The sequence below is a fragment of the Mya arenaria genome, chromosome 10, assembly GCF_026914265.1.
Source record: "Mya arenaria isolate MELC-2E11 chromosome 10, ASM2691426v1".
Taxonomy (NCBI): Eukaryota; Metazoa; Mollusca; class Bivalvia; order Myida; family Myidae; genus Mya; species Mya arenaria.
The window spans coordinates 60200147-60272235 of NC_069131.1; the positions used below are offsets into that span (position 1 = coordinate 60200147).

A 72089-nucleotide genomic window follows, 5' to 3' on the forward strand; every position below is an offset into this window, starting at 1 on the left:
TATGAACTTCACTGGCAATCAATTTAGACTTCGTTAAATACACGTTAAATTACTACATTTAATTTATTCTCTAATCGACCTGGGTTTGGAAACATTTTGCAGTATTCAAAAATATATTTTGCAACGGCATAAATTACTTTTTCATTTTAGTTACATATGAACAGTTCGTCTGTAGTAGTACTGTTAATTTAGATAAAATATCAAATATGTTCGACTTTGGTCATATTATCGCTTGGAAAAGAAAGTATTTACTGTAGTAGGTCTGAGCTCGTTTTATGCATATGCACATGAACATACATATTTGGGTATGGCACATGAATATGGGATATGCATATAAAGTGGGGTGTTGCAAACGACTATGGGGTATGGTATATGTCTATTAAGTGCACATGACGATAGGATATGCCACGTGAATATAAGGTATGCACATAAAGATGTTGAATACCACTACTTAGCTTCATTATTAATGTAAGACATTGAATTATGTTCCGTATTTGGCAAAGTACACTTCTCCTTGATTGCTTAGGTGCTGAATTAGCGATTTGGGAGTATGTTATTTATGTTCATCCACATTAATATGAGGCATGGCATCATTGGCGCGTCCTTGCGTTAACATGAAATGCAGCGTCGTACTTTCCTTTTTCGAAATTGATGGCATTAGGCGCGGTATTCCCAAAAGGTATATGTATGCATTTGTAGCCAAATGTAACTTTTTATCTGACCATTTCCCTATTATAATTAGTGCATTTGTTGGAAAAATAGCGTGCGGAATATACAATTCCCGAAGCTAGCAGCAGGAGGCTAAACCAATGTGTGAAGGCTGAAAATGGATTACACCATGCATTCCATTTAGGTTTTGCCTTTGACAGCTTTCTTTGCAAGTCATTCGCGGACAGTGACTTCCTGTCAGTTGAGTTCTTATACGTACATTGTATAAACGATCAGACAAAAGGACGAGTAAGTGCATTGTGATACTGTTTTGTTTCAAACGGATATTACCTCCTTGTTAAAAATAATTACTAGGGTGGTTCGTATCGATGTATTAAAACCCATGACTTCACAATGTTATTTCAAACTCTATCATTAAAGTTTATGCTGCTATAAATCGTATCATTTTGTTGATACAGCATGAATACCAAAATCTTTCTGCATCTTGACATATTGTGAATACAATCGTGACGACGACGGCCGTTAGTACGTGCCCGATTTAGTTATGACTGCAATTAGATTTTGCCACGCCGTTTTGAGAAAAAAAAATTGTAGGACCACCGCGAACATTTCAAACAGTGAAAATCTGTCATGCTTATTCACGATTCACAAGAACAAACAAAGGCTTCCAAATTTAAGGCAGATGCCGAATGCGGATGCTTTTTCAAAAAACAAATCACGATTTTCAAAATCATTTGCAGTCATAACCAAGTTGTCCGCTGTCTTTAGTTTGAGTTATAAACGTCAACAATTCCTCTACAAAGTACAGACTCAAACTGATGTATGGTAGTACCAGTCATATGTAGCCACGGCCCCCAGGTCCGGGCAATAGCGGGGACTTTGACTTTCGGTATAGCCAACCCCGGGTAAAATCCCCGCCCTGGGGAGACGTACAGATGGTAAAATTCCCGCCAAATGCCTTCGCACCCCAGGGATCCTAGGTAAGGCCCATTTCCCGCTATATTTTTGCGAACACAAAACCACCGCATTCACCCGGCACTGCGGGGCCACCTGTAGGGTAAAAACACGGCCAATTACCCCGGCTATCCCCGGTATACCCCCGGACCGGGTAGGGCGTGGTTACAATTGACTGATGCATAATGAAACAACTTTTCTGTTGACCGGGCGTCAAACTACGTGGTCATCGTTCAATGATAGGATGGTCATACAAAGCTCATATTTCTTAAACGCGTTAAACAACGATTGAATAGCATTACATTAAGAAATAAAATCATAAAGGTATATGTCTTTGATCAGTTTAGTTTAAACTTATTTAATTTTACAACGACTAAAACAAGTTATTGCAACTAATATTAATCATTCTCGTTGGCACGATATTGCGCGAGAGTGTGGTCTTGTGTTGTGGGGAAAACCGGAGTACCCGGAGGAAACCCACTTGTCCGACTTGGAGACCAGTTTGTATGTCTATGTCTGTGTTTCATTTTTGGCAGTGCTTTGATTTTGTTGAATGGAACACGTAAAACTTTGAGTACAATTTAAACTGTCATGTTCACAATGGAAATACGATTAAATCTAGTACTTGTTCGCTGCCTGCCTTAGGTTGACAAATTAGGAAATGACTTATGAATGAAATATTTTGGCCTGGTATTGGTTAACTTGTGCGGTTTCCATTTCAAATAGGCTTTGTAGTGGCATACTTTAGTTGTCATTGTGGTTGCCTATTCTATGCATTTATTCAAATATGAAATATTTTAGAAGCATGTATCCCGAGTATCAATTAAAGAAGAAAGTTTGCCCTATTTGTTTGCGCTCGTTTGATGGTTCATTAAAAGTGTAATTTTCATTATTTTTAGTTTCATTTCAGACAAAAGCTGGTTATGTTTATGTTATTATTCAGAAATCAAATGTTACTTTTCATTGTGGTTGGCTATCCTTTGAACTCATTCAAAAATCAAATATTTTAAACCTTGATTCTATTGCTGTATAATTAATGCGCTGTTGCAAGTTTTATTGTTCATTTAAAGCTGCACTCTCACAGATTGAACGTTTTGACAACTTTTTTGTCATGGAATAAGCACATTTATGTGAAAAATCATGGAAACCGATGATATAAGACTGCTGACAATAAACCATATCGCAGATTTTCATGTTTAATGTAAAAAAATGATGTTTTATGCATTTTTCTTAAACCGTTAGTAACGCTTTTAGCCATAAAACATTTGAACGGAAATATAAAAATCTGCGATCTGATATTTTGTCAGCAGTGTTAAATCACTGGTTTGCCGATATTTACGCAAAATTTGGTGTGCAGCTTTAAAGTGCAGTTTTCATTACTTTTTATTTCAGTGAAAGGCTAGTTATGTTTATGTTGTTATTTTGAAAGCAAATACAACTTTTGAAATTGATCGTCTAAATCAAAATAAACACCATTTTTATCCTAGTTTTTAGACATTCTTTTTTATTCTAATTGTTAAAAATGACCAACAATATAACAACATTTTTGTAAATTGTAAAAGGTTCGTATTGCAAGATTTTAGCCCCGACTTCTCACGACTTTCAAAATCATTGTGAATCTTGACAATTAGTAGATACAGGCGTAAAAGCCTCAAAACAGTCGTAATTGTGTTACAATTTACTTCGAGGTTTGTTTTCAAAAACTTATAAGTGCAGTCGCTACTGAATCAGTCATGGTCGTAAAAGCTTAGGATAGGCATACGATTATACCAGTATCCTTCGTTAAGCTAACAACAGTCATACAAATGTTCCACGATCAAACGTCCTTGGGTCCTACGACAGTGATTTCTATCTTATAACTGTAGTTGATTATCGGATGATTTGACTCGACATCTCTCCTGAACCTACGTCAGTCTCCTCTGTACCTTGCATACGACTATAAGAGTCTGTTTTTAACAATGAAAAAATACTCGACTACAGTTTGGGTGCTCTGAGATTGATACAGCGAATCTGATTACGTTCTATAAATAACCAGCACTTATTATTAATAAATTCAATGAAGTATGACCTTAAGGTTGTCTTAGTTTGATATTGAATACCACAATATATCATCTTTTAACGAAGGACAACTTTTCACGCAACGAAGGGTCATTAATTAACGGTCGGGGTCAGTTTTCAACATCAAAAAGTGATCCGTCATCCGTTGATGACCCATGGGGTCAATATTTAACTTGGTAAAGAAATAGTTACAACGGCCAATCCATAACTGATCATACAGACGTTGAATAGTTTATACAAATGAAGCATGATTTTACCTGGGCCCAATATCGGAAAATTTCTCATGTTAAATTTTCAATCTCAATTTCAACTCAATTTAACATATTAAAGCAGAGTATGATTTAAAATCCTGCATGTTTTTATGCTTTTTGAAATCGTATGTTCTCATAGAATGCGTTGATTTTTCTTTTCGATATTTCAAATAAAACTTATTCTGGAGCTAAACATATACCCGAATTATTGTTAAGAAACAATCAATTGTACTGAAATACATTTTTGTCTGTGGAATATTTTTCCCTTGGAATCTTGACCAAGGGCATAATCAACAAATTTTATGATAGAATGCCCATTTAAAAGGTGTTAAAACATATATGATCTTTAATAACTTTTGATGTTATGTGGTATAATGAGTTGAGACTGAGAATGCGATTTGCCCTAAGTATTTTCTGACTAACATTGAGGCTAGATGTTTATAAAAGCATCATGATCCAGCAATTTACCCGTTAATGCATCACATAACTGCTTTCAGTTATCGGCTTTGAAAGGTTTCATGCGAGTAACGCAATGCAAATTGAATAAATAAGCACTCATGCGTAACGCATCCTTGAAGTAACTAAAACATTTATGAAAGCGTGAATCTTGAATCGACTTCATGCTTATATAAAATGAAACATAGTAGTTTATTACCATCAATTATGACTACATATGAGGAAAAAAGCGTCCTTTACTAGGAAAATTACTCTGTAAAATAAATATCTTCATGAAATCTGAGGAAGAGGAATTAATTTTCCAGTTGTTTAGGCAGTAAATCGATGTTGTTATTTTGAAAGCAAATGAAACTTTTGAAGAAGATCGTGTTAATAAAAAATAAGCTACATTTTTATGTTACTTTCTAGACATTCTTATTTTATTTCTGTATTGTAGATATAGAATGTTAACATCCTTTTTGCAATTCAAAACAGGTTTTTATTGCACGTTTTTAATGCCGACCGCCAACGACTTTCAATATCTTGGTGAATCTTGACAAATCGTAGATATAGGCGTGAAAGTCAGTGGTGTATTTTTTTAACTTACAGAGTCGTAGTCCTGGGGAATCGGGAAGGGTCATTCTCTCACCTCAGTTAACTAGATCCAATAATTTAACCATGCTAGAAATTCTTATCTTGCCCACGGGCAAGATAAAATGCCCGTATGGAAATCCTTTTTAATAGTCAAATTGTAATTACCTCTCTTGTTGAAGACTGTCGTCTGTAGCATCATGGAAATCTTGTCTTGTGGCAACATTTAGAACGCTAATTAATTATTTATCGCTTCAAATGTCACCATAAAACAGTTTTTACGCAGCTTTCAAGAAATAATGCTTCACTCTCCTTAGAACTATTTAAAGACCGATTTGACTATTAACATTACCTGAATCACTGTGCGCATATCCATGTCAACCACGAATTATCGCATATCCGTACGCAATTATTTTCACTAAGCACAAAAGAGTTCCAGCAAAAAGTACATTTTAACTTTATATTGTTTAACTGAGGTGGGAGAAAAAGCATCTACCATAGCCGCTCGTGTAAGATAGGTTCATCCCGACCCTCGCGCAGGGTGTTTTGCGGAAACTCGGTAAACCTCGTTTTCCAAAACACCCTACGCTCGGGTCGGAATGACCCTATCTTACACTCTCGGCCATGGAAGATACTTATACTCCCGTTTAGAACAATTCGAAACTTATAAAAGCAGTCGTAGCTTAATCAAGCATAGTCGTACGAGCGCATTATAAAAGCATACGTTGATCATACAATTGTCCTATGTTACGTTCCACAATCGTACGCCCTTGTGACAGGGGTGGTTAAGTCCTGCAACTATAATTCTATCTTATGACTTTAGTAGGATCATCGGATGATTTGACTCGACAGCCACGGTCTATATTATAATGTATACGTTATCGGTACTTCACACATTTCAATCATCTTTCAATCTCCTTTGTCGTAGCCACGCCAAGATTGAAAGCCAAGAAAACCAAGGTTGTTTTTTAAATCGAGAATGTCTTCACAGTTTGGACCAGGCTTTAGCCGTACATATGTCCCTGTTTTGACAACATTTATCAAATTACGTTCATATCTATCTTCGGGAATAAAGACTTCGTATGTGCAAAATGAATTTATGAGTTCAACTACATTTTTTACTTCGATTTATTTTGTTTTGCCAAAAACGTGTCAAGCGTTGTATAGCATTGTAAAGGTTATGGGTTGAGCTTATTAATAATGCACGGTATTTAAAGTTTTCTTGGTTGTTTAAGAGAAAATTAAGATTAATTTGACATATCTGTTCGTTGGATGGCCGTAGAGACGGTCTTTTCTTTAAAAAAAAGTATTGATGACCCGGTTTATGTCTGAAAGCATTATTTTTGTCATAAAATGTCTTTGATATATCATTTCAGGCCAAACACTGAGTCCAATTCCTGTGGTTTCACATATGTGACAACCATACATTTCCTTTAAATTCAGTTCAAATTCAATTGATATAAGCAATAAAAAGGGTATGTCATGTTTCTCCTTAATTTGAAGTAAAGCACCGTTCATTGTTCATGTTATCTATTTTTACATCAGGCCGGAAATAAGAACAATTCTTATCCAGCAGAAACTATATCGATATCGGCTGTGTGAAGTTAGCTAAACATACGACATTGGACATTGGACATTCAAAATCTAATGTTGTGTTGATTCGATTTTGAATGTCCAATGTCCAATGTCGTGCCAGCACGACTTTCGCTTTTGAATGTCCAATGTCCAATGTCGTGCCAACACAACATTCGATTTTGAATGTCCAATGTCCAATGTCGTGCCAGCACGACTTTCACTTTTGATGGTCCAATGTCCAATGTCGTGCCAGCACAACATTCGATTTTGAATGTTCAATGTCCAATGTCGTGCCAGCACAGCATTCGATTTTGAATGTCCAATGTCGTGCCAGTACAACATTCGATTTTGAATGTCCAATGTCGTGCCAGCACGACTTTCACTTTTGAATGTCCAATGTCCTATGTCGTGCCAGTACAACATTCGATTTTTAATGTCTAATGTCCAATGTCGTGCCAGCACGACTTTCACTTTTGAATGTCTAATGTCCAATGTCGTGCCAGCACAACATTCGATTTTGAATGTCCAATGTCCAATGTTTAGCTAACTTAACACAGCTATTAATATCTGAGCTATTCGTGCATTGTTTGCTTTATTATTGAAGGTATTGGACTGAATTCAAAGTAATCACAACTACGAATATTCTGCAATACTCAAACTAGAACAAAATACAAACCTAAATTAGCATTCTCGAACTAAAATATAGAGAGTGCATGACCTGGACCAAATCTGGGCACTTTGAATTAAGTTATAGCGTAACTTACTATAACACTTATAAAAAGAATAGCGCACACAACAGCAATGTTTCAGGTCATAGGACTATATTGTTTATACCATTTCACAAAGAGCTACAGCAAAAACAGCGCTATTATTATATTTGAAGTTCTACTTGAAAAATAATACCTACAGTCATTGTACTTTTCCGACCAGTTATAATCGGTGGAAATCAACATGGATGTTGCCCTAGACCACAGGGGGCAGAAACAAATTATTTTCTTATATGTCTGTATATAGAATATAGTCTTAAATAAACAAACATAATTTGTTTCTGTCCCCTGTGCCCTAGACTAAGGAAATACATAGCATGTTCAGCATGTGCTATATGTTTCACTAAAGTATTATTTACAATCCAACCAAATTAATCGACTGAAACGGGCATGATAAAGACCCGACTTCAGTTGATGTGATATTCAATATTGGGCTGGCATTCAATATTGGTCTTGGTTGGATCTAAGAACGGTGTAGCTAACCGGATTACTTGTTATTAATAACTGACCAATCGAGTAAATGAAGTCAATCATGTATGACCATAAGAATGACTTAAGTCGCATATTGAATACCATCCTTGTTCGAAAAGCTGCACTGTCACAGATTGAAAGTTTTGACTTTTATTTTATGTTTGTCTCATGTGATTTTTGCAAAAATGCCTTCCATTCAGTCATATAAAATAACTCACTAATGAATAGATCTAAATTGTTTGGAAAACTGCTGAAAAACTCATTTTTCTTAAAGCGTTAGTAACGCTTTAAGCTATATAACATTATTTTTCGCACGTAAATATGAACAACTGCGATCTGATCTTATGTCAGCGGCCCTGTATCACTGATATTCAGACATTAATGCAAAAATTGGCTAATTCAAAGTAAAAATAATCAAAAGTTGTCAAAACGGTCAATCTGTGATAGTGCAGCTTTATTTGGATATAAGAGTGATACAGCCAATCGGATTGCATTGCATCAATGACAAGCATTTATAATTAATAGAATCGATGAAAGATGACCTAAGGATTGACTAAGTTTGATATTGAATACCACCATGGATCATCTTTTAACGAAGGACAGGTTACTCTAAACATTAAATAATTTACAACGATTGTGAAGAAAGCTATAGCTTATACTAAGTCACTCTCGTTGTCACGATGTTTCGCGAGAGTGGTGTCTTGTGGTGTGGGGGAAACCGGAGAACCCGGAGAAAACCCACTTGTCCGGCTTGGTGACCGCTAACCAAACTTACATGCGCCCAGGCCGAGAATCAAACCCGGGTCGCCTTGGTGAGAAGCGAGTGCGTTAACCATTGCGCTAACCGGACAACCTTTTCACGCAACGAAGCATCATTAATTAACGGTCGGGGTCAGTGTACAACAGTGATACATCATCCGTTGAAAAATGGCCCATGGGGTCAATTTTCAACTTGGTAAAATTCAATGTTACACCGGCCAATTCACAACTGATCTTAGAATACAACCTTTATTTGCAGGCAATGAAATTGCAGAAAGACAGTCATTAAGTACTAGGAATAATCATTAAGAATTTCAACTTCCGCGGGTGTTTAAAGGTCTGCCTACTGCCACTCATCCGATACACACTCCCTGCGTCAGATTTTGGGTTGTCAATGTGTCAGCCAATGAGGTAGTATTCTAAGACAGTTAGATGACCTGAAAACATTTTAATGATTAAGAAGGGCTCGTTCACATCGCTCATTCCGCCAATGCTTAATCATTAAACTATTACTTAATGTTATCTAACTATTACATAAAGTCTTTGAATAGTTTATACAAATGAAGCATGATTTTAAATATTTGCCTGATGTTTATAAAATCATCATGATCAAGCATTTTACCCGTGGATGCATCACCGAACTGCCTTTGGTTACTGATATTGAAAGGTTCCATGCGAGTAACGCTATGTAAATTTAATAAATAAGCATTCATACCTAACACATTCTTTAAGTAACTTAAGGCATTTATGAAAGCGTGAATCTTAAATCGACCTCAAACCTTTATTAAATGGAATGAAATATGATAGTTTGTTATAATTGTAAAGAAATTATCTATGCGAAATAAATATATTCATGTAATCTGAGGAAGAGAAATTAATTTTCCAATTGTTAAGGCAGTAAATCGTTGAAAATTGGATGTATCTTTTATCCAGGAGCGGAACCAGAGTTTGATATTTGAGGGACGTAACTTATTTACTTGCGATCCTTCTTTAGAAACGAAATCTACTTGGTTTAAAATGTTGACAGGGGTATGGAGTGCTCCCCCACGAAAATGTCAACAATTTCTATTCTGAAAAGGTAAATTTTGGGCGTATTGTTTTACCCTTTTCTCCTATAATCAAATAAAAAGTAAACTTGGACGATTTTGGTGGGGTGCGTGGGGCGCCCTAGATCCGCTACTGGTATCATGTAATCGCCTTTTCAATGCGCGCATTGCTTACATATGACCATACCATGCGCTAAAGGCGTAATGCTATTATATAAATATCATATTGCAGCATGTGTGACATTGATAGTGTCAACCCGAGAGCAGAATGTCACCCGAGGCGAAACATTCACATCCATTCGGAGCTCCTCGGCCATTTTTTTTTCAAAAACAACCTCGGATGTATTTGGACGGTTTACATACTAAAAATGAGGTACGTTTAAGTCCGCTGCAAGTAGATCGCGTAGTGATTTTATTTAGCAGTTAAACTTTATGACTTTACTCTAGGAAATCTTAATTATGTTTGCAATAATATACTTCACTGGCAATCAGTTTAAAATTAGATCAATAAATACAATTCTAAAACACTACATTTCTAAAATGATTTAATTAAAAATATTACAAACTACTTTAACTGATATACCGGCATACATTCGAGGTTGTTTTCGAGAAAAAAAATGGCCGAGGAGTTCCGAATGGTTCACATGAACATTTTGCGAGCTATATACTTGCCCATAAAGCTTTATTGAGTTCCAAGTACTGCTGAATATGAACAATATGTAGCAACAGATTAGTTGATCAACATTCTTCATGTTCAACTTCTCTTTTTCAGCTATGATCTATTTGGTACTGTCTCTTCTTCGTAATTATTAAATTTAGTTTATTTGTCTCAACAGACGTATTTCTAAGAGTCCGGGGATATTTGACAAATGATTGTTACATTATGATAGACAGAGTATTTGACAATTGATAGTTACATACAAGAGGAAACAAAAGAATTGAAAGCATTATTTGAAACCAGGGGCGGTCCTAGGATATGACGTTACAGGGGGCGTAACTTAGGTGCGTAACCTTTTGACTTGCGCCCCTCCTTCAGAACCGAGATTTATTTGGTTAAAAGTGTTCGGAGCTTAAACAATTTCTAGTCCAAAATGGTGCATTTTGGTCACATTGTATGGGTTTTTTCTGCTATATTGAAATAAAAAAGTAAAAGTAAACTTAAGACGATTTTATAGGGGAGGGGGGAAATAAAAGAAGGAAAAGTAAACTTAAGACGATTTAAGGGGGGAAGGGGGTGGGGTAGGTTGCGAAATAGTACTCAAATCTTAAATGTGAATCTATCCAGCAACTCTATTTGCGGAATCATCAACCTGTACAGTAAGAAAATAACTTTTATACGCAAGGATTAATACGTGCACGGAACCACTGGTCTTTTGTTACAAAAATAAAAATGAGCTTAATATAATGTAATTATTTTTCATGATCTTAATAAAAGTGTAATAACTATAGATTATCATATAAGCCATCATGTAAGGCACTATATAAAAACTGACAGACATAATGAACCGGTGGTGTGTTTTAAGCATACAAATCCTGGGGTGCCAATATTTTGTTGGCTTTGCACGATACCTCGGAGTATAGTGTTTATTAGTCTCAGACAAAACATTAACCGCTGAGTGACGAATGTAAGTGTATTGTCTACATACAAAACCTGCATTTTAAAGCATTTCAAGTGGTAATGTACAAGATGCCAAATATATTTCATGAAAGAGCGTGCTTCAAGGTAAACCTCGAACATACCAGGTGGTGATGAACCAGTTGCGTGACACTTGTCATTATATTAGCGTGCTTCCATGCCACGTGGTAATGAACCAGTTGCGTGACAGTTGTCATTAAATTAGCGTGCTTTAAGGTAACTCTCGAACATACCCCGTGGTAATGAACCAGTTGCGTGACAGTTGTCATTATATTAGCGTGCTTTAAGGTAACACTCGAACATGCCCCGTGGTAATGAACCAGTTGCGTGACAGTTGTCATTAAATTAGCGTGTTTTAAGGTAACACTCGAACATACCACGTGGTAATGAGACAGTTGTCATTATATTAGCGTGCTTTAAGGTAACACTCGAACATACCACGTGGTAATGAGACAGTTGTCATTATATTAGCGTGCTTTAAGGTAACACTCGAACATGCCACGTGGTAATGAGACAGTTGTCATTATATTAGCGTGCTTTAAGGTAACACTCGAACATACCACGTGGTAATGAGACAGTTGTCATTATATTAGCGTGCTTTAAGGTAACACTCGAACATACCACGTGGTAATGAGACAGTTGTCATTATATTAGCGTGCTTTAAGGTAACACTCGAACATGCCACGTGGTAATGAGACAGTTGTCATTATATTAGCGTGCTTTAAGGTAACACTCGAACATGTCACGTGGTAATGGGCCAGTTGCGAGACAGTTGTCATTATATTAGCGTGCTTTAAGGTAACACTCGAACATGTCACGTGGGAATGGGCCAGTTGCGAGACAGTTGTCATTATATTAGCGTGCTTTAAGGTAACACTCGAACATGCCACGTGGTAATGAACCAGTTGCGAGACAGTTGTCATTAAATTAGCGTGCTTTAAGGTAACACTCGAACATGTCACGTGGTAATGAACCAGTTGCGAGACAGTTGTCATTAAATTAGCGTGCTTTAAGGTAACACTCGAACATGCCACGTGGTAATGAACCAGTTGCGAGACAGTTGTCATTAAATTAGCGTGCTTTAAGGTAACACTCGAACATGCCACGTGGTAATGAACCAGTTGCGAGACAGTTGTCATTAAATTAGCGTGCTTTAAGGTAACACTCGAACATGCCACACAGTAATTGGCCAGTTGTAAAACAATTTGCATTAATTTTTCGTGTCACGTTAGTATGTTACTTTGAATATGCCACGTATTGCTTTATGCAATATTCGTTTTGTCCGAATGAGAAAATTGCAAATGATCCATAGAATTTTCCAGCACGTTTTCCGTCGGTTCTCCATTCGATGTATCCGTTATTTTTCGTTTAAGCGCTAGCCTGAAGCGTGTGAAATAATCGCATTGCACATAACAGACGTCTCGGTAATCGGTATTCAATTGTCTAGAAATGATATGTCATTTTCAATGATCGGTCCCGAAAGACTAGAATATAAGTATCTTCCATGGCCGAGAGTGTAAGATAGGTTCATTCCGACCCGAGCGTAGGGTGTTTTGCGGAAACGAGGTTTACCGAGTTTCCGCAAAACACCCTGCACGAGGGTCGGGATGAACCTATCTTACACGAGCGGCTATGGTAGATGCTTTTTCTCCCACCTCAGTTAAAGAAAATTATGTAATAATGTATTTTTTTGCTGGGACTCTTTTGTGCTTAGTGAAAATAACTGCGTTAATATGCGATAATTCGTGGTTGTCATGGATATTCGCGCAGTGATTCAGAGTATGTAAATGGTCTGATCGGTCTTAAAATAGTTCTAAGAAGAGTGAAGCATTATTTCTTGAAAGGTGCGTGAAAATTGTTTTCTGGTGACTTTTGAAGCGAGAAATAATTAACTAGCGTTCTAAATATTGCAACAAGACAAGGTTTCCATGATGCGCTACAGACGACAGTCTTCAACAAGGGAGGTAATTACAATGTGGCGACCATTAAAAAGAAGTTCCATACGGGCATTTTATCTTCGCCCGTGGGCAAGATAAGAATTTCTAGCATGGTTAAATTAATGGGTCTACTTATCTGAGGTGGGAGAAAAGAATATCTAGCATGGTTAAATTATTGGATCTACTTATCTGAGGTGGGAGAAATGGAATTCTGTTCAGTATTGGGCTAAGTACTCTTTTCCTTGATTGCTTAGGTGCTGAATTAGCGATTTAGGCGTATGTTATTCATGTTTATCCACATTAATATGAGGCATGGCATCATTGGCGTGTGATTTCTGCGACATGAATAGTAGCATCGTACTGTTATTTTTCGAAATTAATGGCATAAGGTGCGGTATAACATATGCATATATGTTTGTATTTTTAGCCAAATGTACCTATTTATCTGACAATTTCTTTATTGTAATTAGTTCATTTGTGGGGAAAATAACGTGTATCTTATACAAATTTACCAAGCTTCCAGCAGAGGGCTAAACCAATGTGTGAAGGCTGAAAATGGATTACACCATGCATTCCATATAGGTTTTGCCTTTGACGGCTTTCTTTGCAAGTCATCTCCGGACAGTGACTTCCTGTCAGTTGAATACGTGCATCTACGTTCATTGTAGGAACGATCAATTAAAGAACAAATGAGTGCATTCTCATATTTTTTGTTTCAAACGGATATTACCTCATTGTTGCTAGACTGGTTCGTATCGATGTATTAAATTCCATGATATCACAATATCATTTTAAACGTTTTCAATGTAGTTCGTGCTGCTATGGATCATGTCATTTCGTTGATACAACACATATATTTGAAATTGCTGTATCTTTACAAATCATGGTTACAATCCTGACGGCATCGGTCGTAAGAATGTGCCCGTTTAGTTATGACTGCGATAATTGTGCGCTACGCCGTTTTAAAACAAAAAGCAAATCGTAGGACCATCACGACTTTTTCAAACAGTGAAAATCTGTCATGGCTCTTAAAGATTCATCAGGACAAATCGAGATTTACCAAATTTTATGCAAATGCCGAAGGCGGATGTTTTTTAATCATTTCTTTTCAAAATCCATCATGATTATCGAAATCATTTGCAGTCATAACCACGGTGTCTGCTGGCTTTACTATGATTTATTAACGTTACTAATTCCTCTACAAAGCACAGACTCCAGTCTTTAAATTTGCACTATAGCGGCCTTTTGTTCACTGGTGGCCTTTGGTTACGGTAAGTAAGGGGTATGATTATCGTAGGACTAGCCCAAGGACGTACTATCCTGGACCATTCGTATGACTGTTGTTAACTTAACAAAGGTCCTGGTATGATTATCGTATGCCTATCCTATGCTCGTACGACTATGCTTGATTATGTTACGACTGCACTTATAATGTTTTGAAATCAAACCTCGTAGTAAATTGTAACACATTTGCGACTGTTTTAAGCCTTTAACGCCTGCATCTACGAATTATCAAGATTCACAATGAATTTGAAAGTCATGGGCAGTCGAGGCAAAAATCTTGCAATTAGAACCTTTTACGATCTACAAAAATGTTGTAAACTTGCTATATGGACGTTTTTAACACTACAAATACAAAATAATGTCTAAAGCTAAGATGAAAATGGTGTTTATTTTGATATAGACGATCAATTTCAAAAGTTGTTTTTGCTTTCAAAATAACAACATAAACATATCTAGCCTTTAACTGAAATAAAAAAGTAATGAAATCTGAACCATAGAACTAACGCAAGTTTTCAACAGTACAGCGCATTAATTATATTGCAATAGAATCAAGGTTTAAAATATTTGAATTTTGAATGCGATCAAAGGATAGCCAACCACAATGAAAAGTAACATTTGATTCCTGAATAATAACATAAACATAACCAGCTTTTGTCTGAAATGAAAATAAAAATAATGAAAAATGCACTTTTATGAACCATCAAATGAATGCAAACAAACAGGGCATACTTTCTTGTTCAAACGATACTTGGGATAATTGCTTCTAGAATATTTGATATTTGAATAATTTAAAAGAATAGGCAACCACATTGACAACTTAAGTATGCCACAACGAAGCGTACTTGATATGGAGGCCGCACAAGTTAACGAATACCAGGCCGAAATATTTCATTTTTTAATTCATTCGTCCTCGTTTTATGAATAAAGTCATTTCCTAATTTGTCAACCAGGTCGAAAAACAAGTACTAGATTTAATAGTATTTCCATTGTGAAAAAGAAAGTTTACTCAAAGTTATACGTGCTCCATTCAACAAACTCAAAGCACTGCGAGAAATGAAACACAGACATAGACATACAAACTTGTCAAAGACATATACCTTTATGATTTTATTTCGTCATGTGATGCAATTCGATCGTAATTAACCGTGTTTAAGAAATATGAGCATTGTTTGGTCATCCTTTCATTGAACGGCGACCACGTAGTCTGACGCCCGGTCAACAGAAGAGCTGTTTCAAGATTTGCCTGATGTTTATAAAATCATCATGATTAAGCATTTTACCCGTGAATATATCACCGAACTGTTGTTATTCAGTTATTGGTATTGAAAGGTTCCATGCGAGTAACGTTATGTAAATTAAATAAGCAAGCATCCAAACGTAACGCATCCTTTAAGTAACTTGAGGCATTTATGAAAGCGTGAATCTTAAATCGACTTTAAGCTTATATCAAATGAAATGCAACTTGATAGTTTGTTATCATCAATTATGACTAAGTATGAGGAATAAAGCGTCCTTTAATAACGAAATCAATAATGCGAAATAAATATATCCATGGACAATTAGGAAGAGGAATAAATGTTCAAGTTAATTAGGCAGTATATCGTTGCAAATTGGATGTATCTTTTAAACCAGGGGCGGAACCAGGGTTCGATATAAGAGGGATGTGACTTAGGGCCTTTCTTGTTCCAAGTGCTGCTGAATATGAAAAATATGTAGCGACAGATAAGGTGATCAACATTCTACATGTTCAATTAACGTTTTTTCAGCTATGATCTATTTTGTACTGTCCCTTCTTTGTAATTATTAAATTTAGCTCACTTGCATGTATATGTCTCAACACACGTATTTCTAAGAGTTCGGGGATATTTGGCAAATAATAGTTACATAATGATAGACAGAGTATTTGACAAATGATAGTTACATAATGATAGACAGAGTATTTGACAAATGATAGATACATAATGATAGACAGAGTATTTGACAAATGATAGTTACATAATGATAGACAGAGTATTTGACAAATGATAGATACATAATGATAGACAGAGTATTTGACAAATGATAGATACATAATGATAGACAGAGTATTTGACAACTGATAGATACATAATGATAGACAGAGTATTTGACAACTGATAGATACATAATGATAGACAGAGTATTTGACAAATGATAGATACATAATGATAGACAGAGTATTTGACAAATGATAGATACATAATGATAGACAGAGTATTTGACAAATGATAGTTACATAATGATAGACAGAGTATTTGACAAATGATAGATACATAATGATAGACAGAGTATTTGACAAATGATAGTTACATAATGATAGACAGAGTATTTGACAAAGGATAGATACATAATGATAGACAGAGTATTTGACAAATGATAGATACATAATGATAGACAGAGTATTTGACAAATGATAGTTACATAATGATAGACAGAGTATTTGACAAATGATAGATACATAATGATAGACAGAGTATTTGACAAATGGAAGTTACATGCAAGAGGGGACGAACGAAAAGAAAGCATTATTTGAAACCAGTGGCGGTCCTAGGATATGACGTTAGAGGGGGAGTAACTTAGGTGCGTAACCTTTTGACTTGCGCTCCTCCCTCAGAACCGAGATTTATTGGGTTAAAAGTGTTCTGAGTTTAAACAATTTCTAGTCCAAAATGGTGCATTTGGGTCACATTGAATGATTTTTTTTCTGCTATGTTGAAATGAATAGTTTAAATAAACTTAAGACGACTTTTAAAGACGTGTTTTGGTTGGATGGGGTGGGCGTATGTTGCGAAATAGTGACAATCTTAAATGTGAATCTATCAAGCAACCCCATTTGCGGAATCATCCGTCTGTACAGTAAAGAAAATTACTTTTTATACGCAAGGATTAATACGTGCACGGAACCACTGGTCATTTGTAACAAAAATAAAATGAGAAATATTATATATTGTACTTATTTTTCATGATCTTAATAAAAAATTAATAACTATAGAATAACATATAGCCATGATGTAAGGCACTTTATAAAACTGACAGACTTAATGAACCGGTGGTGTGTTTTACTCTTAGAAATCCTAGGGTGCCAACATTCTGTTGGCTATGCACGATACCTCGGAGTATAATGTTTATTGGTCCCAGACAAAACGTTTACCGCTCAAAGATGAATATTATTGTTTTGTCTACAAAAAACCCTGGCTTTAGGGAACTAGAACGGTATGATGTTCCTTCATAGAGAAAATTGGACATAATCATGTTATGCGGTGCAAGCGTGTTTTGCAATTAACATTCCACTTGGTAATGGACCATGTTGGAAACAGTGTTTTATTCAATCAAAGTGTTTTCATGTAATACTCGAACATGCCACTTCCATAATGGACCAGTTTGAAACATTTTTCGTTTTATAGCGTGCTTTAATGTATCACTTGAATATACCACGTGGAAATGAACCAGTTGCGAAACTGTTTTCATAAAATAAGCGTGCATTTATGTAACACTAGAACAGGCCACGCGGTGTTGGGACAGTTTCGAAACAGTTTTCCTAAAAATAGCGTGCATTAACGTAACACACGAACATACCAAGCAGTAATGGGCCAGTTCCGAAACGGTTTTCATAAAATAAGAGTGCTTTAAGGTAACACTTGAACATGCCACGTGGTCATAGGCCAGATGTGTAACAGTATTTATTAAATTAGCGTGCTTTAAGGAAACACACGAATATGCCACGTGGAAATAGGCCAGTTGCGAAACACTTTTCATTAATTTAGCGTGCTTTAAGGAAACACACGAATATGCCACGTGGAAATAGGCCAGTTGCGAAACACTTTTCATTAATTTAGCGTGCTTTAAGGAAACACACGAATATGCCACGTGGAAATAGGCCAGTTGCGAAACACTTTTCATTAATTTAGCGTGCTTTAAGGATACACACGAATATGCCACGTGGAAATAGGCCAGTTGCGAAACACTTTTCATTAATTTAGCGTGCTTTAAGGAAACACACGAATATGCCACGTGGAAATAGGCCAGTTGCGAAACACTTTTCATTAATTAAGCGTGCTTTAAGGAAACACACGAATATGCCACGTGGAAATAGGCCAGTTGCGAAACACTTTTCATTAATTTAGCGTGCTTTAAGGAAACACACGAATATGCCACGTGGAAATAGGCCAGTTGCGAAACACTTTTCATTAATTTAGCGTGCTTTAAGGAAACATACGAATATGCCACGTGGAAATAGGCCAGTTGCGAAACACTTTTCATTAATTTAGCGTGTTTTAAGGATACACACGAATATGCCACGTGGAAATAGGCCAGTTGCGAGACAGTTTTCATCAAATTATAGTGTCACGTTCGTATGTTTCTTTGAAGATGCCACGTGTTGCTTTATGCAATATCCGTTTCGTCCGAATGAGAGAATTGCCAATGATCCATAGAATTTTCCAGCGAAAATTATTTTATTTTCCGTCTGTTTGCATTCGATGTATCCGTTATTAAGCATTGAAGCGATAGCCCGAAGCGTATGAAATAATAACATAGCACATATGAGAAATCCCGTAAATCGGTATTCAATTGTCTAGAATTGATCAATCATTTTCAATGATCGGTCCCGAAAGACCAGTACGTAGTTAAAAATATACTATTGCGAGGAGATTTATACGACAAACACGTTACACTTAAGGCCAAGTTCATGGAGTTGTATGCTTTTTTAATCGCCAGTTATGTTTCCCCTATTTATTGCCCTGGGTTGGTTTTCAATATACACCTCAAGTGAATCTCATGGTCATACATAATTGACTATATTCACTTGATATGTATGTTATATATACCAGTATATTGAGGGCTGTCCATTTAACTCAGTGGTTAGCGCACTCGCCTCTCACCAAGACGTCCTTGGCCGCATGTAATTTTGGTTAGTGGATACCAAGCCAGACAATTGGCTTTTCACCGGTTACTCCGGTTTCCCCCACACCACAGGATCACACTCTCGCGCAACATCGTGCCAACGAGAGTGTCATAGTATAAGTTATCATTACTTTCTCTGCAATCGTTGTTGAATATATAATGTTTAAACTATATATATACAGTTTAATCTGAGATGTCGTCACGCGGGTTCAAGCCATAATGCAGCATATGGGCGCGGACAGACATTGATAACCTCAAACTAACAAGAATGAATACATTTCTTTACAGAAAATGAGCAATGATACTGATTCCTTTCAATAAACGCCACTCAGGCACAGGGAACGGATTGACAGTCATATGTCTGTATGAAAGCATTGCCTTTATAAATTGAGTTTTCAATTAGCTACTAGGTCACAAATTGTCCACTTGAAATAAATGCCAAAATATCTTTATCTGTACACCGGGGGAGGGGGCGCCTGGTGGAGGGGGACATACCGGGCGCCCCTCCCCCCACCTTAGGTCGTCCAAGTTTACTTTTTATTTCAAAGAAATCAAATACACGCCAAACTGCACCATTTCGGACAAGAAACTCGCATGTCAACACTTCACACAAATACATTTCGGTTCTTTGGGAGATGTGTCAAAGTCAAAGTCAAAACGTTAGGCCCTAGGATACCGCCCCTCTAACGTCACACCCTTGAACCGCCTCTGGGTAGGCCTCTAATATGGGAGTATAAAGAGAAATAGCCACACATATTTTAAATTTTATTCATGGTTCTGCTGTCCTTTCTGTCAACAAAAAGAAAGCTTTGTTACTATCAAATGTGTGTTATTCGGAGTCAACAATAACATTTAAATAGCACAGTATATTCAATTCGTTTGACCTTGATACTATCGTTTTACAAAAAAGCAGTTAAAATTCAGTTCATTTTTCAAAACATCCATGCAATCTGATATTCTGAGTTTTATAACAAAGCTAATATGACATCTTTTAAAGACATTTTTATCGTTGACAGTTTAAGTTTAAATTGAAATAAAACTTAACTATAAAAAACATGTGTCAGGTAAACATTCAAAATGTAACAAAAAGAAATAACAATGAAATAAAAGATGTTGATGAAAAAATGGCTGTCATTCCAAATGACATTTCTATGATAAAAAAAACAACAGCGGGAAAATGATGCAAAAATGAAGAGATGTATATTTCATACAAGAATATATTGATTTTGGAATCAGTTTCTTATATCAAATTAGTTATTGGAGAACAAGACACCTTTGGCCAGGAGAAAAAATATATCGTTAGAAATAATGGAGAAATAGCAATATCAGGTACACAGTATAAAAGGAGAGTTTCATATTACATCAACAGAGGTAGAAAAAAGACGGCTTAATAACAGTATGTTAGAATTGAATTTCTCTGTTGAAATACTGTGTCACATATGTCCGTACAAAGGTAACGATCATTTAGCATGTTAAGTAATAGTTACTAAACACGAGCGCTTAAGCGTGAGTGTGGAATTTGTAAATCACCAGAGCAACATTCGTGATTTAAACATTATACGTAACAAAAAAAATCAGGTCGTTCAATAAATAGCGTGAGGAATATTTCAATAGCATTATATCTTACAGTAGTAATACAATGGTTACGCCTATTCTACGTGTAGCTGTTAACAACGTTAAATATAATGATCATGAATAAACACAAAGTAAGAAGCAGTATCAGAAGTGGTACAAATATTTAAATTGCATAACATAGCCCTTGAGACTCAAATTGTCCCATAAAAAGTTTTTACAATAAACATAAATATAAAGCAAAATAAATGGTAAAGCAGAAAATGATTGTCCTGGTTAAAATGGGTGTGTGTATTTCAAACAAACTGTAGGCTATGAAGAGGCTTTAATGGAAGTTGTTTGGGGCCATTATTTCAAAGAGCGTACGACCAGCTACCGTGCGACCATGAATTTCATTTTACGCTCAGCTATCGTACGACCATGAATTTCATTTTAAGCTCAGCTAGAGTACGATCATGCATGTCATTTTACGCTCATGTAGCGTTCGATCTTGAATGTCAATTTACGCTCAGCTAGCGTACGATCATGCATGTCATTTTACGCTCATGTAGCATACGATTATGAATGTCATTTTAGCATCACGGGTGTGTTTCAAATCGAATTACAAGGTCACCTTATTCGAATTACAAGGTCACCTTATACATTCAATACAATCGGTTGTTACATTATAAGATTATGTTACTTTCAAAATGTATCTTATCACAATGAAAATTGAAAAGTTCGAAAATGGATCGTACAATACGCTCGCTGATAAAAATGGTCCCAAATAGTTGTCTTTTAAAAGGCACAAAAACCATACCCGCCATGTTTGTCTCGATATTACGATAAACTCGTTAACATTCTTTATACTTAAAACGCGCTCGCTCCGTTAACAAACCGTTGAGCTAAATGGGTTTGAAATGAAAACATGTTCAAAAAAGGTATTAAGTAAATATTAGAAATCAATGGAATTGCTTTGCCCTCGGACTCCAGCAGAGCTGGTATCTATAAAAATAGCTCAAGCCAATCCTAAAGTTTACAAAGCTAATTCATAATTTGATGAAAAGTACACATGTTTTTACACATAGGTATGTATATCATATACACTTAATAAAAATAAAGTATAGTACTAAAAGTCATTTTGTTATATGACCAGAGAGATACTGAACTTTAGAAAATGACTTAAAGGGACTAGACACCAGATATTTCAAAAATCGGCAAATACAGTATTTCCTTAAAAAGGCAATAATTGTCAATGCGATGGTATAAGGTCTTTAAAAATTGTCATTCAAAATACAGACAATTGTAATTGTAAGGCTTTAAGCTTCAAACAAGTACTACACATACGAGGTAAAATATCACAGCCTTCTTCTTAAAGCACTTTGATTCTATTACGTATTTTAATAACAAACATTTCCTGTTCGTAAAATAACAATCACCTAAAGAAACAAAATAGTAGGTAAGTTACTAACTGTTTAAAGAAAAAGATGAAAAAAAACTTAAAAAAGGTTTTCCAGTTACAAAACCACACTCACACACACTTAAATAAAACATATATAGTAAACATCTCATTTTCCACAACCAAACAATTATGCATACTTTTCTGATGTGTTCTCTTGTGTTCTATTAAACTCAAATAATGCTGAAAGTTGCTCTGGATTGGCATTCAATATGCAACTTAAGTAGATCTAACGGTCATACATCATTGATTCGTCTCACTGTATTGGTTCGCTAGTTATAGCACGTAATCCGATTAGCTACATCGTTCTTAGATCCAAGTAAGACTTATATTGAATACCACCCCTTATCTCATAATATAAAACCCCTGATGGGTACATGGGGGTACCCGTTTACACCTTAAATGATAAAAATGGGAGTTCAAACGAAACGGTGAAATAATAAATATACGATCATGTGCTACCGTCTAACCCCGGAACACACAAACGGAAGTAGGCACATTATTGGAGATGACGTCATGTCCTCTGACGTTTTATTTGTATCACATCCTGTCATGTCCGCGCCTGCGCGCTGTAATGTTTTCACCGCAAGAGTATTATTCGCTAATGAAGCGTAGAGCACCGGAGTTCTGTTAATGTCATCTTTGACGTCTAACTCGGCACCATTAGCGATTAAAACATTTATAATACTGACGTCACCCCTGTGGGCCGCCAAATGTAGCGCAGTGCATCCACTCGGGAGACCATCAATGGCACCCAACGACAAATTTGGATTGACTCCACATTTTAAGCACAATTTCACCATTCTGCGCGCTCCACGTAACACAAACGCGTGAAAAGGAGCCCAGCCGTCAACTTGGTGCGTGAAGACGTCACGCGCGTATTCGCGGTTTTGTTTTACCAACTGTTTACCGGCATCGTTCAGGCTATCTTCGTCCCGGCGCAAAAGGGCCAATAGGGTGCAGGAGTCCTGGTGAAGGTCCTCCCTGCTCATTGAGAGACATTTAACCATGGGAACGATGACGTCAGGATTCGGTCGGAGGTACTGGATAAAACTGAAAATAGAAAATTGGAATAATTATAATTCTATTTAATTAAATATCGTTTTATTGACATTAAAAGTTACTTCATGTTTTCAACACATGTTATTTTTTCATGTGATTTCTTTATAAACTTGTTCTTCCTCATGTACATTTCGTTTAATCATCAAAACACAAGATTATCGTAACTGAAATCCAAATTTGCCATTAATGTCCTCAATAATATTTTCTCAAAAGTTTCCTCCATGCTCACTTTCAGGGTTTAACTTAGGTTGAAGCAAAGACCTACACGCTTAGTATTAAAGGAAAAAAATATTTTATTACATATACTAGAAAGTGACTTTTAAACGGCTTTGTTTCCTCGTATGTGCTAATAATGGTTATTGAACAAGGCAATACATTTGTAACAATAACAAATATGAGTGTCATGGGGTAAAAATATTGAATGGACTGAAAGAATTTAGTCGGCATTTTAAATACCTTGAAACAAAAGGCTTATTGATCAAGAACCAAACATTCCGCCCTAACAATGGAACTCGCCTATGACTACGTTACAATCAATTGACTGTAATGTATACGTCAATAGTATGGTTGTCAACCCAGGTCATATAAAGCCGTGTTCCATATTTTGCCTTTTTCGGATTTGATCACAAGATAATGTCTTCAAGGTCCGTAATCTGTCAGTTATTAACTATGTTCCACAGATGGTGAAATATGGGTAATTTGGAGAAGTTATACAATATCAAATAGAAATGCGACCTTGCCGAGTGAGTAATTAACCTAGTAGGCCGCAGGTTATAAAAGACATTATCAGGAATACCAGTCAAATTCTAGTACTAAAAGTATTCACATTGTCATACCCTTTGGCATGGTGTCATGTTATTAAAGTTAAAGTATGTACATTCCGAACAAAATTGCCAAAAGTTGATAAAAGAGAAGAAAGCGGAAAGAAACTGGGCTCAGATTAATACATGTTCATTTTTTTACTAAAATAAGGCAGAATTTAACTTAAAAATTGTTTTATATACATTCTGGAAGATGCATCCTTCAGAAGTACACAGTAATTCCGGAATAATAGTAATTGCACCGCCACATGACTTATTGTAATAATACACGAGCGGAAAGCGCGAGTTGTATAATTTCAAAAACGAGGGTTGTCGCAAAAGTAACAGATGTTTTCCAAGTTGTTAATGACAGCGTTCAATAACAAGCATGTGTGTTTATTATAGGCAAATTGCTTCTTGAGATTTTTCTGTTACCAAAAACCAAACAAAACACGCTTAAGAACTTTGATTCAATCAGTATTAGTATCACTTATATTGTTTAAAGTTAAAGAAATTTTAAAGAAAAAAAATCAAGCAAATGGTAAAAAAAAATATTTTTCATGGCAATGAAATAGTAAAGGGTCGGGGCAAAAAGTAGGGCAGGTCGGGAAACCGTACGCCTAATGTATACTCAAAACACAACCGTCACCGACATAAAGAGAATAGTTCGCCACATTCAGAACATTCAAACACTCGGCTGACTATTTATTTTCGCTCTGTCATAGAAATACGTCAAAAAGCAATTATACCAAAGTGGGTACATTCTCTTTAATTAACTTATTGATTCGTAGACTATTTCATGTATTGTAGTTATTTCTATTTGCTGTCAATATTTGAATGAATGTAAATCAATTGCTTGTCGACTTGGGAGTTGTTTTTATTTTATCGACTCAAGAAAAAATAGTTTATTTGAACTGTTCAGTTGATTTTAGCGCTACAAAATGAATACCGGGAGACATCTCTTATAAAAGGGAACACAACCGAGCAATTAATATCTCAGAAATATGAAACTTTATAGAAACATTTTCTTAATGATGATCTTTTTTCATCAGCATTGGAAGAGCTTATATTTCTAGAAAATGACAGCTCCAGAGCAGGCGAGATTGAAAAACAACACATTTGAATGGACCTATTCATTCAGGATGTATAGGAAAAGACATTAAACAAATGCATGAAATGTGAACAAAATGCCAGTAACAATGATAAAGCAATAGATCTTGAAAACATAGCCCGCTATCTGTCTGTGTATGTGTGTGGGGCGGGGGGGGAGTGGGGGGGGGGGGGGGGGGGGGGTAATGCGCCAGGGTGGGGCTAAGACCTTGCTGAACAAACGATTTCGTTAATTTTACACCCTTTCAAAAACACGTAGGGTAGGTAGGCTTTTTTACTTTGGCTTTATATAACTACGTTATTGTCATCTTTTTTAAATGGTGTTTAAATAAAGTTTCATATTAAAAGACTTAAACACCTTTTTTTGTTAACAACTGACTGTGAAAACGGAAGGGTCGGTACCTTTTTCGTAAGGAAGGTCGGGTAACTCGAACCAAATGTATTTTAGGCCCTACTATTTTCTGTGCAAACATCTCAACTTGAAGTTTTAAGAACTAAACAATAGTCCAGGTTTTAAGTTCACGATCGTGATTCCAGGATTAACCATGAACAACTTTATAACTCTTGTACTATATACTGCCAACATTTCTTACCAAATCACTGTATGTTCTTAAAACACGTAGACATTAAACAGACCTATAATTACACTGGCGGTCGGTCAAAATCAGGAACATTTAAATTGGTTTAAAGTCTTGTTGTTTGGAGTTAAATATAAATGCACTCTGTAAAAGATTAATGAAAATCCCTGTATTATTGCACCAGTTTGCGCAATAAAGGTTAACCAACAACTAATTCTTTAATGCGCTTGAATGTCTACCACCGATGACTCGAATAATGCTTACGTGTCGACCGTCGTTAACTCGAATTAAGCGTGCATGTCGACCGTGGATAACTTGAATAAAGCATACATGTCTACCGTTGATAACTCGAATAAAGTTATTGCTTTGAGATATCTTGATTAGAGTTTATAATGTATGGTCAAATATTAACTGTGTGCATACAAAATTGACAAATATTCGGCTTATTTCCACACCGTCATAAGTTGACAGTTTCGGTTTTTGAGAAAAACGGCTTCAACGTTTTAAATTTAAAGGCTCAAAATAGGACTTCTGGCTTTTGTGAAACTCTGTTTAACCTTTGATATACTTCTTCAATCCACTAGAAAGTATCTAAGTAATGCAGCAATTTGATCAAGACGTTTCCAACCGTATCAATATCTCAATATCTTCGAAAAAGTGACTTTTCATGGCCATGTGAAATAAAGCCGACGAAATGTCTCTTTTCAATCAAATATACGACAAACTGTTTGACAAATTGAAAAGCTGAATTATTGTCCAATTAAAACCTTCCTTTGACGTTAATTCTTCTGACCTCGAAACAAATAAAACAAGATTTGTTTTGGTTACCATACCCGACCATTAACTGACCATTAACTGACCATTAACTGACCATTATTTTTAAATAACAGATAATAAATATTTGACACATTTGACAACAGGTTGACAACGTAAACAGCAGCATTTGTTTAATGTACTTATATAGAATAAATACTGTTTAAAACAAAGTTAGCAGCAGTGTTCAAGCGTTAAGATGCTCTTAAAGCTGCACTATTACAGATTGATAGTTGTCCATGGAGAGGACGTTACTAATGTTGTTAGAACTTGTGTCCAACCTATTTGCTTTTATCATTATTGTAAATACGGATCATGTTGAAAGAAAAAAAGGCAATAAAATATGTTTAAACCAAATTGAGTCTTTACAGTTTTTTAGTTTTTGTCTCAAAATCAGCTGATTTTGGCAGCAATGCCTTCAATTCAGTCATTTAATCAAACTCTCATAAGATAAAAGAACACATCTCAATTGTTTGGCAAACTACCGAAAATTCCTTTTTTGTTAAAGCGTTTGCAACTCTTTTAGCCATAAACATCAATTTTTGACCGTAAGTATGATAAATGCGATCAGACAGCAGTCAGCAGATTGTCGACAGTCTTATATCACTCGTCACAGTTCTAGACAATTACGCCAACATTGGCTTATTCATAGACACAATCAAAAGAAGTTGTCGGAACGATCAACCTGTGGGATTGTAGCCTTAAAGAAAAACATTTATACGTATAACTGACTTTCAAAATTCCATAATTAAACGTATTCAACTCAACAAATTTTACTGCAAAATAAACACATGCGTAAACTTTTTGCAAATAAAACGTACACAGATGCATGAATTTAAGCATTATCCAGCAGTTCTTTTCAAGCAAAGCAATACTTATTAAAGAGAAAAAACAACAACTTAAGATGTTTGCCGGGCAGATAAGATTTGACAGGTTATACAGAGATTTTTGAGTTTTGGGATGATAAATTGATAAAGTTTTGCTTTGTTGGCCACGTGTAATAATATCTGACTATTTTAAGCGTATCAATAAAAAGAGGCATTCATTTTCAATCATTCATTGATAACAGTTTGATAACATAATTTGTGAGAATTAGAGATCGTGAAAGGTTTGTATAGCCTGCGAATTGAATGACAACTATACAAATATCGCATAAAACGTTTTTATTACGGATCAAAGACTGTAGTAAAGAGCTATTTTCGTCCATATACGATCGAAACCAAATATTGTGAAATCATTTGAATGATCTACAAAATGATTATAACACTTTGAAAATTATACCCGTTTTAACCTCTAAATTCATTCACATAATTGAACAAGATTTGTGATGACGTACTTATAAAGTACAAACTATTTCATTCAAAATTTAATTTCCTATCGACAGTCTATAATAAGCACTAATGCTTACACGAATCTGACTTATCAGTATATATTTAAAAATATTTTACTAAATTAAGTAGGGCTAGATTTCTCTCTTTTTATTAGAAGTGTTTCGTTTAAAAAATAGTTCATAGATATTTCGCACGCTATTTGACACTTGTTCAGATAAGTTTCTTAAATCAAATAAAAACATTATGAATTTTCATTAAACATTGCCTTTCCTTAAATGTATAGAAACATTTTAATGTTGTATTCTTATTACCACATACAAATACAATAGGACTCAACTGAGATTACAACCGGTTGTTCGGTTAGCGCAGTGGTTAGCGCACTCGCTTCTCACCTAGGCGACCCGACCCGGGTTCGATTCCCGGCTCGGGCGCATGTGAATTTGGTTCATGGTCACCAAGCCGGACTAGTGGGTTTTCTCCGGGTTCTCCGGTTTCCCCCACAACACAAGACCACACTCTCGCGTAAAATCGTGTCAACGAGAGTGATTAATATAATGTTGTAATAACTTGTTTCACAATCGTTGTAAAATAAAAAAAAAATAAAAAAAAAAAGTTTAAACTAACTGAGATTACCAAAATACGCCAACTGAACACTTAAACTAACTTCTTTATATTAAAGGGATTCGTTGACATCATAATATATCTAATTAACTAGCTAAACAGCTTTTATATCTATTATTATTCACAATATTGCTATACATGGACATTGTCCATATTTCTTAAGCTAAACTTGAATTGATAGTGTTACCTTGTAACGATGGTGACGTGCATGAATATTGTGTTTACTAGTTTGACGAGATGCTTTGTTGCATATAAAGTCGAAATAAACTTATTATTATAAAATATTAATAACGCCTAAAAAGTGTGTTTCTGATAACATACCCGATAAGTTATAGGTCGGTATATTGGTTGTTCATTTTTTGTTTTTAATAAGGCATGTAAAACTAATGTAAATGTTCATTTTGACGCCATATTGAACAAAAAACATATGCACCGTTTGTTACTGAAAAACAATCGAGTTGTGAAATTAGCAAATGCCATATTTTTGGACAAAATATTTCGGATACCGCTTTTTTGCTAGTATTTTTTAATTCAATTTTGGCAAAAAAAATGGCTCGATTGTGTAACAAGAAACACACCACTTGTTTAGGCCTAAATAAACCTCTCGCTTTTTCTGCTCTAGATAATAAACGATGGCTCGACGTGTCACCGAACTAGAGATAAGCACTGTTTACTCAAAAGCAGGTGACAAAAAACTGAAACGTGCGCATATTTTGTTCTCAATGCTGTCTTTCAACATTTCTGTAATGGGGCCGGGTCCCTGATAAAGGGAAATTCAGCAACATAATTGCTAAATAAGGGGATTTTTGCAAGTTGACAGAAACAAATAAAAAACGTGAACATATTTGTAAAATAAATGTATCAGAACACATTACACAATTTAGTTCCAATAATTATTGAAATAATTTTTTCAAAGGTTAACATTTTTTGAGGTTATAGGCTGGGAACTTTAATCAAAATCTGGTGTAAAGTAAATTCCTTGGCTTGGGGAATAAGGTCTTGTACCGGCCAAAAAATTCGTCGAAAGACAGCCCTGAACATTAACATTGATGTCAATACGTGGAAATCGGTCGGGGATTGTGATAAAATTATTATATGATAATAGTTTATACACATAATACACCGCCATATGCTCAGGTCATTGATATATCCTAATAGAATCGTGATATTTACATTGATCTTGTATTAACTATGAATTATTTAGCACATAAGGCTCTCTGTTTCTGATCTGAACGCAGAATTGAATTCTAGCTAATAGATATATACAAAGCTTGCACAATGAACAGTACACTCGTTAGAGTCAAACACTGCGGAATTTAGGAATTTTAACATACATCGTACACCTCATTGCGTACCAAATTCCCCTTTTATAACCTTTGTAACAGCGTACAAAAGCGGGCAGATTCTAATCGACCATAAATGGCCAAGTAAATGGCCAACAAGCAAACACTGCTGATTTTTCGAATTTTAACACACTGCGTACACCCCAATGCGTACCAAATACCCGTTGAAAATAGCATACCAAAGTGGGCAGATTCAAATTGACCTTAAATGGTCATGTATATCAAACAAGTATACCAAATAAGCGTATTCGCACGTAAAATGTTATTTCAAGTGCAGCAGACACATTGTGTTTTGCAAACCAAGAACTTTTAAGATGATGTCCATGCCAGGGATTGCTCTTTCGGTCGGAAAAAGGCTTTGTTGTCAATATCAAAGACCAAGCACAATAGTACGTTTATCGTAGCCATGATTAATGTTAGAACATAATTCTATTTAATGTTCATCCTCTGATATATATATATTAGTTTATTTAATTTAATTACTTAGAAGTATTGAATACTTTTGTACATATATATTTGTAAATATATACTCATTTGTTTGCATTATCTGTTACTTTACATACACGTTGACATTATATGTTATATCATTATGTGTTGTTGACGATGTACATTGTACAAGTCAAAATAAATTGTCTGTCTGTCTATTTAAGTCTCATACATGTACAGACAGTTAATGTTTATATATACATGGCTGGCTTGTTTATAAACATAGATACTTTTGTGTTTATGACAATACGTCATTACTCAATAAAACGAGGAAATGCATTTTAAAAGACAAATCACATACTACAAATGCGAATATACAGATCAAGAAAGATTAATTTAAAGAATTTCATACCTGATTTTCACCATTAAAAACACTTCCTTCTTCGCGTTTAAACTTTCAACGACAATGCACAAACGAGGTTATCAGACAAAATTATTATCAAAACTTCAAAACAATCTCAAAAGATGTCTACGTCAAGGTCGGACAATGTAAAAACTGAATTTCTGAAGTTCCGTATTTAACTTTCTAAAATATTTCATGCAAGTTTAATCCGTCTCAATCTCAAATACTTTGTCTTCCTATTAACGTTGACACTTCAATGTTAAAAACATTATTACAATCGCTATCATAACGTCGTCTCTTAATAACTAATCCTCAAATATGTTTTTACCACTCCGTCGAATGGTTTTATACTGCGAAACTGTCAATATTTCATTTATAAGTACGGATATTGGGTAAAAAATCCGTAAATCGATTATTTCAAGATACACACCAAGTTCCATTCAAATATTGACTTAAAGCACAATTTATACGCTAGGTTATACTAAGAGTGTACTCGTTTATGACACCGCGGGGGTATGACGAAATGGCTGTAATAAATACCATGCATGGATCGCTTTCGGTTGGCTTTTAAGCACTAGCTTAACCAGGTAGAGGCGGAGGGGGAGACGGGCGTACCCGGCGCCCGCCCCTCCAAAAATTGTCCTTATGAAAATTTAATGTCCATATGGAATAGATGTTATGCATAATTTATGTCCAAATGCACCATTAGAGAATAAAATTAGCCATTATTTATGGGAAGGGACCTATACCCCACCCCCCCCCCCCCCGAACACCCTCTTGCCATATTTAGAGCTTGTGTCCCGGGAAATGAGCGCCACGTGCATGAAATCCGTGAGCCGCGCCTGTTTAGTATAAGCATACTTCATAAAACAAAGGTTTTAGCCTGATTAGCTCCTGATTAGGCAAAAAAAGTCCCCCGTTTCCAATATTTTTTAAAGGAGGCAAGTCTATCATTGCATAGTTTTTTTGGCTATTATTTTTGTTTTAAGAAAAGGATTCTGTATCAAACCGACCTATATCATGGTTTGTCCCTATTTTAGAAAATGTTAAATATGAAATGGTCAATTTTCAACATTTTCACTCAAAAAATGCAGATTTTTGGAAATTATAAAAACAAACTACGGCAAAAAAGTGTAGGGTCGGAAGGAAAAGATAGGGTCATTCGGGGTTTCGGGAAGACACTTTATTTTTTACGCCTAACATACGTTTTGCAATCCGTGGGTATAAACGCAATTAACCGTTGAAAAGTAAGTATTTGAAATTGATCTTAGCTTTTAAGTTTAACAAAATTGCGTAAATGATTGTTTAATGAAATAAATGTTTAATTTATCGACTTAACATTCCGATATAACAAAGCCCTGGACTCGAATTAGTATTTAAATGTAACGATTTTCACCAAAGAAATAACAAAAGCATGCATTTTGTAATACCCAATCTCGGTAGGCGACAGGCAACATAACATCGTATCCAGGGCAATATCTAGGACAAACAGTCATTTAAACATGATCCGATTCACCCAGGCAATGTTTGTATTTTGCAAACAGCATTGCCGCAACCAGAAGGTATGGGGAAATACTGTCATTAGCTCTAAAGCTATTGATCTTAAATTACTAGATGTCATGTGAAATAGTCGACGTTTAAAGGTTACATTCTATGATGTACTTTAGTACATGGTTGGTACTTGACACGAAATCAAATACAACACCGCCATTGACATCATCATTAATAACCGTCGTCGTCGTCGTCGTTGTCGTCGTCGTCATCATCATCATCATCATCATCATCATCATCATCATCATCATACTCATCATAACCATCATCATCATCATCATCATCATCATCATCATCATCATCATCATCATCATCATCATCAAAAGTATCATAATCATCATCATCATCATCATCATCATTATCATCGTCGTCGTCGTCGTAGTCGTCGTCGTCGTCGTCGTCACTACCATTATTACAACCAAAATCATTACCGCAACTACAATTATCACCACTAGCATTATTTGCAGTAGTTATATTTAACTGCAGTAATAAAAGCATAGCTTCTAAATCAATATATATTTATAAACAAAGTTCTCAACCGGCACGTCTTTTCACGTGAAAGAATTACAACAATTTACGATAACAAATCTCAATATTTAGTGCAAACATTTAAAGTTATAAATATATAAAATATATGCCCCAAAGAAAAAAGAGCAACTGTGTGCAGAATTTACCTAGCTTGTTTGTATCAATCCAATTGTCCTTGATTAATATCAATACGAATATATAATATATTATCTTATTTTAAATTTGCGCCGTGTGTTTGTTGATTAATGCTCGTCTGTACTTGATATTAGAGAGGGAGCTATAAGGATGTACATTTTATACTCATTTATGAGTCGGGAAGTTATTATTAACCTTCTTCAAAGAAAAAGTTGTAAAAATTGCAAAATTGACAGGGATAGGCAGATGTAAACAAGTGATAAAGATACTCTATACGTTAGGCCGTACCAAATCGTTTCTGTGTTTAGCGTCTGCGGACGGATAAGTTTTGGTCTTCCCGATGGAGAAAACATCACATTTTATATGATTAACGATTTGCCGAATATTTCTAATTTCTTTTTACTGTAATTCCGACAATAGAACACAAGTGTGTGTAAAAACATGATATTCTCGACATTAGATATCAGAAAATGATCCATTTTGTATGGTTCCCATGATCAAAACACTAAAAAACAAGGAGTTTTTTTAACTCATTTTGCAGTGTAAATCTATAAGAAAATAGAGGCTCTGGTGTCTATATTCTGCGAAGGAAATCACTTATCTAGCGTTCGTTTTTTTCGGGGGATCGTTTTTTTCAGGATAGCTAGATATGGCCTAAAAATATAATTGTTTGGTTAGGGTTACATCCTTTTCAAAAATAGGTAGGGTAGGTAGGCTTTTCATTTTTTTTCATTTTTTTTTTTATTAAGCTTTATATAAGAATGTCATTTTCATCATTGGAGAATAGTGTTAAAGTTATCTCCTGTATAAGCATTTAAGGTTTTAAACTCCATATTTACAAACAAAAACAAAAAATGATTTATTTATTTTTTAAGTTTTTCAAAAAAAAAATTCAAACTGACTATAAAAGCGGTAGGGTCGGCGCCTATTCCGTAGGTAGGGTCGGGTAACCCGAACCAAATGTATTTGTTTTTAGGCCTATGTTTAATACTAAGTGTTGACACTAAACATATAAACAATTTGGTATGCCCTAAGCCTAAAACTACGATCGATGATTGGATAGCAAGCTGGGAACTAGACTGAAGGGGCTTTTTAAACTTCCTGAAAACCCAAGCCCAAATCGGGGAAGGGAGGCAACAAGGTGTTTACATGTCATTGAAATGTTTGTTGAGTTCATGAATGTGGTTTATCACGTTATTTTCCCTTATCTGTAATCGACAGTGTACTTTAACATTGCGGTTCACTAAAATATGATAATATTATGAAATAAGTTAATAACATATATAAATAAATATTAGATGTATTCATTTCACAAGCGAATCGATGTTAAGAAAGTGATATGTTAGCATTTCGTTGAATCGCGGTTGTCACTGTGAGAGAGCAAAATAAATCACGACTATGAACGTCCACAGCGACGGGGAAATTGACTTAATGACGCGCATTTTGATGTGTTTTTTTTTCTCCTTTCTAAACGATAACCGAATTTAAAATGAACCTAGCCAACTCTAAGCCATTTGATGTTGGCTTTCATGTGGTATATTGTTTGCCAATCTAGATGTACTGTTTTAGAAAATTCAAAACCATTTTTTGAAATTGGCGATGCAGGCGACCACACAATTTGTATAAATTGCGAAAATAATAATTAAATGTATATTTAGCAACCGCATGCTTGGGTTGTCTGCGCTCTAAGTAATGAATAAACCCGAAGCAACTGTCCAAATGGCTCGAGGTCGTTTCAGGGACAAAGTAATACTAAATCAATCAGACTTCAATAAGCTCGCAAAAGTTCATCATTAATTATGAATGAAGTTTTATATCCGGCTGAGTGCTCTAAAAAAGACACGGAACATACTATATGTGGTCACACTTAATGCACTCATTGTTTGGAAACACCCACATTTACTGTTGTAGCAATTATTTATCACTTAACAAGCATTTTCTAAAAGATAGATTTTCTTCTATGAGGACTGGAGAGTAGCATCCTGATGTATTAGTTTAAACGGAACAGTTACGGCACCCACGTAACTTACGGCACCCACGTAACCCGAAATATTGAGCGCAAGAGTATAATTTTAAGCATGATTGCTGCGGGTGGCGTTACTGTTTCGAACGATGTTTCCCGGGAAAACGTGCAATTAATATCGTGAGGTTCAAGTGAATTGCCTTGTTATTTATCCGCACGGTAGTTATAGAACGGTAACAACAATTTTGATGAGGGAGTAGCCGAGACCCTGTGTGTGTATGCGTGTGCGTGCCTGCGTGCTTGCTTGCTTGCTTGCTTGCTTGCTTGCGTGCGTGCGTGTGTACCGACATCTCTGGAAAATAGTTTTAAGAAGCTCGAGGAACATTTCAAGTGTGCAGACATTACTCTAAGTTTAATTCTTAAAGGAACATAAATGAAAATTGGAAAAGTTGAATCCATCTTTTATCACTATCAATGCGACGTAATCAACATTTAAGAAAGTTTTTTTAACAAAATCACCTGAAACGCATTCAGCACGCAGAATAAATTATTATTTAAACAACATCGTTTTAAGATGTTTTTGCTGCATTTTTGCTACCAAAACATCGAATTGTTCTGATGATAAAACATGCCGAATCATACATGTGATTATTTACAGTAACTCAACGTGAATAGGTCTCTGCAAAATATTGTTAAGATACTGGTAGTCATGAAAATGACCGTTATTTTTGTATGACATTAATGATTATTTGTTTTATATATGGGACGGTGGCCGTGAATGACAAAATGAGCTTGATTCCATCTGATGGTATTTGACTACTTAGATCAAATATTTTCACGTTTACGCTTATGAACATTAATTAAATGTTGAAATAGTTAAATAAATATTTAAATAAAAATAAGGATATAATGCCTAAACTCTGACATAAAATTGACTTAGACCTTATAAATACCACTATATAATAATTATACATGCGTTGTTAATTTAATACAAAATAAATGATAAATTGTGCACTCACCATGTTAAAACACGTGACATATTCAAAGTGAATAATTATGTTTTAAATGATGCACGTCAAAATTGCCTCAATAAATGTATTTTCTGTTCTCTTCATAAGAAACCATTGAACGCATTACGAAAACTTTTTCTAAGAAGTACATCATATTAATGATAAACAGTAATTGTTGCCATATGATATTAAAGTTAACTAGCCTGATAAAAGGCACGTTGCTCCTTAAAGGGGCTCGCTCATGTTTTTTTTATAAAATGCACATTTTTTTTGCATGAAAAAATGTGTGGTAAATCATAAGGAGTGTTAAAACTAAGATACTGACGGCTGAAACCAATCAACAAATGTTTATATATGCTCATATATTGTCTTTGAAGTCCACGATTTCAAATAGGGTTAGTTACGCGATTTAACAAAAGCTTTAAAGGTTAAGCTATTCTTAAATTTCAGTATGAGCCCTTGTGGGCGTGAGGTTTTGTTGTTTGTTTTCTTATTTTTCATTGACCATAACGCGGCGGAGGTTCGAATCCTTCTTACACCAGAATAATTGTTTTTATACTCAAGTGTATTTCCGCAATTTCGGTATGAGAGAGAAAATAGTTATAAAAGAAATGTTGATGCCAAAACATGAGCGAGTCCCTTTAAAGAAACTCGTTCATGTTTATATATAGGATCAGACCTCAGAACATTAATTTGATGTGAAATTTGATGTGAAAAGTGAGAAAAAAAAATGCTAAAACCAGTGACTGGGTTCCTTTAAATATCCCGTTCTCCTTGAGATCAAAATAGGCGATAGTTTTGATGAAGAAGTGTTTTTTTAACCAATTACGTCGCGTATGTTTTTGTCTCAGAAATTAAATAACTTATGAAACAGGAAGCTCCTTAATTTGTATCCGCATTCCAAACCATCAAAACGGATATTTAAATTAGGCAATTATGTTATCGAACGCAAGGACGTGATGTTCGAAGTATTATTTTCTTTTAAAATATTTAACATGCTATTTGAATCATTACTGAGAATATTTTATGTTACTGCCCAAAAGGGCATCGCGTATATATACTGAGAAAGCAAAGAAATTGAAATGCATGTTTACAAAAAGTACTGAACGCATATATTTATGATTCACACTAAGTTACGAAAGCAATGCTGTATTAGCGGCACGAACTGACCAGCCACTTTTTCATATAACGCTTCACCTTATAAAAATCAATAACGGCTGACTGATTTTCTTACTGAAATAAATGTATGGTAACACTGAAAAATACTGCAGTCTTTTAAACAAAATAGAATGTTGACCACTAAGATATGTTAACAAATGTATGCGAGATGGTAAGCCAATAGTTATATACACAGCAATGACAGTTATAATTTACCGACTACGCATACGATTAAGCTTCTTCTATTTGGAATAAACTCGTTTTTATTTGCCTTAGTGAACGAAATTTAAATTTTGTCCAATGAGATGGCAGTATTTTTTTTTAAACTGCCATACATTCGTGTTGGTAAATAGCAGTCAGTCGGTATTGATTAAAATCAGGTGAATCCGTAAAATTTCACAGAGGCTCGGCCAGTAGACAAAACATAATTTCAGACACCTGTCACTGGATAGCGGGTAAAAGGTATGCCCATAAAAAAGCCGCGTCGTAAATGCATGTATAACCTTTTAATAACCATTACCTTAAACAAAATATCTAAAGCATTTACACTCACCCTTAATAAGAAATATCAATGATGGTACACATTAACCTTCCGGCTGTATGTTATCAATCATAATTATCGATACAAGATGCTGCGCTTCTTCAATCACTGTCATTAAGTATGATTAACCCACCTATTAACTTCATTTATCGATTATGAACAACGATTATTACGACCTATATATAAATATATTAATGCATTCATAGCAAAAAAAACCTAATCATTTGTTTTACGAAGATAATCTTTTGTTGGCAAGCATTGATTCCCACAGTTCTACATTAAATACAAGACGTCTGTCGAATATCGTATGATAATCTGAAGTATGTTATATACATGTGTATAATATACATGAACGTGTGTACATGTTGGTAACAGTTTAAATTTAGTTTATCAACCGACTGCGTGTTTGCAAAACTGAGACATTCTTTGTATCATGATAAACATTTCATTTCATTGAAACCATAAGTAAACAAAATGGGAATGTGCATAACAGATAGCATAAATAATAAGAGCAGATCGCTGACAAGGTAGAAATACAATTAGGTCAAACGTCGTGAGATCAGACGGTGTAAATGTAAACCAGATTACGCGAGCTATTTTTAGAAAAACAAAAACAAATGAAAGACAAACTATTAAGAAACTTACCGTGCCGCAGTTAATAAACATATCTGGCGTAAATTGTATAAAATATCATTTCTTAACATGAGTTTATTCCAGTAAAATAAAATATCCATGAATAAAAGCTTAAACGTTTGTAGTTTTGTTCTATAATTCAGAAACACGTGTATATGATATTGATCATGCGCTAAACTCATTTGCATACGATTGTATACAATGCGGCCCGGCAAGGGAATTGAAATTTATTTTCATAAACTATTAATGAAATATGAAGTATTCAATTTACAGGTAAATAAACCGTGAAACGTTTCAGCGTATTTTTAAATATCATCTATATAATTCATAAAACACAAACGAAGTCTTACCTTCATAAAAATAAGCTGTTTGAATGAAAAATGCACTCCGTGTTAGGCCCAAAATAATTGTTTGTTTAGGGTAACCTTCCCAAAATTTCTAGGTAGGGTAGGTAGGGATTTTTTTAAATCTGTCGTAAGTTCAGAGTGTTTTCTTGCATATGGCAGTCTTTCCTACATTATTGTCATTGCCTGACTTTGTTTTATCATATAAACAATAATTCTGATTAAAATCTGCATTCATCCGCCCTTCGTAACTCTCTATTCGCAAACGAATATTTTTTTTTGCTCAAAAAAGGAAAAAAATAGTTAGGGTCGGCGCATTTTTATACCAACAATTGGCAGGTAAATCACATTACTAATTTTAACAATAGTTCTTCTTGTACCGTATTTTTCTTTGTTTTCGTGCATGCATTAACTTTCATATTAGAAGTTCCATGCAATAAGTTAATATTAAGAATTATAATATAAATTACGGGATTTAGAAGCCCTCACCCGAATATGGTTTCCTGCGCCCCGTATATCCCATATCGGATCACCTACTTACCCCGTAACGAAAAATATCACGTCAACAACCTGTTTACACGTTTCCATTATTCATCTGAATATTCATCGGATTCGAAAAAATAGACGTCAATTTTGGTACGATATAAATTTGGTGATCAATATGGAAAAATGGGGTCACCGCATGACCAGTCCTGGACCAATGGCATTGCGTCATATATGTTGGAGGCGTGGTATATGTATATATTCACTTATACCCACGCTACTATTCCACGGTAAGACTGAAAAAAATCTTGGTGTAAACATTTATTGCACCTGAACTTATGCACGAGCGCAAACTATCCATCACTTTACTCGCATTTTTTAAATATCTAAACAGGTTTACTATTCATTCAAATCTACCTTAAAGAGTGTTTACGGTTGTTTTGTTTTGTTTTTTAAATGTTTACCGTTTTTCAGTTTCTCCAATAACATGTTACATTGAAATATGCCGATTTTTAATATACCTTTTATTTTATAATAATAACCGCTTTTCCTGGTCTAATGACGTTAAGACCTCTATATCATAAAATATTATCAAACTTGAGGATACAGAGAGCTCTACGTGAACTTAACATTACACTGAAGTTTATTTTAATTCACGCAATTAATGTTGGATTTATTCGGATATTTAACTGTGTATTAAAGTATTCTTTCCTTCAAAACGGAGCTATATATTTTGCTTTTATAAAAGTTATAAAAGTTACAAGCTAGCGATAATAATTTTGGAGTGACGGGCCTCATACTTGAACATTATTTGACCTTCTAAATAAATCTCACCACTGATCATACGACCTCGCGCTGGATATTGATTGGCTAATCGTTAGGCGCGCTCGAATGTGATTGGTTAAAAGCTCCGAGCTATGACCTGAAATGCTAAACCGTCGAGGTCATGTTAAAGAAGTCACTATCGGTAACGAAATGTTTTTTAAGAAAACGATAAATATGAAAGTATGCTAATAGTCAGCAGATGTCATTACTAATTGTTTTCGTGAGTGATATTTGACAAACAGGCCATACCATTGTCAGCGTTCATTGGTTGATGTACTATCTAACGAATCAATTTACTTTTCGCCACGTGTATACTTAATCATCACAACGGAAATTTGTGTTTATTTATTTAAATTATTGTAAACAAATTTGTTTACAATAATTATGATACATAAACGCGAACTTATCATAAATAAACAGGGATCGTTAGCTGTTTAAATCATATTAAAGTATATTAGCCCAAGAAAAGGATAGTTTCGCTGATTGAAACGTATATAAGGAACATTTGTTTTGAATGATAACACTGTTAGATCGAATTTTTAATATTTTTAATGATTTATAAACAATATCTCAAATTTAATGCGTGTTTAGCCGACCACTGTACGGGCTGGATCTCTGAAGAAAAAGGGAAAAGCTTTGATAAAAGTGTTTCTGGAATATACACTTAACTAGCGGATTTAGGGTGGAGTCGCACTTTCTTACTAGCCCCACTCCTATGTCAAAAGCAGCATTTGAATGACAACATCGGAGATAAAAAATACACCATAATGCATAATTTCAACTTAAAAATACAACTAATTTTGGCAGTAGAAGAGCCCCCCCCCCCTCCCACTAGAACATTAAAACCATTTTTATTTCGTCTCTGTGTAAGGGCCCGGGCACGCATCCCCCCTTCCCTTCGCCCCGCCAAAGGTAAACCCGCATATAAGATCAAATCACGGAGCCGCCACGTGTCAGGCCTATTCATCTCAATAAAACGTCAAGCCGAACGAACATATTATACAACATCACACAAATGTAACATGCAGTGAACATGTAAAATACATTCAAGGTATAAATGATCTAGCAACTTTTCTGCATGGGAGGCAAATATAACACTTCCGATTAGTGATATATGATTGGTGTTATGTCCCTTATAACAAAATATATTAAAATATTTTAGATCAATCAATGAAAATGTTCACGATTTCCAAACAGGGATGAACTATCGATACCTGATAACCTCATAATTATTTACTTTTGGTGTCATTTCTGGCTAGAGTAATAAGTCAAGCCTTTGTCAAATTGGCGCATTGCCGCATTTTCGCCCCGCCACCTGTAGTATTTTACAATTTTAGCATTGTCGCTTTTCGCCACGAAAATGCGAAATATTATCTCAGGACAATTAAATACAATAAAGCCCCAAAACTTTGAAACAAAAGTTAAATCGTCGCTGTTTACTTACTCCATATCACAGACGTAGAACATGGGCTCCGTGCACCTGTGGTCCTGCCAGAGGTAGTTGTGGTTCCCGACCAGACAAACACAGTCCTCATCGTGGTCGCCACTTCCGCTGTCAGGCTGACCTGGGATTGGATGGATTGGATGGAAAGGATGGGGTTAATTTGAAACTAGGGAACCATTCAATAACATCATCAAGTCAGCAACTGTTATTGCGTTAAACATTATCAGCAGCAGCAGCAGCAGCAGCAGCAGTAGCCGCAGCAGTAGCAACAGGCGCATCAAAAGCAGCAGGACAGTAGCAGCAACAACACCATGAGAAACAGCAGCAGCAGCAACAACAAAATCAGAAGCAGAAGTAGCAGCAGTGAACGATACTTAATTAAGGAAAATTACATATGTTAGGTAATGACAAAAGATGTTTTAAGCACATGTCCCATTCCCGCAGGCTCAGATAACACATATCTCCGCTTCTATACCAGATGCGTCTACATTACCTTAAAACCCATGCCACGGCATTTCAAATAGCGAAAAGAAAAAAAATGATGCATAGCATCAAGTTAGCGCAATAAAATGAGAAGAAAAAAGTGCATGTAGATAAACAAAAAACGGTTATTATTTCAATGATAATATGTTGGGTATACATATGTTCGAAGGACATTATGGTTGATAATATTGTTACGATAGTTTACGCACGAAATTATAGATATTCTGTTGTTGTTGTTGTTGTTGTTGTTGTTGTTGTTGTTGTTGTTGTTTTCAAGCAGCTAATCCTCCGGTACAAACTGAATACACACGTATTTTGAAATTAACCTTTTATTTGTACCGGCATGTTATGTGAATTCCTGGCTTTATATATTGTATATGTTTTTGTAAAACATTTTACTCTTATGAGTAAAAAGAACGGGGATAAAAAATACTATACATTAAGAGGGAATTATCGAAAGTTCATTCGTTCGAATGATATTTTCAAAACAAAAAATTAAGCTTAATGTTATTTTTTCAAAACTCTCCCTTTTGCTGTCGCCAAGGCAGATTACTGCGTAGGAGGTTTATAAACATAAAGGATATTGTAATAGTACTGTGTAACCTTCAGCTATTTGGGAGGAAGTTGGTATCAATCGGAACACCTCGGCCTGTATCTTGCCGGAGATGGCCGAGTTGTTATGATTGAGTTGGTATTTAAAATCAAATATTTCAAAATGATAAGCAGGGCTATAATAACTTAAGGTTTCATTATCAATTAAAGTGCTTAAGTTTTATAAAACATACTAAACTTCACATTTTATCATGCAACGTGGAAAATATTGAAAGCATTGTTCTGCAATTTATGAACTAGTCCCTTAGTTGGAATACTTCTAAAGTAATATCAAATATAGAAACTAATAAATGACGAGGTCAAACTCGCCCTTAAATGTGACGGGGATACGGGTTGTGTGCGTGTTCGAAAGGAATCCGTTTAATGGAGCAACTAAGCCACCAAGTCATGCATCACCCGCATTGTGTTGTATTTGTTCGTCAGTAACCAGCAGGAGTTTTAAATGGACGGCGACAACGTATGGCGATAGCGTGTCCGACAGGCGTACGACGATGTCTAATTAGATTATCAGCTTAGTTCATTCGGAACCACTCGGACATTTACCATCGAAAACAGCCTCGGATATATGCCGGTACATCAGTAGAAGATGTTCGTTTACATTTAAATTATAGTATTAATTATTTGTACATAGTGTTTTAACGTGTATTTTTTATTATATCTAAGTTTGAATTGATTGCCAGTGAAGTGTATGATTGAATTGTTAAAAAAGATTCCAAAGAGTAAAGTCTTGAAGTCTATCCGCTTAATTCAAATTACTACGAGAACTACTTCCTGCGTAGTTAAAATGTAAAGATTTCCGACATTGAAAACCCTTGCCAGCGTTCATTGGTTGATGTACAATCATACATACGTCCATCATACATGCGAGGTTGTTTGGATGGCCAGCGAGGTTCGACTGTTTATGTTTTAGAGTGTTTAAAGTTCCTAAAAGCTGGTTCCGTCACTGCGCGAGTTATAACGGCTAGTTTTCAACTTCACGCGATACACGACAACATATATCCTGTGTTGGCCTCGACATGAAGCAACATTTTAAATCATTGTAACCCGTTTCAACTGTCGTGACGATGGCCTCACTCCATTTCATAAGTTATATAAGGACTTGACCATAAACCAGATGCTGTTAGTGCATACCTCTGTTCCCAAGCGTTCTTCAATTCCATACCTGGGTACCAGTTTGTGTACTCGACGATCGGGTCGCCCGTGCCGTACCATTGCCACGCCCCTTCAACCGGATCTTCCCCGCCAATCCAAACGGAAGTCAGCTTATCACTCGATTGACCTGAATGGAATGTTAACTGATACAATTTTAACTTTAGGTCATATCGATGAAGGTCTGTCTTGCAGTTGTATGAGCATTTCGAAACAGTTACAGTCGAAACCCGTTAGCTCGAACTCGCTTGGTTCGATTTCCTCTTTGGTTGGAACTAGATGTATAAAACCGAATTGTTTCTACTGAATGTAATAAATCCATTCTCGTTCACCAAAGTGAGGATGCTATGCGTAAAACATTAGCGTTAGATATATCATTATTAAACCTCTGGTAAATGATCAATTTCCGATTGACTCGTATTTCTCGAGGCTCGAGGTATTTCCACTGGTCCTTTGGAGCTCAAGCCGGCAAAGGGTTTCGACTGTAACTCCTTCTGTTTATTATTGTAGAACAACATAGCAATTGTGTTCTTGATGCAAAGATAATTTCGTGGCTATTTGCGAGCAATAATCATATTTACAAGAACTATTTCCATAGTGATGTTGATTCAAAAAGAACAGAAGAATAAACACAATTGAGTATGCTCGATTTACAAAAATCACATTGTACACGCCTAAAGTTCTCGACGGTTTGATTTAAATAAAGAAACATAAACTTCGCAACGTTTTTGCAGGAAAACCTTTCTATATCTGCAGAAATCGCGAGAAATAAGTGGTTATGACATTGTGAATAACTACTTTCACTTTTGACAGGACGTTGGTATGGTTACGGGTACCTGTAAAGTTTCCGCCATTCGGAGCTCCTCGGCCATTTTAAAAAAAAAACCTCGGATGTATGCCGGTACAATAGTTGAAGTAGTTCTTATATTTTTGAATAATATCATTAATTTAATGTAGTGTTTAAGAGTTGTATTATTGATCTCAGGTTAAATTGATTGCCAGTGAAATGTTACATTGCAAACATAATTAATATTCCCAAGAGTTAAGTCATAAACTTTAACTGCTCAAAAAGATTACTACGCGATCTTTTTGCAGCGGTCTTATCCGTACCACTTTTTGAGTATGTAAACCGTCCAAATACATCCGAGGTTGTTTCCGATAAAATGGCCGAGGACTTCCGAATGAGTTTCCCTGCGTATTTTCAACTGGTTTACGTGGTATTGAAGTAAAAAGACAGATAATGAATGTCAATTGGTACACCTGTTGGTTCTGTAATATGGATTATAGAACACTAATTTTAATTTCTTTTTTACATTGGAGAAACGTTCGGCGAGATAAAAACTACTATTTTTTATTATTTGGGTTAAACTCTGGCCTTACAAAGTACAGTAACTACGCCGAATTACCTGTATCTACAAGAGGTTTTAGCTTGGAGACAATGTAAAGGTCTTCTTCTGCAGAATCGATGTAAACCAAATGCGCGCGCACGTCCTCATAGCGACATGCTGTCTGAAATTAAATTGCCGATGGCCATTCCTCTGATTAAAATGTAGCCACTATAATGTGCGTTAAAGGACTTTTTTAACATTTATATATTCATTTTGTTCACTCAACGCCACAAGTCGATAGATTCATACCAATGTTAAATATAACCTTCAGCTGTAACTCCACAATGTTTAACACTGCATTGTTAAAAAAAACAAAAAAAAAACATAAATTATTTTAACCAATACCTTTCTCTCATTACACGTAAAGGGACTGTACACCAGTATGGCAACGAAAAAAAGTTAATTGGAAAAATACGAAAAAACTGTAAAAAAAATAAATAATTGCGGTACTTCAGTTATTAAGTTTCAATGCATTGTACACATCGATACCAAGCTTATGTAAGTTTTCGACAATTTTCTTTTGTTTTCGCTATTTCATCATTCGGTGTACAGCTCCTTTAAGTGTTACATGAAACACTAATTCAGATCGACTTCAGTCAACAAAACATCGCCATTTTTAATTATCTAGCAGGTGCTCACGTGGAAAAATATATTGCGATCTTACACTTCATCAAATAATAACCTTTTATAAAGCCGGTAAAAAAGGGCATGCCAAAATGTTCTTGGAGGAGACCTCAACCAAACCTCTGCCAACACTTTATGCACCAGTCAATTGTACCCCCATCCCCCGGTCCAAGGTAAACCGGGGATAGCTGGGGAAATGAGCCATTTTTTTATCTTCGAGGTTGCTCCACAATGCCGGGTGAATGCGGTGATTTTTTCCTCGCGCCAAAGATAGCGTGGGATGGGTCTTACCTAGGGTGCCCTGTGGTGCGGGGCATTTAGTGCGGATTTAACAAACATTTCGTCGGTAATTTACCCGGGTTTGGCTGAACCGAAGGTCAAAGTCCTCGGATTTCTCCGGACCAGGAGGGGGCGTGGTTACAATTGACTGGTGCATTAAATCAAGACAACAGGTTACGCCCCTAAGTTATACCTTTAACGTAAAATTTTAGACCGCCCCAGCAAGCTATGAAAATGAGTAGCAAATTCGAATAATTTTATTATAAGTAGCAACTATTTTAAGCTGCAGTCTCACATATCAACCGTTCAGCATCAATTTTATTTTTTGTTTTGAAAGGTGCCAATTTTTGCATGGAAACCAGTGATAAAAAAGTTCCGACAAAAAATCAGATAGCAGAATTTGATATTAAAGTTCAAAAATGAGAGTATATGTGCATTTTTCTTTAACCGTAAGTAACGCTTTTACGCCTGAAACATTTTTCTGACAGAAATATGAAAATCTGAGATCTGCTCTTTTGCCAGCAGTCATATATCTCTGCTTGTTTGATATTTACGCAAAAATTGGCTCATCCTCATCTCAAGACAAAAATTAAAAAAAGTTGTCAAAACAGTAATTCTGTGAGAGTGCAGCTTTCAGGTAGTATGAAGATCTCGTGTAGTATACTTACCGCGGCGTCAGTCCATGTTTTACGGTTGCTGGTGTTGAACTGGTAGCAGTGTCCGTAGTCAGATTGCCAGCCCTGGGGACACGCCGAGTAGCCTGACAAAAAAATAACACCAGCAGGCGCTTACTTCTCGAAATATCTGAAGCTTTTCAGGATTAAAGGCATAGTTTAATTATTCTATAAGTGACCCGCAACCACCCACCCCCCCCCCCCCAAAAAAAAAAAAAAAAAAAAAAAAAAAAAAAAACGTGTTTTGTACACAACCTCTATGTATTGATCTTGATCTAATTGCTAAATTGTCTTATCAGATCTCCAATCTGAATATCCCGCTGTGCAGTTTTTGAGGTTTTATTATAGAATTGGACCCAAAATGGCCCTGAGCCAATAAATATATAAACAGGAAATTGGCCCCTACTGTGACATCAGTGCAATTAGCAAGAGATGCACAGCAGGGGATTTTCATGTCAAACATTCATTAAACTAGGTCTTTAAGAGCTTATTTTAATTAACTAAAATAATACTTTAATTTGATTTAGATAATTGAAAAATGTTTATTGTGATTCTCATTATTATTATTCCTATTTAATGTCTAAATAATCTAAAAATATATATATCACAAATTAAAGTTTGCGCAATGAATCAATTTAAAAAATAATATTTGCAAGACGACGACGCAACCGACGGCGACGAGGAGAAACATGCCGACTTGACTATTTACATGTGCACATACGATAAAACATTTATTGTAAATTTATTTACCAAAGCCTGTTAGCGACAACAAGACTAAAACTCCAAACATTGTGTTTTTTAAAACATCCAAAACTAAAACAGCTGTGTTAACTATCACTGACCATACCTATATTTGACCTGATATATATTCCAAACTTCTAAACGTCTTATCAGTAGTTCGTGAGCCATATTTTGTGTCATAAAAGCTGTCATTATTCTTGATTATTATGTTAAAGTTATCGTTCTCCCAAATAATCTGGTCAGTAGGCTTGGGCGCAGCCCGATACAGACTCATCGTTTACAAGATTTAAAATAAATACCTACTTTTTTCATTGTTCGGACAAAAATGCCCCACAAATGCCTCTGTAGTAGCATTAAGTGCGCATGCGCGAGCTACATAAAATATCACTTGATACAACAAATAAGTAGTTTAATAGGAATTTGGCGGTTGTTTTATTACTACATGGTCAGAGCTCTTCTAAATTAGTATGTGTGAAGCTGTCCGGCGATCTGATTGGTGGAGGCGTGAGTCTGAACACTTATGGTAGATGGTGCGCAAAGGTCCGTTCATTATCTTGGATAGATGCGTGAGTCATGTGATCTTTTGTTCATCAGAATACATCCTGCATTTAAGCCAATGAAATTGCAGATAGGAAATCATTAAGTACTAGGCTAAATTATTAGGAATTTCAACTTTCGCAGGTGTTTAAAGGTCCGCTCACTGCCACTCATCCGATACACAATCCCTGCATCAGATTTTGCGCTGACAATGAGCCAATGAGGTTGTATTCTAAGTCAGTTAGATGACCTGAAGTAAATGTTCATGATTAAGAAGGGCTCGTGTGCTACGTTCACTCCGCCCTTTCTGTATCATTAAGATTTTAATTCATGTCATCTCACTATGCGTATTACTTAAATATGTCGTCACACATTTTGTTACTATGAAGTTATAATTTCATTAATTACATGGTCGATCATATCATTTTTCGCTTAAAGCTGCACTCTCACAGATTGACCGTTTTGACAACTTTTTTATTGTTTGTCTTGGAATGAACCAATCTTTGCGTAAATAACTGGAAACCAGTGATATAAAACTGGTGACAACATATCAGATCGCAGTTCTTAATATTTATTTTATATTTTTGTACGTTCGAAAATTTAGATTTTGTGGCTTAAAAGGTTATGAACGCTTTAAAAAAAATGAGAATTTTCGCATAAAACATCAATTTTCGTACTAAATTATGAAAAACTGCAATCTGATCCTTTGTCAGCAGTCTTTTATCACTGGTCCTCAGACATTAACGCAAAATTGGCTTATTCTAAGACAAAAAATAAAATAAAAGTTGTGAGAGGGCAGCTTTAAGGCAAACAAATAGTCCGACGAAAAGGACACCAATTGCCAAACTGCGTCCAATTAACGGACTGGGATACATTTATCAAATAAAGAAAATTAAGAAATAAAAATTAAGAAACTTGTTAACAACATTGCGAAATTCCGGTACCATGGAATGAAACTTAGAGAATAAAAATCAAAATTGTTAGCAGCTTCTTAGAAATACTCACCTGGACATTCAATATATTTAGTTTAAATATATACAGTGTTTTCAATAATATTTTATAAGCAGTTCATATAGATTTATTTACTAAGCATATAATCCTATAATATATACTGTACGCATGTTATTTTCACAATTTACAATACAATTATCATAGTAATGTATTATATACATTTAACATATTTGAATATATGTAAATATGTTATGTTGCAATAAAATGATTGTTTTGTAAATGGCCAAAGGCAAATAATGTCAATTGCCAATAAACTTTATCAAATTATTAGTTCGGTTCAATATATATATTTAATTTATACAGTTGAATTTGAAAGTCTTCCATTTTCATTTTGTCCAATAAAGCGTCCTTTATAAATCAGCGCAAAATTAAGCGAAAATATAATATTCAATATTGAGATATATGAAATCAAATTGAGATTGAGTGAAATACTTCAATTCGCCTTGGGTCAAATTAAAGAATACGCATACATCGTTCTTTTATACCTATGAAGAAATTCAATATTCTCTCTCACAAAAGTAATGTTAGTTAAACATTTGACGTACTAAAAACTTGAACTGGGACATTGTAAGAATTGAAAATAAACTGAGTACCTTCAGTTCATATACTATTTGTTCGGAGGGGGTAGCGAATTATAACTTAATTGGAGTTGAATCTCCTAATCTAGTCCGTTATTGAAAACACTCTATAGGAGCTTTGTTAACCAAACTATTTACCTATTCGTCAACTGAATAACATATCATATTACCCGTGAAAGTTTAAATTTGGGCTCACTGGTTTCGGGTCATGAAATATTGACACATTTTAGCTGCACTTTCACAGATTGAAAGTTTTGACAACTTTTTTTTTGTCTTGGAATGAGCCAATTTTTGCGTAACTATCTTACAATCAGTGATATAAGACTGCTGACAAAATATCAGATTGCAGATTGTCATATTTCTATTCAAAAAATGATGTTTTATGCGTTTTCCTTTAACCTTTAGTAACGCTTTTAGCCATAAAACATTAATTTTCGAACGGAAATATGAAAATCTGCGATCTGATCTTTAGTCAGATGTTTTATATCACTGGTTTGCAGATATTTCCGCAAAGATTTGCTCATTCCAAGACAATATATAAAAAAAGTTGTAAAAACGATAAATCTGTGAGAGTGCAGCTTTAAAGCTGCAGTTTATTTTGAAATGAATAATTATAATTACAAACAAGTGTTTAAATGAAAACACTCTTTATTACCTTCAATTCATTATGTTTTTGGACTTAAGTTATAACCAGTTCTGCATTATGAAGTTAAAAGTCAGAGGTAAAGCTTAATAGTTTGCCCGTCGTCAAAAAGGGCTTAAACGCATTTTTAGAATCAAACCAATAGCTTCTTAAAAGTTGCGAGTTTTCCACGCATTGCCTTTTTGTACGGTTCAACAGAACGCTGAATCGTTAGTGTCGTTTTTACATTAAATTAAAAAAAAATGAACAACAGTTGCGCTTTTCTCATGAAACAATACGAAGGAATTCTACGCGATTTATGTCAAGACGCAGTACTCATAACTTTCATAAGTTTGGCCTCAAATATAATTTATTAAAATGCCATATTCTTTTGTGAAATCGTCCGATCTCATAATATGGGGATCATAAGTTCATGGTCAGGTTTACGAGATAGATTTTGACTGTATTCATTCGACACAGAAATGCATACAAAAGAAATAAAATTTGTACAAAATATTTACGGAGTTGCTGTCCGCAACGACATAGTTTTATTATTTGTACTTTTTTCAAACAAAAGATAATATTTCGAAAGAAACTGTTTTGTTCGAAAATAAGGTTAACAGAAAGTAATTAAAAAAACGCTTCAAAAGTGAAATGTATTGACTTATTGTTAAATTAAAATATTAAAAGCTCGTTTGCCGTTTTCCAGTAAAGTAAATGAGATTGTAGGTCATAGGTTTGTAAAAGTGTAACGTGTTAGTTTATTAAAGTGTCACCCCTGTTAGTTGAGGGCCAGCCGTTTGGGCTTATGAGACACCTACATTTGTGAACATCTTTAATCAAATTTCCATTCCATATGCCAGGCGCCTGGCAGGAAGGCAATCGGTACCCTCGATTTAACTAGCTGCTGGGGCGGCTACCGGCAATGTCAGAACAAGCCCCGTGTGAGACTCGAACCTTCGACCTCCTACTCTGTAGGCGGGCGTCTTAAACACTAGGCCACGGAGACGGTATATATGGTATATGTTATAGTTATGACACCGTCAACCTGAGTTATTAAGATTATATAAGAGTGATTTAGCAGAAATGTATAATCACAACCCCGAGGGTCAATGGTGATTTTTTTGGAAGTCAAGATTCCTTTATTTCACTCATTTCAAAAACATGGATAAATGAGGAAATACCATATGATAAATAAATTTCACAAAGGCGAACGAGGTTATACGTTCCTCGGTGGTCTCATCGGTGAACGCCGTCTACACTCCAGGTTAAACGTTTTCGGTGACCTCATCGCTTAACTCCGTCTATGCTCTGGGTAAGACGTTACTCGGTGATCTCATCGCTGAACGCCATTGTTACTCGATGTTAGACGTTGCACGTTGGCCTCATCGCTGAAAGCCGTTGGTACTCGATGTAAGACGTTACACGGTGGCCTCATCGCTGAACGCTGTTGTTCTTAGATGTTAAACGTTACACGTTGGCCTCATCGCTGAAAGCCGTTGTTACTCGATGTAAGACGTTACACGCTGGCCTCATCGCTGAACGCTGTTGTTATTAGATGTTAGACGTTACTCGGTGGCCTCATCGTTGGACGCTGTTATTATTATATGTTAGACGTTACACGGTGGCCTCGTCGCTGAACGCTGTTGTTTTTCCATGTTAGACGTTAAACGGTGGCCTCATCGCTGAGAGCCGTTGTTATTCTATGTTAGACGTTAAACGGTGGCCTTATCGCTGAAAGCCGTTGTTATTCTATGTTAGACCTTACACGGTGGCCTCATCGCTGAGAGCCGTTGTTATTCTATGTTAGACGTTAAACGGTGGCCTTATCGCTGAAAGCTGTTGTTATTCTATGTTAGACCTTACACGGTGGCCTCATCGCTGAGAGCCGTTGTTATTCTATGTTAGACGTTAAACGGTGGCCTTATCGCTGAAAGCCGTTGTTATTCTATGTTAGACCTTACACCGTGGCCTCATCGCTGAGAGCCGTTGTTATTCTATGTTAGACGTTAAACGGTGGCCTTATCGCTGAAAGCCGTTATTATTCTATGTTAGACGTTACACGGTGGCCTCGTCGCTGAACGCTGTTGTTTTTCCATGTTAGACCTTACACGGTGGCCTCATCGCTGACCGCTGTTGTTTTTCCATGTTAGACCTTACACGGTGGCCTCATCGCTGACCGCTGTTGTTTTTCCATGTTAGACCTTACACGGTGGCCTCGTCGCTGAAAGCCGTTGTTTTTCCATGTTAGACGTTACACGGTGGCCTCATCGCTGACCGCTGTTGTTTTTCCATGTTAGACGTTACACGGTGGCCTCATCGCTGACCGCTGTTGTTTTTCCATGTTAGACGTTACACGGTGGCCTCATCGCTGACCGCTGTTGTTTTTCCATGTTAGACCTTACACGGTGGCCTCGTCGCTGACCGCTGTTGTTTTTCCATGTTAGACGTTACACGGTGGCCTCATCGCTGACCGCTGTTGTTTTTCCATGTTAGACCTTACACGGTGGCCTCGTCGCTGAACGCTGTTGTTTTTCCATGTTAGACCTTACACGGTGGCCTCATCGCTGAACGCTGTTGTTTTTCCATGTTAGACGTTACACGGTGGCCTCATCGCAGACCGCTGTTGTTTTTCCATGTTAGACCTTACACGGTGGCCTCATCGCTGAACGCTGTTGTTTTTCCATGTTAGACCTTACACGGTGGCCTCATCGCTGACCGCTGTTGTTTTTCCATGTTAGACCTTACACGGTGGCCTCGTCGCTGAAAGCCGTTGTTTTTCCATGTTAGACGTTACACAGTGGCCTCGTCGCTGAACGCCGTTGTTTTTCCATGTTAGACGTTACACGGTGGCCTCATCGCTGACCGCTGTTGTTTTTCCATGTTAGACCTTACACGGTGGCCTCATCGCTGACCGCTGTTGTTTTTCCATGTTAGACGTTACACGGTGGCCTCATCGCTGACCGCTGTTGTTTTTCCATGTTAGACCTTACACGGTGGCCTCATCGCTGACCGCTGTTGTTTTTCCATGTTAGACCTTACACGGTGGCCTCATCGCTGACCGCTGTTGTTTTTCCATGTTAGACCTTACACGGTGGCCTCGTCGCTGAACGCTGTTGTTTTTCCATGTTAGACGTTACACGGTGGCCTCATCGCTGACCGCTGTTGTTTTTCCATGTTAGACCTTACACGGTGGCCTCATCGCTGACCGCTGTTGTTTTTCCATGTTAGACCTTACACGGTGGCCTCATCGCTGAACGCTGTTGTTTTTCCATGTTAGACCTTACACGGTGGCCTCGTCGCTGAACGCTGTTGTTTTTCCATGTAAGACGTTACACGGTGGCCTCATCGCTGAACGCTGTTGTTTTTCCATGTTAGACCTTACACGGTGGCCTCATCGCTGAACGCTGTTGTTTTTCCATGTTAGACCTTACACGGTGGCCTCATCGCTGAACGCTGTTGTTTTTCCATGTTAGACCTTACACGGTGGCCTCGTCGCTGAAAGCCGTTGTTTTTCCATGTTAGACGTTACACGGTGGCCTCATCGCTGACCGCTGTTGTTTTTCCATGTTAGACGTTACACGGTGGCCTCGTCGCTGACCGCTGTTGTTTTTCCATGTTAGACGTTACACGGTGGCCTCATCGCTGACCGCTGTTGTTTTTCCATGTTAGACGTTACACGGTGGCCTCATCGCTGACCGCTGTTGTTTTTCCATGTTAGACCTTACACGGTGGCCTCATCGCTGAACGCTGTTGTTTTTCCATGTTAGACCTTACACGGTGGCCTCATCGCTGAACGCTGTTGTTTTTCCATGTTAGACCTTACACGGTGGCCTCATCGCTGAACGCTGTTGTTTTTCCATGTTAGACGTTACACGGTGGCCTCATCGCTGAACGCTGTTGTTATTCGATGTTAGACGTTACACGGTGGCCTCGTCGCTGAACGCTGTTGTTATTCGATGTTAGACGTTACACGGTGGCCTCATCGCTGAACGCTGTTGTTATTCGATGTTAGACGTTACACGGTGGCCTCATCGCTGAACGCTGTTGTTATTCGATGTTAGACGTTACACGGTGGCCTCATCGCTGAACGCTGTTGTTATTCGATGTTAGACCTTACACGGTGGCCTCGTCGCTGAACGCTGTTGTTTTTCCATGTTAGACCTTACACGGTGGCCTCGTCGCTGAAAGCTGTTGTTTTTCCATGTTAGACCTTACACGGTGGCCTCATCGCTGAACGCTGTTGTTTTTCCATGTTAGACCTTACACGGTGGCCTCATCGCTGAACGCTGTTGTTTTTCCATGTTAGACCTTACACGGTGGCCTCATCGCTGACCGCTGTTGTTTTTCCATGTTAGACCTTACACGGTGGCCTCATCGCTGACCGCTGTTGTTTTTCCATGTTAGACCTTACACGGTGGCCTCATCGCTGAACGCTGTTGTTTTTCCATGTTAGACCTTACACGGTGGCCTCATCGCTGAACGCTGTTGTTTTTCCATGTTAGACCTTACACGGTGGCCTCATCGCTGAACGCTGTTGTTTTTCCATGTTAGACGTTAAACGGTGGCCTCATCGCTGAACGCTGTTGTTTTTCCATGTTAGACCTTACACGGTGGCCTCATCGCTGAACGCTGTTGTTTTTCCATGTTAGACCTTACACGGTGGCCTCATCGCTGAACGCTGTTGTTTTTCCATGTTAGACGTTACACGGTGGCCTCATCGCTGACCGCTGTTGTTTTTCCATGTTAGACGTTACACGGTGGCCTCGTCGCTGACCGCTGTTGTTTTTCCATGTTAGACGTTACACGGTGGCCTCATCGCTGACCGCTGTTGTTTTTCCATGTTAGACCTTACACGGTGGCCTCATCGCTGAACGCTGTTGTTTTTCCATGTTAGACCTTACACGGTGGCCTCATCGCTGAACGCTGTTGTTTTTCCATGTTAGACCTTACACGGTGGCCTCATCGCTGAACGCTGTTGTTTTTCCATGTTAGACCTTACACGGTGGCCTCGTCGCTGAACGCTGTTGTTTTTCCATGTTAGACGTTACACGGTGGCCTCATCGCTGAACGCTGTTGTTATTCGATGTTAGACGTTACACGGTGGCCTCGTCGCTGAACGCTGTTGTTATTCGATGTTAGACGTTAAACGGTGGCCTCATCGCTGAACGCTGTTGTTATTCGATGTTAGACGTTACACGGTGGCCTCATCGCTGAACGCTGTTGTTATTCGATGTTAGACGTTACACGGTGGCCTCGTCGCTGAACGCTGTTGTTATTCGATGTTAGACGTTACACGGTGGCCTCGTCGCTGAACGCTGTTGTTTTTCCATGTTAGACCTTACACGGTGGCCTCGTCGCTGAAAGCTGTTGTTTTTCCATGTTAGACCTTACACGGTGGCCTCATCGCTGACCGCTGTTGTTTTTCCATGTTAGACCTTACACGGTGGCCTCATCGCTGACCGATGTTGTTTTTCCATGTTAGACGTTACACGGTGGCCTCGTCGCTGACCGCTGTTGTTTTTCCATGTTAGACCTTACACGGTGGCCTCGTCGCTGAAAGCCGTTGTTTTTCCATGTTAGACCTTACACGGTGGCCTCGTCGCTGAACGCTGTTGTTTTTCCATGTTAGACCTTACACGGTGGCCTCATCGCTGACCGCTGTTGTTTTTCCATGTTAGACCTTACACGGTGGCCTCGTCGCTGAAAGCCGTTGTTTTTCCATGTTAGACGTTACACGGTGGCCTCTTCGCTGAACGCTGTTGTTTTTCCATGTTAGACCTTACACGGTGGCCTCATCGCTGAACACTGTTGTTTTTCCATGTTAGACCTTACACGGTGGCCTCATCGCTGACCGCTGTTGTTTTTCCATGTTAGACCTTACACGGTGGCCTCGTCGCTGAAAGCCGTTGTTTTTCCATGTTAGACGTTACACGGTGGCCTCATCGCTGAACGCTGTTGTTTTTCCATGTTAGACCTTAAACGGTGGCCTCATCGCTGAACGCTGTTGTTTTTCCATGTTAGACGTTACACGGTGGCCTCATCGCTGAAAGCCGTTGTTTTTCCATGTTAGACCTTACACGGTGGCCTCATCGCTGAACGCTGTTGTTTTTCCATGTTAGACCTTACACGGTGGCCTCGTCGCTGAACGCTGTTGTTTTTCCATGTTAGACCTTACACGGTGGCCTCGTCGCTGAACGCTGTTGTTTTTCCATGTTAGACGTTACACGGTGGCCTCATCGCTGACCGCTGTTGTTTTTCCATGTTAGACCTTACACGGTGGCCTCATCGCTGAACGCTGTTGTTTTTCCATGTTAGACCTTACACGGTGGCCTCATCGCTGAACGCTGTTGTTTTTCCATGTTAGACCTTACACGGTGGCCTCGTCGCTGAAAGCCGTTGTTTTTCCATGTTAGACGTTACACGGTGGCCTCATCGCTGACCGCTGTTGTTTTTCCATGTTAGACCTTACACGGTGGCCTCATCGCTGACCGCTGTTGTTTTTCCATGTTAGACCTTACACGGTGGCCTCGTCGCTGAAAGCCGTTGTTTTTCCATGTTAGACCTTACACGGTGGCCTCGTCGCTGAACGCTGTTGTTTTTCCATGTTAGACGTTACACGGTGGCCTCATCGCTGAACGCTGTTGTTATTCCATGTTAGACGTTACACGGTGGCCTCATCGCTGAACGCTGTTGTTTTTCCATGTTAGACCTTACACGGTGGCCTCATCGCTGACCGCTGTTGTTTTTCCATGTTAGACGTTACACGGTGGCCTCATCGCTGACCGCTGTTGTTATTCGATGTTATTAGTTAAACGGTGGCATCATCGCTGAAAGCCGTTGTTTTTCCATGTTAGACCTTACACGGTGGCCTCATCGCTGAACGCTGTTGTTTTTCCATGTTAGACCTTACACGGTGGCCTCATCGCTGAAAGCCGTTGTTTTTCCATGTTAGACCTTACACGGTGGCCTCATCGCTGAACGCTGTTGTTTTTCCATGTTAGACGTTACACGGTGGCCTCGTCGCTGAACGCTGTTGTTTTTCCATGTTAGACGTTACACGGTGGCCTCATCGCTGACCGCTGTTGTTTTTCCATGTTAGACCTTACACGGTGGCCTCATCGCTGAACGCTGTTGTTTTTCCATGTTAGACCTTACACGGTGGCCTCATCGCTGAACGCTGTTGTTTTTCCATGTTAGACCTTACACGGTGGCCTCGTCGCTGAAAGCCGTTGTTTTTCCATGTTAGACGTTACACGGTGGCCTCATCGCTGACCGCTGTTGTTTTTCCATGTTAGACCTTACACGGTGGCCTCATCGCTGACCGCTGTTGTTTTTCCATGTTAGACCTTACACGGTGGCCTCGTCGCTGAAAGCCGTTGTTTTTCCATGTTAGACCTTACACGGTGGCTTCGTCGCTGACCGCTGTTGTTTTTCCATGTTAGACCTTACACGGTGGCCTCATCGCTGAACGCTGTTGTTTTTCCATGTTAGACGTTACACGGTGGCCTCATCGCTGAACGCTGTTGTTATTCCATGTTAGACGTTACACGGTGGCCTCATCGCTGAACGCTGTTGTTTTTCCATGTTAGACCTTACACGGTGGCCTCATCACTGACCGCTGTTGTTTTTCCATGTTAGACGTTACACGGTGGCCTCATCGCTGACCGCTGTTGTTATTCGATGTTATTAGTTAAACGGTGGCATCATCGCTGAAAGCCGTTGTTACTCGATGTTAGACGTTTCTCGGTGGCCTCATCGCTTGACGCTATTTTTATTGATGTGTATCGTTATGCGATAGCCTCATCACTGAAGCCGTTGTTACTCAATGTTTGACGTTACACGGTGGCCTCATCGCTGAACGCTGTTATTATTCGAGGTAAGACGTTACACGGTGGCCTCATCGCTGAACGCCATTGTTACTCGATGTTAGACGTTACACGGTGGCCTCATCGCTAAACGCTGTTGTTATTCGATGCTAGACGTTACACGGTGGCCTCATCGCTGAACGCTGTTGTTATTCGAGGTAAGACGTTACACGGTGGCCTCATCGCTGAACGCCATTGTTACTCGATGCTAGACGTTACACGGTGGCCTCATCGCTAAACGCTGTTGTTATTCGATGCTAGACGTTACACGGTGGTCACATCGCTGAACGCCATTGTTACTCGATGTTAGACGTTACACGGTGGCCTCATCGCTGAACGCCATTGTTATTCGATGCTAGACGTTACACGTTGGCCTCATCGCTAAACGCCATTGTAATTCGATGCTAGACGTTACACGGTGGTCTCATCGCTGAAGCCGTTGTTACTCGAGGTTAGACGTTACACGGTGGTCTCATCGCTGAAGCCGTTGTTACTCGAGGTAAGACGTTACACGGTGGCCTCATCTCTGAAGCCGTTGTTACTCGAGTTAAGACGTTACACGGTATCCTCATCGCTGAAGCCGTTGTTACTCGAGGTAAGACGTTACACCGTGGCCTCATCGCTGAACGCTGTTGTTTTTCGATGTTAGACGTTACACGGTGGCCTCATCGCTGAACGCTGTAGTTACTCTAGGTCAGACGCTACACCGTGGTCTCATCACCGAACGCCATTGTTACTCGAGGTTAGACGTTACACGGTATCATCTACGCTTAACGCCATTGTTACTCGATGTAAGACGTTACACGGTGTCCTCATCGCTTAACGCCATGGTTTCTCAAGGTTAGACGTTACACGGTGGCCTAATCGCTGAAAGCCGTTCTTACTCTAGGTTAGACGTTACACGGTGGCCTCATCGCTTAACGCCATTGTTACTCGAGGTAAGACGTTACTTGGTGGCCTCGATGTTAGACGTTACACGGTGATCTCATCGCTTAACGCTGTTGTTATTCGATGTAAGACGTTACAAGGTGGCCTCATCACTGAACGCTGTTGTTATTCGATGTTAGACGTTACACGGTGGTCTCATCGCTGAAAGCCGTTGTTATTCGATGTAAGACGTTACACGGTGGCCTCATCGCTGAACGCTGTAGTTACTCGAGGTCAGACGTTACACGGTGGTCTCATCGCTGAACGCCATTGTTACTCGAGGTAAGACGTTACACGGTGGTCTCATCGCTGAACGTCATTGTTACTCGAGGTAAGACGTTACACGTTGGCATCATCGCTGAACGCCATTGTAACTCGAGGTAAGACGTTACACGTTGGTCTCATTGCTGAACGCCATTGTAACTCGAGGTAAGACGTTACACGGTGGTCTCATCGCTGAACGCCATTGTTACTCGAGGTAAGACGTTACACGGTGGCCTCATCGCTGAACGCCATTGTTACTCGAAGTAAGACGTTACACGTTGGTCTCATCGCTGAACGCCATTGTTACTCGAGGTAAGACGTTACACGTTGGTCTCATCGCTGAACGCCATTGTTACTCGAGGTAAGACGTTACACGTTGGTCTCATCGCTGAACGCCATTGTTACTCGAGGTAAGACGTTACACGGTGGCCTCATCGCTGAACGCCATTGTTACTCGAGGTAAGACGTTACACGTTGGCCTCATCGCTGAACGTCATTGTAACTCGAGGTAAGACGTTACACGTTGGCCTCATCGCTGAACGCCATTGTTACTCGAGGTAAGACTTTACACGGTGGTCTCATCGCTGAACGCCATTGTTACTCGAGGTAAGACGTTACACGTTGGCATCATCGCTGAACGCCATTGTTACTCGAGGTAAGACGTTACACGGTGGTCTCAACGCTGAACGCCATTGTTACTCGAGGTAAGACGCTATACGTTGGCCTCATCGCTGAACGCCATTGTAACTCGAGGTAAGACGTTACACGGTGGTCTCATCGCTGAACGCCATTGTTACTCGAGGTAAGACGCTATACGTTGGCCTCATCGCTGAACGCCATTGTAACTCGAGGTAAGACGTTACACGGTGGTCTCATCGCTGAACGCCATTGTTACTCGAGGTAAGCCGCTATACGTTGGCCTCATCGCGTAACGCCATTGTAACTCGAGGTAAGACGTTACACGGTGACCTCATCTCTTAACGCCATTGTTACCCGAGGTTAAACGTTACTTGGTGGCCTCATCGCGTAACGCCATTGTCACTCGAGGTAAGACGTTACTTGGTGGCCTCATCGATGAACGTCATCTTTACCCCAGGCTAGAAGTTACACGATGACCTCATCTAATAACGCAATTACCTCATCGCTAAACGCCTCCGTTACTCAAGGTAATGCGATACTCTTGTGAAATGCTTCTTTCCCCAAAGATCTCATTGATATACTGGGGGTTTTGTTGCATGGAATATACTGATTTTGTTTGCAATTCAATATTACCACGAAATAAGATTTACTACTATTAATACAATTATTTTAATACACCAAAATGAATGAATAAAGGTCGAAACCAAGGGAATTTATGAAGGAAATCGAGTTTAATTTGAAACAAAGGGGCAGAAAACACGGCATTTCTACCTCATGAATCGATACTAGATCGCAGTGAATCTTTTAGCACTCACCATTCATTTGATATGTTTGCGTATACAGCCTTGAAGGTTCAAATCTTGTTATCAACAATAAATGGTTTCCATTAATGCATTATTAAGACAGTTGTTCAAGGTTTATCAATCAAAATGTATGTTTGTTAAACACGTGTATGTATTGATTTTGAATAAGGGTGTCACTTTAAGTATATTCTTAAACCATTTGTGTGGCAATATATTAGCGGTGCTTGCTTTAAGAAGACCTTACTGAACGGCCTGTTTTTATCATGCTTATGAAACAGGGTTAAATTCTAGATTATAAGTTCTTTCTTATTATGAAAAATGATTGGATTATTGACCTATTTGAATTTGAATGGAGATTTGCAACCTGGAGGATCATTAATTTCTACACAAAGAATTTTTTTTTCAAAAAGATTCGGATTTTCAATAAAAAGTAGTTGTACAATTGGGTACATTCAAAGCTGTCAACTGACAAAGACTGGTATATTTAAACACACATATCTATAATTTACGCCCACGAAGAAAAGAAATATAAGCCTGTGATAATTATTCATTGTTAGTATTTGAAAATCACCGTCAATACTGAGGCCCATCGTGATGAAAATATAAATATTTAAAAGCTTATTTATCAATATGGTGTCTCTTAAACCACATTTGCATGGTAAGATTGTTTTATTCACCAAAGAAAGTAACGAAATATACATGCATCGCTACAACTATAAAATGTGCATAAAAAGTTATTGTTGTTGTTGGTGGTGGTGGTTGTGTTGATGATGATCGTAGTGGTGGTGATTGGGGTTATGGTGGTGTTGATTGTTGTGTCGGTGGTGCTGTTGTGTTGGTGTTGTTGTTGTTCTTCTTCTTCCAGTTGTTCTTCTTGTTATTGTTGTTTGTGCTGTTCTTACAGTAGTTGCTAGTCTTGTTGTTGTTGTTGTTGGTGGTGTCTTCGTTTTTTTGTAGTTGTTGTTGTAGTTTTTGTTGTTGTTGTTGCTGTTGTTGTTGTTGTTTTGATCTTGCTTTGACCTTTTTACCATGAACGGAAATATAACGTACATTCAAATGACAATGTCTACAGTAAAATAATGTTATCGACAACCAAAATTTCGTTCAGGGCCTGCGTGATCGGGGTGATGGTAATCTGACACCGATGAGCTATAGAATGAAAGATCTGAAGCAGTATAAAGGAGCTCCGTCTTTACCCAGATAATCACTCTTTCGTTGCGGGCTGTTTAGATTCTGTTCAATTCTACGGATCGAAATCACAGAGCGACAATGCGGGTGCTTCTTGTCTGCCTTGGCTTGGCGTTGGTTCTTGCTTTAGCAGAAGGAGCTGCTTTTCAACGTACCGGGAAAAATACTGCAAGAACATCCTTGCTTGCAGCGAAACTAGCATCCCTCCGCGGATTCAAGAGACAGGGCGGCCCTACGGGCGATAGTGGACAGAATGGAGAAAATGGCGAAGGTTCCGTTGGCGTTGACGGAGACGGCGGTAGTATGGGCAGTTCGACAGAATGTAAGTTGAAATTTCATTAATATTAGATCACGTGATACAGTTTAGCTTTAAATGACAGGCAGTTCCAAATACATGTACATACTTACTGGCATTCTTTTGTTCCAAGTTGCATTTGTATTGCGTTAGACAGTTGTGCTGAGGGGTTTTGGAATTCATATCTTAGATCATTATCGTACAAAAGAGCGATGATGCTATGCGTACAACGTATAATTTATCGTTGTCAAATCACTAATGAATGAAAATATACTAAAGGTATTGGTCTAGAACATGTAGTATTGTCATAAAATCAGGAGTCGTATTCACGTACATTTTTATAGACTCAAACTCAGACTCAGTCTCAGTCTCAGAATGCTGAGACCATTTTGATTTCCGTATTCACTAACGATTTTAGACTCAGACTCAGCTGAGAATACCTCTAGAGGGTTACTCCTATCGCGGACAACACGAGGACGTGGTACTTGCCTCTGATACATACGATCACTAACGATAGCTCTATGTCCAGCCGCCATCTTTGAAGGTGGCAAAGCTTCTAAATTATAGACTCAACGTTTGAGACTCAGACTCAGACTCAGACTCAGACTCAGACTTTGGACTCAAACTTTGATCTCAGAAACATTATTGAATACCGTTTTACAGCCCAAAGTCTGAGTCTTGAGTCTTAAGTCTACATTTGAGGCTAAGACATGCTCATGAATACGGCCCCAGAGCAGTTGCAAAACGCGGTGGCGATGGCCGAATGGCTACAGTATCGGACTGTGACTAGAAGGGTCCTGGGTTGGTTCTCGAACCCACTCGAAGCTTTGTCGATGTTATGATTCTTAATCGTGTGTACATCAGTGTGTGTAAACCACGTGATAAATTGCGTCATAAATGCAACGTCGGAAGGCACTATATTTTGATTTGAAAACAAAATACTTCAAACAAAGATAACTTCACAATTTCTTCACCATTTTAAATGAAACATAGCTCAGTTTACGCCGCTTACGGAGCCCCGCCCTCGTTCGTTTACCAGAACTTGATTGCGAGTTTAGTTTCTTAAAACACTTCGACAAACCTTTTCACAATACGGCCGTCTGACGGAACACTGTCAAAACATTATTTTGGAAACAGGGTTGTCGAAGTGTTGGATGAAACTAATGACCTAATCAAATTTCGGAACAAAACAAATGCGTGGCTCTTTAAGCGGCATAGACTGCCCTTTGTTTCATTTAAAGTGGTGTTGTAAATGAAAAGTTATCTTTGATTAAAATCTCCATTTTAAGCAAATCTTTGCCTTTCGACGTAGCATATATGACGTAATTTATCACGTGGTATACAAACAATGTACATAACAGATGTTGAAAACCGTACACACGTTCGTCGCTGGTCGCTGAAAAGCTCTACAGAGCTTACGTTACTTACACTTGACATTAATGTTCTTTGCGACATGAAATAACTCTTACAAAATCTTTATCTTAAGATCTTTAAAGATGCACTCTTACTCCCAAATAAGATTTACCACAATTAATAATATTGTTTAATGTTCCAAAAAGGATGAAGAATTATTGAAAACAATGGTTCTTATGAAGGATATCGAGTTTAATTTGAAATAAATTAGCATAAAATACAGTACATTCCACCTTATGAGACTATAGTAGACCACAGTAAATCTTTAAGCATTCACCAATCATTTGATATTTTCGCGCTTTCTTCTATTAAATACACGGTTACAATCATGTTATCAGTATTTTATTTTTTCCATAAATGCATTATTTAGTAAGTAGTTAAAGGTTTATCAGTCAAAATTGAGGAAATACCTAAAACATCAATATAATTACTTAATAAATTACTATAAAAATCTGCAATCTAGTATTTGTTTGTCAGCTGTCTTATTTAACTGGTTTCCTTGGATTCTCGCAAAAATTGGTCCGTTCCAAGACAAAAAATAAAAAAAAGTTGTTAAAACGTTCAATCTGTAAGAGTGCAGCTTTAAACGACCTGTGGCAAATCAAAATGCAAGTAGATGTTTCACTTCAATCGGCGTGGAATGAGGCAGGCTGTGACTGCTTTTGTTGAAATCAGTTTTGGTTATTCTTACTTACATTGGAATGATTTAAAAGATAATGGAAAAATAGCAATATATCGAAAACACATTGCTATTAACCATACGTGTGAGATTGTGTTCATGAATTATCACATTGCTATTAACTATACGTGTGAGATTGTGTTCATGAATTATCACATTGCTATTAACTATACGTGTGAGATTGTGTTCATGAATTATCACATTGCTATTAACTATACGTGTGAGATTGTGTTCATGAATTATCACATTGCTATTAACTATACGTGTGAGATTGTGTTCATGAATTATCACATTGCTATTAACCATACGTGTGAGAGTGTGTTCATGAATTATATGTATTCAGTAGCATAAGTTTCATGGAAACATAAAAGAATCTAAACTATTTAAACATGCGGAATGCATTTTTTTTCGAACAATTTATGATATATTGAGAGAGAATGGCAGTTTATTTTCTTATTCTTTTCAGATGAGCCTGCGTTCTCTTACTGTAAGTACACCATTATTTCATCACATAAGATAGAAAAGATTTTTTTTCCAGTAGATTGAGTAAAATGTAACAATGGATGACTATGTAAACCGTCGATATACATCCGAGGTTGATTTCGATTGAAAATGGCCGAGGAGTTCCGATTATCAGTTTAAAGAACGTACAGCGAAAACATACATATACCTCGTTTCCAGTGATAGCCTTGTTTTCCTTTCAGATTTATGGCTTGATGACCTGTGCAGAGATTTTTCAATGATGAGGGGATATATTTCAAGTAAGTATTACATGCATCTTGAAAAATATGTGAACTTCAACACACTTAACCTTTGAAAGGCGTACAAACAAAATTCCATTTTCCCGACCGACCATTATTTTCCCCCCGATAATTCCAAATTCAATTTACCCGACCGACCATTATTTTCCTCCCGATCATTCCAAATTCCATTTACCCGACCGACCATTATTTTCCTCCCGATCATTCAAAATTCAATTTACCCGACCGACCATTATTTTCCTCCCGACCATTCAAAATTCCATTTACCCGACCGACCATTATTTTCCTCCCGATCATTTTAAATTCCATTTACCCGACCGACCATTATTTTCCTCCCGATCATTCAAAATTCCATTTACTTGACCGACCATTATTTTCCTCCCAACCATTCAAAATTCCATTTACTCGACCGACCATTATTTTCCTCCCAACCATTCAAAATTCCATTTACTCGACCGACATTATTTTCCTCCCAACCATTCAAAATTCCATTTACCCGACCGACCATTATTTTCCTCCTAACCATTCCCTCTCCCTTTACGTTTCGATAGTTATGCGTAATTTTGAGTACTTTTCTTATTTTCATATTTGGGTGAAATTGTTAAAAAATATTAATTTAAAACTTTCTACATTTGTGATGTTTCCTGATATATATCTTCCTTTAAATTCTTCAGCGTTTATTACTCAAGTATCTTATTTCATTTCGCAAAATTACCGACTTACCTCTTTTTAAAAGGTTCAAAACTCTTTAAAGCTGCACTCTCACAGATGTACCTACCAAATCTGCTACATGTGCTGGAAAACCATGTGTTATCTAGAAATAAATTAATACCGTAGGATTTTGTTAAAGCTGCACTCTCACAGATATACCGTATTTACACCTTTTTTATCTTTGAAAGGGCAAATGTTTGCTTAAATATCTGCAAACCCATGATAAAAGATTGCTGACAAAAGATCAGATCGTAGATTTTCCTATTTCCTTTCGAAAATTATTGTTTTAAGACTTAAAACCGGGTCTAACGATTAAAAAAAATGCATAAAATACCAATTTTTGAACTTGAATATAAAAATCTGCGATCTCATTTTTGTCAGTAGTCTTATATAGCTGTTTTCCAAGGATTTTCGCAAAAAAATGGCTCGTTCCAAGACAAAAAATAAAAACGTTGTCAAAATGTTCAATCTGTGAGGGTGCAGCTTTACCTCATGTTGGTAGCTTTATCTATAAAGATAATTATAACGATCGAAATATTTAAAAAAAATTATGAACGTGTTGGCCATAATTTTTGTCTGAATAAAAAGCAAGATATCATTTATCTTGATTTTTTGTAAGCACTCTTATATCATTGGTTTGCAGATATTTACGCAAAACTTTGCTTTTTCCAAGACAAAAAGTTAGGAAGTTGTAAAAAAGTTATATCTGTGAGACTGCACCTTTAATGTTACAAAATAAGAATTGATCATATTTGATGACAAACACAGTAGACACCAAATCCAACCTTCTTATTTTAATATATTTTGAAAATGCATAACTAATTATTTTAACTTGAATCTCTATTTATAAAAAAGTTTTACCCATAACAGAGAACCTCTGTCCACCGCCAACGAGCGAGAATTCGTTGACAGGCGCACTTGACGTCACTTACGCTAAAGATATCTGCCCCAGAGTTATCGATCTAAGTGACAGTTTCGTCGAAAGGGTGAGTGAATAAAATCCGGTTTTACTGTTTTCTGGATGTCTGCTGGCCGGTGATGGGGCTGTTGGCGGGGGTCGGATCGCGGATCTTCGTGTTTCCGTTCGGAATTTGATGTATTTTGGCTTAAACCGTTACTAACAAAAAATGCATAGAACATCGGTTTTAGAACGGGGATGTGTGGGGTTGCGATCTGGTCTATTGTCGGTGGTCTTCTGCCGCTGGTTTGCAGATAATTGCGAGGGAGTTTGTTCGTTTCGATACAGGGAAATAAAGGTGTTGTCAGGGCGTTCGATCTGTGAGATTGCAGCTGTAAGTGCTGCAAACATTCTGTTCACTGCGTTTTCTATTATGTAGTTACTGATTTTTGTTTCACTGTTGGGTTTAAATCGTGTCAAACTTGTTTCTATGTCAACATCTCATGCATATTATATGCCAAAAATGTAAATAAAAACATGAAACTTGAAACCTGGTCACAATGCCTTATTTAGATTAAAGAATAAATAACCATTTACCATTTATTCCACAAATTTCATCTTCCCCACTTAGATAACGATAAAAAAACTCCTTCGGGGAATATCACGTGGTCTCAGAAGTAAATATGCAGACGATGTACGAAAAGGTGATTAAAATTTAAAACGAGTTTCAGGTCTAAAAATAAAAAACCTCAGAAAAAAGCGCATGTATATTAAGTTGCTGAGCAGGGTTGTCTGCAGATCCAATATCGTCAGCAACAATGAGTATTCCACTTATTTTGCCGTTGAAGCGACGATTTGGGCGGCCATCTTGATTGTTACATATATTGTTGAAATCACGTGATACTCCCCAGTAAACGTTTCGAAAGTGCTGGCTACATCTATCATCTTTATTTGTTACACAACAACGAAAACCAGACCAATGTCGGTAATGACATATAGCGACAAAGTATGTTATCCCAACAATCTGGATTTGTCGGTTTTCACAGACTGGTTCAGACGTTTTTTATTGCAGGGCCTATTGAAAGTAGAAGATGAGACCATTTGGATCGCCATCGATGGGTTTTTGCAGAAACACCTGGATCTATTTAAATGTAAGACACTTATGGTTGGTATTGGGTATGGAAAAGAAGTCAGTAAAAATACACATACAGTCAACCCCCGCTGGCTCGAACTCCCAGGCGAAAATACCTCGAGCCTCGAAAAATTCGTGCTAAGCGGGAATGTTTCCTTCCTTCTTGTATTGAGTATTATATAAATATGAATTATCGAAATCGAAGCCTAAAAATATTTAATTTTAATTAACGATTTTCGGGGGAGAAATAGAGCACATTTTGTAATTATTGCTTAATAATGCTCTTTGATTGAAATAAGTATTTGTTCACATTTTACACGAACTTATTTGGTTATGTGTCTGTCCCTAAACACTAGAACGACCCTTTAATAGTCCCTTTTATCCCCTTTTTTGAAGGCAGCCTTGCACATGTCGGTGCCGGAATCAGGGAGTTATTCGGTGGATTGGACGAGGAAGCCCGTGAGTAGTGTTTATATAATACACAACTATGTTAATTATTGGATGCCTAGTAACCCATATCATTTCAGTATTATTTGAAAGGGGGTTAAAGGCCTGGTTTTAGGAATGTTTGGCATGAAAATCCCCTGCTGTGCATCTTCTGCTAATTGCACTGGTGTCACAGTAGGTGCCATTTTCCTGTATATTGGTTTATTGACTCAGGGCCATATAGGGCCCACCAAAACTGCACAGCAGGATACTCATATATATATACTAGATATAAGTAATAAGCTAGCAATTAACTTTCAAAAATGATGCCAAATGTATTAAGGCTCGCCGGCATCAAAAGATAATATTTAAAGGAACTATTTGGAAACCAGCTTAGTCGGTCAGGAATCACTTATATAGATATGTTGGTAACATATATTTTTTTAAAGTTTGCTCAATTGAGTAATTTGTCAATGGGTCTCCTGATAAGAGAAAGCAGTTGGAACTCGCTTTGTCGAACTGTTATGTCGATGTTCTGGTTATCTTCTTCTTCTTCTTCTTCTTCTTCTTCTTCTTCTTCTTCTTCTTCTTTTTCTTCTTCTTCTTCTTCTTCTTCTTCTTCTTCTTCTTCTTCTTCTTCTTCTTCTTCTTCTTCTTCTTCTGTCTTCTTCTTCCTTCTTCCGTCTTCTTCGTCTTCTTCTTCCTTCTTCCGTCTTCTTCTTCTTCTTCTTCTTCTTCTTCTTCTTCTTCTTCTTCTTCTTCTTCTTCTTCTTCTTCTACTTCTTCTTCTTCTTCTTCTTCTTCTTCTTCTTCTTCTCCTCTAGCTTACCACCTATTTTGACAATCATTTATATCACAGCTTAAAACTTAGAGAATAGGATCTTATTTTCCCAGACCTGTGAAGAATATGATCAGGGAATAATAAGGTCCTACAGTGCATTTTGATGGTATTCAAAGTCCTAGTACGCATGACATTGTTGGTTTTAACCTTTATATGTCTTTGGTTAAGTTCAGTTCTATACAAGGTTGTTACATTCAGTTCTATGTTTTTGAATTATATTTGGTATTCAGCTTTTTACAACTGCTGCACCGCCTGACAAAATAATTGTGTAAAAATAATAATTGTCTCTTTCATTCCTTTTAGTTGACGAGGAGTTTTTTGAGTGTTCTCTAAAGCTTGAAAACTTTTCGGAAGAGGAGAAAGCATTTTACGAGGAAGTAGGCGAGCTTCACAAAATGGTAGAGGACCACTTCAATGACAACCAAGGAGAGAATCCAGATAAAAAGAAGCTGCGCTCGCTGCTGCAAACCATGTTGCGAAATCTGGAGAAACGGGTTAGTTTATTCTACAATTGGGCTTATATCTCATTTCCTACATGAATGACGCCATCCGATTGGCCTAGAGCGGTCACGTGCTCGACGTGTACAATCCATACACACTCTGTAATTTGTCAGTATGTTTCATACCGCCCCTGTAACTTTCATACTCCGCAGGAGACGTAACAAAATGGCGGCCAAATAATTTGTAACTTCTCTCTCGGCTTATCTTTTCACTGTAGGGGAGCAAACTCATGCACGTTATTGAATATCCAGTTTATTCAAGCAATCATTTGAGTGTAACAAGATGTAAATAAGTGTGTATTCCCACTATGTAAAACCCGGCCGACCCTTTTTGTACAGCAAAACCTTAAATTGGTTTGTTTTCGTTGTTTTTTGGGGTTTTTTTTGCTTTTAGCTAGTAGAATACATTTGTGCCGGGTAAACAATTAACGCTTTTATCTGCAACACTAGTTCAAATCTATGTTTCTTTTGTTTTTCTACAAAGGCTTGAAAAACAAAACATATTTAATAAACAGATGAGATGCTGTGACTTAACTGTTTCTGACCGACCATGGCCAGTATTTAATATTGACATTATCCTTATCCTTAGACATGCCTCGGTGATTCCATTCAGCCTATTGGTCAGCTAAATATACAGGCCAATCAAAACACTTCGTTTCTAATCTAAATTTTAAGTTCAATCTAAGTTAATGCTAAGTCAATACGTCCTCGGCTCATGAAGTTCGTAGACGATAGCGAAAACAATCTTTTTTCCGCCTGTATCTAGTGTCAAAAAATAATAAACGTAATATGTAGAAGTTGGTAATATCAATTAAAAGTGACACACTAAACCTAGTACTTGATAGATGCAAAAAATATAAAAAAAATATATTTTGATGCATTATTCTGTTTAACGCATTTGACTTGATGATTAAAACCAAAAACAAACTTGTATATGTAAATTTAAAAAACTGTTTAAGCTGAAAACAAATATATAATGTATGTACAAATAAAAAATATAAGCAACTTGTAAAATTATAATTTTAATATTTTGGCGTTTTTTAACAAGGCAGTTTTTTTATCAAAGATTATTAATAAAAGACATTTTAAAATGATTTAATGTTTCAAACTTTACACAAATAATATTGTTTTTGTTTTGTTTTAACCAAGTTAAATGAGTTGGAAAAAAATCATGCATTGAAATTGAAATTAAATGTTTGTATGTGTATCGAGTGTAACCTTGTACTGTGCCTCTTTAAAGTAATATAATCAGGTGCAATATATAAACCCGAAAGAGGCCGACTTCCTGTTCAACGTTAAAAATAGATTGTGTCATGTTAAATGGATACAATTATTAGTGAACATACCAGAATCGTGTTTCATTTCCTCGGTGTGACATCATCATTACAAGTCAATGACGTCAGAAACCTATTTAGGGAAGTACACCCCTAATGAAATCCTCGAATTGAGGAGTCTTCCTTCTTTTGAGGTTTTTAATGTATAAGTTCGTTTCCATCTAAAAGCACAAATATATATTTACTTTTTTTTTCTTTTGATTTGTTCCAATATTAAAATTAAAAGCTTATACTGGATAAGTGATATTTGGCTCGATTGTTCAGAACTACATTAAAGTTAACAACTTGATTAATGACATCGTTGTTAACCTTTTAATCGTTACTGCGCTGAAAGTTTAATGGATACACCTGTGATATGCAGTGTTCTTAACAATATTTGAGATAACTGTTTTAGAGTTACTTGTTTTATTTGAATATATGAAAACATCATGAAATAGTTTGAACTTTAACAACGACGTTGTTAATCACGTTGTTAACTGTAACTAAGTTCTGAACACTCGGCCCATTATCTACAATATAGCGATTGACGGGACCCATTAACTCATTGATGTACAACATCTTTGAAACAGAACCATGGGTGGTATGTAATACTAGTCTTAATTGGATCAATGAACGATGTAGCTAATCGGATTGCTCGATATAAATAACGGGCCTTGCAAAGAGTGGAGTCAGTGATGTATGACCTTGAGATTGGCATAAGTTGTATATTTAATACAACACCTGACTTTGTCTCTTAGAATTCAGCCTACATGTTCAGCCAGTGAAATTGCAGATAGGCAATCATTAAGTATTATACTTTATTATTAAAAAAACACAACTTGCACGGGAGTTTAAAGGTCCGCCTATTGCCACGCATATAATATATACTATCTGTGCCAGATTTTGCGTTGACATATCAGCCAATGAAGTTGTTTTTTAAGTCAGTTAGATGAACTGAAGTAAAATCTTGATGATTAAGAATGGTTCCTTTGCTACGCTCACTTCGCTCATTCTAATCATTAATATTTATATTGAAAACTACAGAAACAAGTTCAGTCTTCGAAAGTTTAAACATGAACCCCGTTAAATGGCAAAGGGTCAACACCAAAGGCATAGAACACAAAAACAAACAATCACAAACCAGAAACATGAAACAACAGCACAAAATTCCACAAACAACACACTAAATATATAATGTATACAAACTAGGTGTGTTTATCAAGGATTGTTAGGAACCGCTTTGGAATGGTCAGTAAAATGTAAATTTA

At 37.1% G+C, this 72089-nt stretch overlaps 3 protein-coding genes across 5 annotated transcripts in view; 1 reads left to right on the forward strand and 2 right to left on the reverse strand.

The window, feature by feature from the left end:
• Nucleotides 1–20105: 20105 nt before the first annotated feature.
• LOC128206356 (ankyrin repeat and protein kinase domain-containing protein 1-like) lies at nt 20106–38506 on the reverse strand. Of its 3 annotated transcripts, none has more exons than XM_052908745.1 (2): nt 38382–38506; nt 20106–23416 (listed from the first exon to the last, which is right to left on the reverse strand). In XM_052908745.1, the coding sequence occupies exons 1-2, from the start codon at nt 38468–38470 to the stop codon at nt 22822–22824; spliced, it is 684 nt and encodes a 227-aa protein (XP_052764705.1). In that variant the 5' UTR covers nt 38471–38506; the 3' UTR covers nt 20106–22821. The 3 variants fall into 3 exon arrangements, with proteins under 3 accessions (XP_052764705.1, XP_052764707.1, XP_052764706.1); XM_052908747.1 differs by lacking the exon at nt 38382–38506 and adding an exon at nt 33076–33200; XM_052908746.1 differs by lacking the exon at nt 38382–38506 and adding an exon at nt 30860–31339.
• Nucleotides 38507–41461: 2955 nt separating this feature from the next.
• On the reverse strand, nt 41462–47511 carry LOC128204877 (perlucin-like). Its single transcript, XM_052906280.1, has 5 exons — nt 47425–47511; nt 46669–46760; nt 45116–45218; nt 43723–43839; nt 41462–41586 (listed from the first exon to the last, which is right to left on the reverse strand). Exons 1-5 carry the CDS (start codon nt 47462–47464, stop codon nt 41462–41464), a joined length of 477 nt encoding a protein of 158 aa, XP_052762240.1. The 5' UTR covers nt 47465–47511.
• A 14350-nt stretch (nt 47512–61861) lies between these two features.
• The window catches only part of LOC128207036 (uncharacterized), an 11176-nt gene continuing 948 nt past the window's right edge, over nt 61862–72089 (forward strand). Inside the window, exons 1-7 of the mRNA XM_052909832.1 lie at nt 61862–62174; nt 64706–64726; nt 64944–65000; nt 66582–66697; nt 67682–67760; nt 68138–68200; nt 69312–69502. Coding sequence (XP_052765792.1) covers nt 61934–62174; nt 64706–64726; nt 64944–65000; nt 66582–66697; nt 67682–67760; nt 68138–68200; nt 69312–69502 — 768 coding nt within the window. The 5' untranslated portion in view covers nt 61862–61933. The remainder of the gene's footprint in view (nt 62175–64705; nt 64727–64943; nt 65001–66581; nt 66698–67681; nt 67761–68137; nt 68201–69311; nt 69503–72089) is intronic.

Bases quoted from the DNA above. Each gene is read 5' to 3' on its own strand.
- LOC128204877 (XM_052906280.1), bottom strand. From the start codon at position 47,464: ATGTTTGGAGTTTTAGTCTTGTTGTCGCTAACAGGCTTTG. The intron at 46,761-47,424 runs GTAAATAAATTT...TTTTTTTGTCAG, and splicing joins GTTGTCGCTAACAGGCTTTG to GCTACTCGGCGTGTCCCCAG. The intron at 45,219-46,668 runs GTAAGTATACTA...ATTTAATTTCAG, and splicing joins AAACATGGACTGACGCCGCG to ACAGCATGTCGCTATGAGGA.
- LOC128206356 (XM_052908745.1), bottom strand. From the start codon at position 38,470: ATGGATATTTTATTTTACTGGAATAAACTCATGTTAAGAAATGATATT. The intron at 23,417-38,381 runs GTAAGTTTCTTA...TTCTATTTTCAG, and splicing joins TGTTTATTAACTGCGGCACG to TTTTATCCAGTACCTCCGAC.